General features: G+C 38.9%; 1 protein-coding gene and 3 pseudogenes across 1 annotated transcript; 2 read left to right on the plus strand and 2 right to left on the minus strand.

The window, feature by feature from the left end:
• Positions 1–9703: 9703 nt before the first annotated feature.
• LOC144256448 (HLA class I histocompatibility antigen, alpha chain G-like) lies at positions 9704–25708 on the minus strand. Its single transcript, XM_077801502.1, has 7 exons — positions 25528–25708; positions 14936–14994; positions 11880–12006; positions 11341–11607; positions 10835–11110; positions 9950–10225; positions 9704–9822 (listed from the first exon to the last, which is right to left on the minus strand). Exons 1-7 carry the CDS (start codon positions 25706–25708, stop codon positions 9704–9706), a joined length of 1305 nt encoding a protein of 434 aa, XP_077657628.1.
• Positions 25709–40810: 15102 nt separating this feature from the next.
• Positions 40811–52663, plus strand: LOC144256449 (HLA class II histocompatibility antigen, DQ beta 1 chain-like; annotated as a pseudogene).
• Positions 52664–59152: 6489 nt separating this feature from the next.
• On the plus strand, positions 59153–59851 carry LOC144256450 (eukaryotic translation initiation factor 4E pseudogene; annotated as a pseudogene).
• A 502-nt stretch (positions 59852–60353) lies between these two features.
• Positions 60354–67981, minus strand: LOC113178175 (HLA class II histocompatibility antigen, DQ alpha 2 chain-like; annotated as a pseudogene).
• Positions 67982–72089: the final 4108 nt, after the last annotated feature.

Genomic DNA, 72089 nt, shown 5'->3' on the forward strand with positions numbered 1-72089 from the left:
TGAAATGACTGAATGGTGCATTTCTCAGTTTCCATGTCAGTAAGCAACACAAAATTATATAGCACAACAAACTTGGTGGATATGCAGAGAAATGCAAAATCCAGAAATACTAGTTGAAGGCCTCCTCAATATTCCACACTCGATGATGATTAAAACTACTAAGCAAAGGATAAACAAATTTGAACAGCATTGTGAACCATCTAAACTTAGTGGGCATCTGTGAACACTCCTCCCAGTAACATTTGAATACATACTGTTTTAGAGTGCATGTGGAACATTCTTCAGGATGCACCACATGCTCCTCTGTAAGAGAAATATTAATCCATTTGAAACCATATAAATAAATAAAAATGAGGTTTTCAAGATGGTGGAATACAGATCACTTCCCTGGCTACTCTGTGGAGTGAAACCAAAAAGCAGACAGGCAGCTTCTCAGCAAGGTGGGTGAAAAAAAAAGTGTGGGGACTTTACTGGAATTTAAAACTGGACATTCAAAGCAGATTGGGGACTCAGGAAGTTGGACACAATAAAATGAGGAAGAAATCCCCAGCGGCACAGCCACTGCAGGTGCTGGGCCAGAAGTACCAGCCAGAGTGGTCTCTTTATCCTCATAGTGGAGGGATAAGGGAATTATAAGAACTCGAATTTTGGGTAGGCCCAGGACATTTCTGGGTGTGCAGTGTTAGAGATCAAGGACATTATCCTGCAACCTGAAAGAAATGCTGCCCAATATCTGTGTGTGTGGTAAAGAAGCTGCCATCTCTCCAGGTGGCATGTGGAGGACAAAGGAAGGAACAATTTTGCAGTTGCTGCATGGAGACTGGGGGCTGAAGGGGCCAATTCCTGGGAAACTTGAGTTTGGCACAAAATACACTGCATGACATAGAGTGTGCTTAAGTGACCAGGAGAACATCAAACGTAGAAAGAGGTTCACACAGAGGACAACATGTCTTGGAAGCCCACCTAGCTCTACCTCTCCCGCTCCAATCCCACTGTTTGCAGAACTAGTTGGGAAAGATGCATCTGACTGAGAACTTGGAAGGCAGGGGTGGAAGAGATTGTTTGGAGACTGAACTGGAGACCAGGAAACACGGGGTCTGAAGGTGGGTAGAGGATTAAGAATTGACTCCCCCATCACAAAAGTGGAACCCAGGGGAGATCCGTGGGGTACAATCTTCCAGCATGGACCAGCAAGTACTGGGTACTGGAGGTGCACTGAGTTAAAATCTCCAGATCAACTGTCATTCAGTGAAAGCCTAAACTCTGCTTCCAGGAATTCAGCCTATGGGATTACCTTTCTCACTCCAGCAATTCACAGAGTGGAGGACCATGCTCCAGATGACCCTATCTAAAACTACTGAGAAGAGAAGCTGAGAATTTTCGAACTCCAATGGAAATAATTCTTTAACTTTTCATCAAAATCTTTATTTTTCATTTTTCTCTGTTTAATTGTGACTTTAATGGTACAAAGACATTTATACATATTTATAATTGTTTTTTTCTTTTCTAGTGTTTTTGAAGCCAGTTATTTTTCATGGATTAGTTTTTTTTCTGAACTAGCATATTTTAGGGTTTTAAAATATTCTTTTATTTAAAAAATTTTGTTATATATTTTTTCTCCTACTAGTTTCCCTTGATTTGTTCTTTTCTTCTGCTAACAGTCAATCTCTATTGTTTTTCTCTTTCACTCTTCTTTAATTTGTTACCTCTCTTTTCCTCCTCCCTCACAATCATTACATTCTATAACACTTCTTTTCTCTCCCTGTCCACCACTTGAAAATGTAAACACTTTTGCAAACTTGCTGGTTTTTAAAAATGTTTTTATTTATTTATTTTTGTGGTGCTAAGGATCAAATCCAGTGTCTCACCTGGGCTAGGTAAATTCTCTACCACTGAGCCCCAAACACAGCCCTGAACTTTCTGTTTTTATTATAGGCATAAACTGGTCATTTCATTTCTGTTTACTGTGATAATTAACATGGTAGACATCCTAGTAGAAACTACTTGGTTTAATGATGTGAATTGTTTGCATTGGTTTTTGTTATTTATTTTCTCCCCCTAAACAGTGAGGTATTGGAAATCTCCAGGGACACTATAAGTCCACAGGGTAGAAACTCTATCACCTCAGGTCCATACTATTTGGTAGACAGACACACACACAACATGAATAAGCAAGGGAACAAATCATCCCAAACAAACCAAGATACTCCAATAACCAAATCCATTGACACCACAGTGGAAAAAATTTCAGGGAAGGTGCTTAGAAAGTACATAGTTAATCTGATCTGTAAAGTATAGGATGGTATAAGGAATGAAATCAGAGAGAAAATACAAGAAGTAAAAGATAACTTCAATAAAGAGGCAGAGACTGAAAAAAAAGTAGAAATCCTCAAAATTTTGGAAATTAAAAATTCAGTAGAAAGCATCACCAACAGACTAGAGCACTTCAAAGACAGAAACTCATACAATGAAGACAAAATATATAATCTTGAAAATAGCATTGACCATCGAGAGAAATGTTAAGAAACCATGAATAGACCTTCTAAGATCTATGGGATAACATGAAAATATTTAAAATTTATCAGGATAGATGAAGGTGCAGAGATACAAACCAAGGGAATGAACAATTTTTTTCAATGAAATAATATTAGAAAATTTCCCAAACATAAAGAATGAAATAGAAAATCCAATACAAGAGGTTTGTAGGATCCCAAATGTACAAAATCACAACAAACCCATGCCAAGGCACAATATAATGAAAATGCCTATTATACAGGATAAGGATAGAATTTTAAAGGTTGAGAGAGGGAAAATATCATATTTAATATAGGGGAAACCAATCTGGATTTCAGCTTATTTCTCAACCAAACCCTTAAAGCTAGGAGGTCCTGGAACAACATGGTTCAAGCTCTGTAAGAAAATGGATGCCAACCAAGAATCCTATGTTCAATAAAATTAACCATCAGATTTGAAGATGAAATAAAAACCTTCCATGATTAACAAAAGTTAAAAGAATTCCCAACTAGAAAGCCTGAACTACAGAACATACTCAGCAAAATATTCCATAGGGAGTAAATGAAAAAAATAACAACAACAATGAAAACCAGTAAAGGGAGGAACTACACTAAAGGAAAGGTCAATCAAAGGAGAAACTAAGTCAAGTTAAAAACTAGAAACACACGCAAATGACCAGGAATACAAATCATATCTCAATAATAACCTCAAATGTTAATGACCTAAACTCATCAATCAAAAGACATAGACTTGCAGATTAGATTAAAAAACAAGACCCAGCAATATGCTAAGAGACTCACCTCACAGGCAAAGACATCCATAGACACAAGGTGAAAGGATGGGTATAAACATATAACTCACAAGAATGGTATAAACAACAGGGACTTCTACCCTCATATCAGATAAAGTGGGCTTCAAGCCAAAGTTAATCAGAAGGGACAAAGAAGGCCATTTCACACTGCTCAAGGGAATTATATATCAACAAGACATAACAATTGTAAATATTTTTGCCCCAAACAATGGAGCATCTACGAACATCAAAGGAACCCTTCTCAATTTCAAGAATTAAATAGACACAACACAATAATACTGGGGAACTTTAACATGCCTATGTCACCACTGGATAGCTCCTCCAAACAAATTCTAAATAAAGAAGATATAGAAGTAAAAATAAAATTGATAATTTAGACTTAACAGGCATATATAGAATATTTCATCCATCATTAAGCGAATACACCTTCTTCTCAGCAGCACATGGATCCTTCTCTAATACAGACCATGTTATGTAAGCTATCACATATGTTTGCATGCAATTATAATATTAATTCAACATATTTTTAGTATCTGTAGGGTTATTTTGATAGCTCTATTTCCATTGATATTAATTTTTGCATTCTTGCTTTTTTCTTGATTAGACTTGTTTGATTTTTATCAACTTTAAGCTGTGTTATTTCTTCTCTAGTTCATATATTTCTGGTCCTACTCTTATATTTTCCTCCCTACTATATAATTTGAAAATAATCTGATTATTAATCTAGCTTCTTTCTGATACAAATGCTGTAAGTTATAAATGCTTATCTGAGTGCCGTTTCATCCCAGAAATCCTGGTACATTAAACTTTTATTATTACTTAGTTCAAAGCACTTATTATTTACTTTTCTGTGCTTTCTTTTTTGACCTGTGAGATATTCATAAGTGTGATGGATGATTTTGAAGTGAGTTGACCTGTAGGGGTGGAGTTCTACAGATCTTAAGGTGATTGGTTTTTAATGTAATATATTGGGCAGGAAACACAGTCTGCATGATTTTATATTTTTCAAAGAGAGAGAGGGAGAGAGAGAGAGAGAGAGAGAGAGAGAGAGAGAGAATTTTTTATTTGTTATTTTTTATTTTTAGTTTTTGGTGGACACAACATCTTTATTTTATTTTTATGTGGTGCTGAGGATCGAACCAAGCACCATGCACATGCCAGGTGAGTGTGTTACTGCTTGACCACATCCCCAGCCCAAATTCATATTTTTTAAAAAAGCATTGCATGTTGATTGTATAGGTTGCATAGATGTCAAAACTGATCAAATTGCATACTTCAAATATGTACATTTTATTGTACTTCAATTTTACCTCAATACATTTATGGAAAAAAAGAAATAATAAAAAATATTTTCTGACCACAATGAAATGAAATTAGTAATCAATCAACTAATACAAGAAGTAGGGAAAATCACAAATGTATGGAATTTTAAAAACACTCCAGAATAGTCAAGGGCTTAAGAAAATTAAAATAAAGCTAGGAAACACTCTCAAATTAATGAAAATGAAGAAAAATACATCATATTTATGAGACACTAATAAAGGAGAACTTAGAGTAAATTTGTAGCTGTAAATGCCTGCATTAAAAAGGATTCAAATGAATAACCAAACTTTTACCTTAAGGCATAGGAACAGAAGAGCAAACTGAACCCCAAACAGATATAGAGAAAGAAACAGGGAACAAATAGCAGAATATAATAGCAAGAAACAGTAGAAAATAATAAAGAACAGAGAAGCTATCGATGGAACCAAATAGAATACTTTGGGAAGATGAACAAAAATTGACAAATTGTCAGCTGGATACACTAAATAAAACAATAGTAAAATAATTAGTATCAGAAAAAACAGAGGATGCAATATTACTTACTTTGCAATAATAAAAACAATCTGAATTCTGCTGTGAACAATGGGGTGCCAAAAAATTAGATAGCTTACATAAAATGGACAAATGGTAGATAGACAAGAAACTAGTAATGTTGACTCAAGAATAAATAGATATTTTGAATATAACTAGAACAAGTGAAGACACTGAATTAGTAATAATATATTTTATAAATATACCTACAAAGAAAACTCCACCTCCAAATGACTTTACTGGTAAATTATACCACAGAGTTGAAGATAATTATTGATGACAGCTCAGGCTCCTGGCTCACTATGGGAATTCTAGAGTTTGACTGCTTGGGTTTGAATCTTGGCTCCATCATTTGTGGGTTGTGGGACCTTGGGAAAGTTTCTGAGCCCATTGTGTCTCTGCTTTACCTTCTATACAATGGGGATGACGCCGACTGTTGTACTGAATGTTCACTGTGGTTAAATAAGTGACTGTGGTTAAAATAGCACAAACATAAAAATGAGATAGTTTTGTAAAGTCAATAATTATTTGTACATGTGACTTTTTTAAACTGTTGTATGTATTTCACAGGACATGGTCATGACTGGGAGAGAGACCTAAGATGCCAGGGCTTTGGGGAGCTGTTGGGGGAGGTATCCACGTCAGGCAGTAATGGCTTCTACAGCTGCAGGCACAGAAACTGAATGAGGGAAATTAAAGGATAAAAATACAGAAACAGCCCTATTTCCTCAAGTGGAAAATGAAGGAAACAGGAAAAGTCAGGGCACCCTCCACTGGTCACGTTGGAGCTGTTCTTCTATCTGAGGTAGCCATGACCCCACACAAACCCCCTCATCTCCCTAGGCTCAGCTTTCTCTCCTGACTTTGCCTTCTTGTGGCTCACAGTGGCCTTCAGCATTTAAATGTGTTCTTTGTATAGTGCAGGATGCTGTGAGAATTTGTTTATATAGTGTTTGTTAATAATCATAAGGAATTTTCCTATCACTTGGAGGAGAAAAGTGGGTAACAGATTACTGAAGTAATTAGTTCCAAGTCCAGCCAGAGCTTCTACAGAGCTCGTGTCCTTGGTTTCTCTACAGTAGGAGAAGTGATCCTGGACATGGTCACTGCTCACCCAAAGATCTTGGTCTCTGAGGATGGTGCACATGTGACCATGGTAGATTTTGCTAGGCCAATGCTCATTCAAAAAGTGTTGGGGGGAGGGGGAGAAAGAACCCCTATGTGCTGAGTTGTGGGGTTTTCTTTCTGTACCTGGCTTGTTTCATTTAGTATAATGTCCTCCTGAATCATCCATGTTATTGCAAATTAAAAAATTTTCTCTTTTTTTAAAGGCTGAAAAAATATTTTTTAATGATTTTTTCCAACAATAAGTATCTACAACAGACATTTCCAAGCAAATGTGGTGCCATCATTTAAAAAAAAACAGAAACAAAAACAAAAAGTTTAAAGGATGGAGTAGAATTGGAACTGGGTCATGGGTATACCTTGAAGGACTTCAAAGAGGCTTTTTAGAAGAAACTTGATTAGGAGAAACAGAACTTCAATGTAAGAAACAGAGACAGTGCAAAATACAAAGAGACTTATAGAGCCCTCTAGTTCTCTGAGCAAGAAGCAGTGAAGAAATTATGCAATTGCAAACATAGGCTGCATTTCATTGAGAGGAAAAACAGTGGATCACCAAGAGTGCAAACAGATCTCATTGTGTAGAACCAAGAGATCAAACTATTCTTGGGAAGAGAACGAAAACTGAGTCCTAATCAAGAAACGTTCAGCATTTACCTAGCATATTTAAACATTGCTCTATACCAGGGGCACCTTTGAACCTTTGTGATGTTGTGCTGGGTGTGATCCAGAATTAAGTTACATAAAAAATGCTGAGATCCAACACTTTAACTTTGTTGCTGATCCCCAAAAGAAAGTGTTGAGCCTTTTTATCACTGATACAGATGAGAGTGGTAGAATTTTATTACTTTCCCTAATCTTATTGAGAATGTTCTTTTCAATACCTAGAGCCCTAGAGATTTTACCATGACATTATATTGAATTTAAACAAATGTTTTTACTACATCCTTTGGAACGAACCTATGACTTTCCACCAACATTCTATTAATGTGGTGATATGGATTTTTGTTTTATTCTAAAACAAAACACCAGCCTTGATTTCCTATGACAAGATAAAACCACTGTGGACAGATACATACTGTTTTTGCATATTTTTGGAACAAGTTCTAGAATTAATATTGTTAAGGACAGTGAAACTGCTGAGTAGAGAAGATGAAAGCCTAAGAGGAATTTATCTAGGATGAGAAATCATAAGATCCTTCCTCTCTGCGACTCTCATAATCTGGTCCCTATAAAAATACTGCAGAAACGATGGAAAATATAATCCAGAAAACTGCCCTGGGTTTTGTGGGACAATGACAAGAAAAAGGATTTCTGCTGCTCTCAAAGAGAGACACCGAGAGAATAATGAGACCAGAACTCATACTTAATAATAAAAATAGGGATAATTCTCCCCATAGAAACTGAGAAACAAACAAACAAAAAAGATGGGAGCACAAGGTCAGACTCAGGTCTCAGCCTATGTTAACCCACTCAAAGTGATGCCCTCCCTGATCATGGTCCTGGAGACAGGACCTGCCCTGGTGATGCCTGAGTCCCTGTCATCACAGGTCCTGGTGAGATGAGGTTCAATTGAACGGATGGGTCTAAGGACCAGGGAAGATGAACCAGCTGAGGAGTGACCACATCAAACCCAGGATGGACTGAGCACAGACTGGGTGCTGCTTTGTCCACCTTCAGCTCCTTTCATCTTTCTCCTGTCCTCACCTGTGGCAGACTCAGCACAGCAAACATGTGGATTCTGGAAGGTTTTGGGTTTTATTTTCTCTCAGACATTTTAGGAATCCTCTTTTCACTTAATTAACCCACAACCGTAATTCATGGCACAAATGTGAAATACAAATCAATATACACATTTTGTTTTCCAAAGGACAAGGAAAAGTCTACAGTCCAGGGCAACATAAAGCTACCAGGAATGAAGACATCCCAGCCCCACATTTGCTACATAGGAAAGTTAACTGAGGAAGAGAACAGGACAGTGTAGGGAGGGGTCTTGGTAATCAAAGATGAGCGCCTGTCTCCATTTCCTCATGATCTGATGACAGGAACACAGACACATAGACACAGTTTATTGCCAGCTGCACAAAGAGACGTTGGGACCTCTTGAAACTGCAGCAGGGAGCAGGAAGAGAACTGAAGAAATCCTGTATTACTCAGTTGAAAGAAAATACTGTAAAAGAAAGTATTATGAACAAATTCAGGTAAGTCATTGTAATGAAGACACTCTGAACAACCCATTAAACACTTAAAATGTCAGAAATTCCTGGGACAGTCCCTGTAACTCAGAGTTTCCCCATTCTTCAACTCTTCTCCCTCAAGGCCCTTCAGGGTCTCACCTTTTTAACCAGTGAGAGACACATCAGAGCCCTGGGAACTGTCATTACCTGAGCAGAGCAAAAACAGAACATGGTCAGAGTCCACAGGAGACCTGGCTAATGGATGAATTATGGGTGGATCAGCTCCCTCATGGCTTCCCACTGCAGTCACCCAGGGTCTCCGAGATCACTGTTCTTCATACTTACAGGCAGCTGGAGCAGAGGTGTCTGGTTTTACACCTGTGGGAAGAAAGCCTCCTGTGAGAGAGTAGCTTGGAAACAGGTCTGAGAGTGCCCCCTAGTCCTGGACACTGGGGAAGTCTCCAGAACTACGACTGTAGATGTAGGAAAGGATCAGGAGACAAGAAGAAAATAGATAGGTAAGGATGAAGATAATTACTTTCCTGGAGTTCTGTCTTCACCAGGAAAATTCCCCTCTGGCCTCTAAATACTGGGAATCAGGCCCCCATCACCACAAATATCAAGAGGATATATTTGTCCTTTAGTTTCTGTGCACCTTACAAAAAGTAAACAGGGTCCAGGTTGGGTAAGGACACTTGTAGATGTTACTTCCCATTAACAAGGCAGGGCACATTATCAGGAACTGCCTGTAGGAGCTGAGCACAACACCTTCGCCTTGAGCAATGGAGGTGTGGAACTGGCTTCTGTTGTGCACAAAAGCAAGTGGACTTCACCTTTGCTAGGCGGGGGAATGAAGCTCTGGGAGTGGACATTACCTAATGGAAGTGGCCTGCCCCCCCTGTTCTCCTTTAACACTACCCTTTCTGCCTTATTTGGATGGAATGTCCTTTCAAATACCCTCCCCCAATAAAAACCAAGGTTTGGGGCATGCTCTTTCTCTGTTGCCTGCCTCCCTTCCTTTATCTTGTCCCCCTTGTGGGAGCTTGCAGTTGAGGCAAGTTGAAACCCCCCCAAAAGGTCTAAATGTTTGTGTGTTTTGTCGTGCCAGCCCAATTGACCCTAGAGACCTGGGTTTTTGTAGCCCATGTGGGACGTGGGCTAAAACACACTTCTACTAGGTTCTTCAAATCACCAGTGGGACAAAAATTCAGACCCTGCACTTTTCCTACCTGTTTTTCTTCTTCCACAAGACAAAAGCGACCACAGCTCCAGTGACAACAGCTCCAAGGAGAATTACACCAGCAACAATTCCCAAGATGGGGATGGTGGGCTGAGGGGGTGGCTCTGGGAGGGGAAGGGAAGTTAGATGAGGGGACCTGGTCCCCTGTTCTCAGTCCCTACCCTGCAGAGGGTCTCCAGAAAGCCTCCTGCTTTCCTGACAACAGGCTCTGTGCCCTCATCCACTCCTTACCCCATCTCAGGGTGAGTGGCTCAGGCAGCCCCTCATGATGCACATGGCATGTGTATCTCTGCTCCTCTCCAGCAGGCACCACCACAGCTGCCCATTTCTGGAAGTTTCCATCCCCTGCAGGCCTGGTCTCCACAAGTTCCATGTCCTGGGTCTGGTCCTCTCCATCCCGCTGCCAGTTAAGGGTGATCTCCTTAGGGTAGAAGTCCAGGGCCCAGCATCTCAGAGTGGCATCCCCTTCAGGGATAGGGTGGTGAGTCACATGAGTCTTTGGAGGGTCTGAAAAAAAGAACTGGGAAATTCAGACATTTTGGCATTTCCTGTTGGGCCACTGAAGCAGTGCTCACATGGCCATCATAAAACCATTGTGAGTAATGAACAACATAATTCAGGTGGGGGAGAGAGCACAAAACCTAGACACAAGACAGGATGCAGACTTCTGGCACAATCTATTCCTTGGAAAGTTCTATAATCAGATTGAAACAACCCAGTGGAAGAGGCTTCAGGTCCTTGAGAGGGACTTCAGAATCTGGTCTTGATAGAGGTTGGGACACGTGGAAAAGCTGGAGTCAGACCTCCAAGGCACTAGGCTGAAGTAGAACTGACTGTCCTGGATGCCAAGACTGCTGACAGGGACCTGGGGTCAGGTATTAATTGTCTTTCCCACCAGCCAGGGAGAGAGAGAGAGAGCAGATCCCTTACTTGTCCTCAGAGAAAGCAGCCTTCAGTTCCTCTCTAGTACAGAACTGGGGAATCCAGGCCCACACCCTCCCTCTGGACTATGAGCAGGGTGGTGTTCTACAGTGGGCGCCATTCTCCTCCCCTCCTCCTGGGAACTGCTAGAGAGATCTACAGGAGATGGGGCAGGTGTTCAGCAGCTGCTCATACCTGCGCGCTGCAGGGACTCCTTCCCTTTCTCCAGGTAGCCTGCAAGACACTTCAAGCAATCTCCTTCCAGGTAGGCCCTTAAGCTCTCTGCAACACCAGCCGCTTCCCACTTCCGCTGGGTGATCTGAGCCGCCTTGTCTGCCGCGGTCCAGGAGCGCAGGTCCTCATTCAGGGCGATGTAATCCGCGCCATCATAGGCATACTGACTGTACCCGCGGAGGAGGCGCCCATCTGTCCCCATGTCGCAGCCATATATCCTCTGGTAGGTATGAGAGCCTGTCCCCGCCCCACTGTCAGCCAGGGTCTCGACCTGCCCACCCCGCGGGTTTTTGTCCTAAACTGAAAACGAAACCGGTCACAGTCCCCAAGGGCGCATTCTGGGTCGAGAGTCGCCGCGGGTCCCTCAGACTTGGGGTGAAGCTTAGCCCGGGAATCCCTGACTTCTTGGGACCATCTGTGAGGGACTTGAGGGGTCGGGATGTCCCACATGAACCTAAGTCACTCACCGCTCGCGCTCTGGTTGTAGTAGCCTGGCAGGTTGTTGAGGCTCACTAGGTCACTCTGTGCATTGTCCTTGGCGGTCTGTGTCTCCCGTTCCCAATACTTGGGTCCCACCTTCTCCATCCACGGAGCCCGGGGCTCCATCCTGGGATTCTCGGTGTCGCTGTCGAAGCGCACGAACTGCGTGTCGTCCACGTAGCCCACGGAGATGAAGCGGGGCTCCCCGCCCGGGCGGGACACGGAGGTGTCGAAATACCTCAGGGAGTGGGAGCCTGGGGAAGGGAGCCACTGAGACCACCCAACCAAGTGCCAGGTTGACTACCCAGGAGGAGAGGAGCTGGGTCCAGAGACGCTAAGGGGGCGGTGGGAGCAGAAAGGCAGGACATAGGGGTGGGAGGGGAGGGGCAGGAAGAACCGTGCTGTGCTGGGGAGGGTCTGGGATGGGCGCGGAGGGGAAGCACCTTCCCCAGGTCCCCAGTGCTCACCAGATGGTTCCCTAGCTCCTCCCACCTGGAGGCTATTTCCCTCCCAATCCTGTGCTCACCTGCCCAAGTGTCCCTCAGGGCCAAGGCCCCCAAGAGCAGGAGGAGCAGCATTGGGGGCGCCAGCACCCTCGTCCTGCAGCTCTGTGGAGATTCTGCGACTTGGAGTGGGCGAGAGGGGGGAGGTCGCTGTGGACTTTAAAATTCAAACCGCAGTGACAAAGATTGGCTTCTTTAGGAGAAGACGACATGGGAGTGAGAACTGTGGACCAGTCAGGAGTGTCCAGGCAGAATGACCTGGCCCAGGTTGGGAGGAGAAAAGTGAAACTCCCTGGAGACCGGGATTCTCAGCGCTCTCTGTCCACACCCCAGGCACAGCTCTAAGCCTGAGAGCCACGCCCAGGGCTAGAAGTTTGCCCTGAACCCTCCTCCTTACTAATCATTCTTTGTCTCACCATCCCTTAATTTCTGACTCAGGGTGTAAAATCAGCAGTTCTCAAATGTTTTGGTTTCAGGATCTTTATATGCTCTTAGAAAGTAGTGTGCACTCCAGAGGTAGTTAGATTTATGTGGGTTATGTCTATCAGTATTTGCCATATTAGAAGTTAATGCCATTTTCCAGATATTTTATTCCTCCTGAATATTAATAACTAATTGCATCTTAAATAATTGCATGAAAAATGTGCGGCACTCTTTGAAACAGTAGTTTCAAAGAAAAATAACTTTTCCCAAATTAAAATATTTATTAGGAAAAATGGATCATTTTACTTTTTACAATTTTATTTGTCATCAGAGAATGCTAGATATTCATATTTTCTGCATTTAACTTGTGACTTTGGTTGAAACAAAAAATGTAGCCTCACACAAATATATAAGAGGAATGTTTTTAATAACCTTTACAATATTCATCTTTGATACTACACTAAAATGATACAAGTGTTAGCTTCTTAAAAGTTTTTTTTTTTTTTTTTGCCGAAAGGACCACAAAACACTGTCTTTGAATAGTCCACATTCTATCTATTAAAGTCTATGGATGTGTCTTGCACATTGAATATATCTTGTGCTAATGCATGATATTTTTAAAGTCATGCATTGTTGGACCAAGCTATATAGACCTTCTAGTGTTAACACATTTAAGTGAAATTAATCAAGAGTTCTTATGTTGATTATTTTGATATCACCACAGATTTCCCCAGAAAGTGTTGTAAGTACTTGGGAGTCTGTCAGGTTGATAGTGGTGGCAGGTTTGCCCAGATTCTCTTTTTCTTTTGAGAGCATACATTTTATCATTGAATATATTGCTGTCAGTGGATTATCTCAAAGGGACAGGTTGAGGTCATTTTTTAGAACATTGGCCAAATTTTGAAGTGTAAGGAATACCTCCCCTGTCATTCATTCTTTTAAGCAGGAATGGTATTCCATAAAGATGAGGCTATTAAATCTCAGTAAATGGCTTTTGTTGACACACACTCCCTATTGTTGAATGTAACAGGTGTGTTCTTTGTGTACTTCCCATTCTATCAAATAAGTGTATTTATAATGTTCACCATGGAATGGCAGTTTAATAAATTTAGTGATTTGTAATACTTCAGGACATATTTAAGTGAACTGAAATATTTTCCCTTCTACAGTTAAAAGGTGCTCAAGAACACAATAACTACTATTGCACTTTGGTACCATAACTTCCACTTTGCTGAGTTTTACTTTATTTTAAATAATGTTTTAGTGATATTATAAAAATAATTTTTGATAATATAAATCCTTTGCAATAGTCTAAACACTTCTGGGGGTTCCACAAATGACACTTTGAGAATTGCTGCTCTCAGTAAACTGTGGAGATATCCCAAGTGGTTTCATCCTCTTCCCTTGATTCACTGCCACTACTCTAGATAACTGCTAAAACATGTAGAAAGATATGGTATTTGTGAACAAGTAGTGAAATTATGCATAAATATATGCAGAAGAAAAACAAAATAAGTTCTTAGAAATTTAAAACTGGTCACAGAAATGAATAAGTCTATAGGTGATTTGCACAATTAAAATAGTACCAGTAAAGAAGTCATATACCTAGTAAAATAGTGGTAAGGAAGACCGAAGAACTATAAGAGCACAAGGCTATCAATAAAGGATTTCCAACAATTGAACAATATTAATTCTGAACTAGTAAAGAATAAGGAATGATTTTCAAATCTCAAGAAAATTTTTCAGGGTTTACAATCCCCTCAAAATTACATTCAAACTCCCCCAAAACAAATGAAAACTGACCCATGTGAAGATACATTGCAATGAAATTTCAGAAAGCAGGTAGAAAAGAAAAGACCCTGAACCTTTCAAGAGGCAGGAAAAGCAGCTTTGGAAGCAAAAATGTTGAAGCAATATCAGAATGATTCGAAGTAAAAATGTTTTTAACACAGAATTCTGTACTAAGTTAAAGTTGGACTAAGAGTTAGAGTGTCCTAAAGATATTTGAGATGTTTAGGGTTTCAACATTTTCTTTTCCATATTTCTTATAGGATATGGCTAAATGAAGTGAGAAACAAAAATGATGGAGGAAAACCAAGGAAAGGGGATATGTGAAATGTAGATAAAAGGAGCCAGCACAAGAATGGAGGCCAAGTGTGTTCCCCCCTGAGGTGAAGGAGATCCAGGGAGTCAGCCTCAATCCAGTTGTGAAGGCATCAAGTCCAGGTCTGGCAGGACTGAGAGTTCTAGGACTGGTGTCTTTACAAAGACCAAGTTGGTGGAATCCTAGATATGCCTGAAAATATTCACGGAGACTGTCTTAGTCTGTTGGGCTGCTATAAGACAACACCACATATTGAGGAAATTATGAAGAACAGAAACTTATTTTCTCACTGTTAGTAAGGTTGGGAAGTCAAAGGTTAAGGCACTGGCATCTGGCTAGGGTCCTCCTGTTGTTTACTCATGTGGGACAGTTTCAAATGTGCAGGCTCTGAGGGGATTATGAGGCAGTCCTTACCTGAGTCCTACTTTTTTTCCATGTGCAAAGAGAAAAAATTTCATCCTCTAGGAGTGAGAAATGGGGAGGTAGAGTGGGATGCAAGAAGGTAGGAGAAAGTGAGAAATTGCTCCTTCTGGGGGCAGAGAGCCATCTGACCTGGTAAATGGCATTTGGAGAGAGCAGTGCAGGGGGCCACCGAAGCCTGTGTTCATCATCTGAGGGAAGGAGAGGGAGAGGAGAAATGTGCAGCATTCAGGCTGCAGGAGGAGGAGAATAACAGACTAGAATGAAATGCAACAAGTTTTTCTGGTCTAATCGTATGGATTATTTTTGCCTTGTAACTTATTATGGTTAAGATTTTGTATTTTCTCAGTATCAAATATACATTATAGTCATACATTACCTAATGACAAGAAATGTTATCCGATTCTTTGAAACCAATATCACCCTGATACCAAAGCAAATAAAGACACATCAAGGAAACAACTATAGATCAGTATGCCTGATGAACATAGATATAAAAATCCTTAATAAAATATTAGCAATTTACATTCAAAAATACAATAAGAAGATCAGTTCCATCCAGAGATGCAAGATTGGCTCAATATATGTAAATCGGTAAATGCAATATATCACATAAATAGAATTAGAGAAAAACATGACATAAACATCTCAGTAAATATAAAAAAAATCCTTTTAGCAAAATTCAGTACCTATTCGTGTTAAAAACACTGAAGAAACTCAGAATAGTAGAAACTTGTGTCAACATTGCAAATGTTATATATGTCAAACCCAAAACTGATGCCATACTACGTCAAAAACAATTGAAAGTATTTTCTTTAAAAATAGAAATAAGACACAGATGTTCACTCTCACCACTCTTATTCAATACAGTACTTGAAACTCTAGCCAGAGCAATCAGGCAAGAGATAAAAATTAAAGAGATAAAAATAGAAAAAGATTCAATATCCCTGTTAGCTGATGACATTATTATATACTTAGAAGACAACAAGGAAAAAACCCCCACACTTTTAGAGTCAATAAATTCAGCAAAGTAGCTAGAAACGAGATCAACTAGCAGAAGTCAAACTATCCTAGACACCAATAATGATCCTTCTGAGAAAGAAATAAGGAAAATTCCATTCACAATAGCCTCAAACAAACAAACAAACAAACAAAAACTAGGAATACATCTAAACAAGGAGATGAGAGATGTGTGCAATGTAAATCATAAAAACACTGAAGAAAAAAATTAAAGACACTAGAAAATGGAAAGACCTCCCTTGTTCTTGGATTGGCAGAATTAATATTGTCAAATTGGCCACATTAACAAAAGTGATCTACAGATTCTTGGCAATCCCCATCAAAATACTAATGATGTTCTCAAAGAAAAACAGTCTTAAATTTCATATGGAAGAAGAGAAGACCCAGAATAGCCAAAGCAATTATCAGCTATCAATCAGAGAAATGCTGGAGGCATTAAAATACCCAATCTCAAATTATAGTGCAGAACTGTCCTAACAAAACCAGCTTGGTATTAGCATAAAAACATACACGAAGGCCAGTGGAATAGAATAGAAGAGATAGACTGACCAACAGAGATCCAGTCATCCGATCCTTGACAAAGGTACTAGAAAGACAAATTTGAGAAAACATAGACAAACAAACAAACAAACAAACAAAACCCCACAAAACATTGGAGGAAAACAAATGGTACCTGGAAAACTGGATATCCATATGCAGAGGAATGAAACTGGATCCCTATCTCTCATCCTCACAAAAATCAACTGGAAGCAGATCAAAGACCTAGGAATCAGACCAGAAGCATTGCAACTGCTAGAAGAAAACAGGTTCAACACTCCAACATATTGGTTTAGGCATCAGCTTCCTTAATAATACTCCTACAGCTCAAGAAATAAAACCAGGGATCAATAAGTGGACATCAAATAAAAAAATAATTTCTGCACAGCCTAGGAAACAATTAAGAGCATGAAGAGAGAGCCTGAAGAATTGGAGAAAACCTTTGACAGATACTCTCTGACAAGGGATTAATATCCAGGATGTATAAAAAACTTTAAATACTTGCCAAAAGAAAAGCAATTAACCCAGCCAATAAATGAATGAAAGAACTAAACAGACATTTCTCAAGAAGAAATGCAAATGGAATTTTATATATACATGTATGTATGTATCTCTATCTATATCAGAGAAATACAAATCAAAACTGCACTGAGTTTATTTCTCACTACTGTTAGAAGAGCAATCATCATGAACACAAATAATAAATGCTGGGGAGGATATGGGGGTAAGTGTTCACTTATAACATTATTGGTGGGCCTGCAAACTAATACTGCCACTTTTGAAGTTGGTATGGAGATGCTTCAAAAAGCTAGGAATGGCTCCACCATATGACCAGCTATCCCATTGCTTGATATTTGTCCAAAAGAACTGAAGTCAGCATACTCTATTTAGATATGGACACCAATGTTTACAGCAGCACAATTCACAATAGCCATGTTATACAACAGATCTAGATGCGTGTCAACAGATGAATGTATATAATATGTGCTTTATGTACACAGTGGAGTTTTACCCTGCCATAAAGAAGAATGAAATAATGTCATTTGTTAATAATCCGATAGAACTGGAGAACATCATGCCAAGTGAAATACACCAGATTCAGAAAGTCAAGGAGCAAAATTTTCTTTCGTATGTAGAAGCTGGAGAGGAAAACAAACAAACAGAACCAGAATAAAGAGGAAACTCTAGATCAGCCATCTCTGCCCTAGTCCTTCCACAGCCTGGTCCTCTCCTGAGAGCTCTGGCAGTCTCGCAGGACAGCACAGTGGCGCCTCCTTGTGGCCATGTATCTGAGCACTAAAGATCGGAACTGCCATTTTTTGTGCTCATTTGGGAGTCCTGGGTCTCTCTAGGCTTGCAGCAACTCTACAGGGCTGTGTGCACAAGTTGGTGCTTTCATCCCATGTCAGGTTTGGGATTTCCAACTGTTACTCACAATACAAGATAAAATATATTTCCTCCCAGTTGATCTACAGTGGACTCTTGTCCCAGGGAGCCTCCAGGTCTCCATGCCATAAAGGCAAGTTTTCAGGTTATGAATGAACCCCATGAACAAAATGCATGTCCTCAATTTCCTGAATGGAGGCTTGTACCACTGAATCTCTGAGACTTGTTCCCAGGTTCAAGGGTCCCCATTACTGGGCCAGATTTTTTAACCCTAATGTTAGGTGGTAATTAGTAATGAGCAGTGGAATACAAAATAATAAGGTAGAAGGGTGTTAGGATGGCCTTAGGCCTGAGCCTAAGCAACTCCATTTTAAAAACTCCAGTTTGACCTGCAGTCTCAGCAGGCACACCCACAAAGCCCTCCAGTATGGCCTCAAACAAGTTACTTCCCCTAACCCTTATGAAGAAAATCATGCCCCTGGCAGGCTGTCCTCACCTGATAAGAGGGAGAGGTGAGAAGATCAGGGTGGAGACCACAGACCAGATGGTTCTGACCCCAGGTTAAATGATGTCACCAAGAAATCCAGTGGTAGCTGATAAAGATTGAAAGGAGGGTCAAAATCCCCAAAATTTAGTATACATGATAGAGCAAATGAACAGGAATTCAGCCAGCCAAAACAAGGATGCACTCCAGCTGGAGAGCCTGATGAGGACCTGATGTCCCACACTTGTCATCATTCCTGAGCCTCTGCGTGATCCTCACTGCTCTCAAACTCTACCACATCACCTGGACATTTGTGAGAGCTGCAACTTCTCCCTATGTCCCTGTTCTCAACCGATCACCCACTCCATGCCAGGAAAAGCCTGCCTTGGTTCCGAACCTGGTCATCTCGGTCTGAGTGAGTGTGCATTTGCTGGACATAAAGCCTAAGGCTTAAGACTTTTGAATTTAGCATTCAGAGGAAATGTCTGTCATTAGCCTGTCATGATTAAGTGTGTTTTGCAGTGTTTAGAATTAATCTAGAATTGTTTGCTGTGAATTGATCATGTCTATTGCAGTGCCTAGCATTAAGGATTGTCGTTTTCTTGATTAAGAACCTATAGAGTGAAATTGTATTGAGTAATTTGAGGGAATAAAACACTGAAAGGGACAGAAGCATGTGGACATTCTTTATTTCTCCCCTTGACTGTATACGTGGAAATTTTGCCCCCTCTAGACATAGGGTTATGTGGTTTTCTTTAAATTGCCTTTAATATTAATGAACAGCCAGAGTGATGATGCACACCTGTAATCCCAGCAACAAGAGGAAGCAGGAGAATGGAAAGTTCAAAGCCAGCTTCAGCAATTTATGGAAGCCCTAAGCAATTTTGTGAGACCTTGTCTCAAAATAAAAACTAAATAATGGGTTGGGGATGTGGCTCAATGGTTAAACACCCCTAGGCTTAATGCCTGGTAACAAAAATGAAAACAAAACAAAAACCTAATATATAAATGAGTAACTCACAGGAAAAAAATAGGTGTACTAATCCTGAGAATAAACAGGGGGAAGCAAAGGGAACAAATTAAGAAATAAGTCCAGAGAGAAAGATCTATGGGGAGTTCTGACAGAATCTTGCAGGATCATTGTAAAGATAGGATTTATAGCCTCATGATTCTCAATGTGTATCAGAAGGGACTTTAGTAGCACAGGTGCACTAAGGTAAACTTTGCCTGGGTGGGGACCCCGTCTCCTATAATAACATAGAATTGACTTGTGAATTAAGGCCCCCATGAATGGGATGGTCACCATGATAGTTACCAAAAGGACCACTAGGGTAAACACTACCCTGCTCAGATTAATGAAGGTGGCAGAAGGTGGACCCCTGTTCTCCTGGCAAACATCAAACATAATAAATTTGGAAGTAGTATCAAGTTTCCTTTGTGTTTTCTGCTGGGAGATGACACATTCTCTTCCTTGAGAGCATTCTTTGCTTGAGCCTTACTTTCAATTATAATAAAATTCTCTTGATTGGCTTTTTCATGTGTGACTCTAAATTTTCTTTCATGGGGCACAAGAATGGAGGCCTGGAGCTCCGGCTCCCCATTTGCTGTGACACTGATGGGGCAGGAGTGAGAGGAGCCACTGGAGTGTTGGCCTAGGGTGGTGAGGGAGCCTCCTGAAGAGGTGAATGTGGGGAAGAAAGTAGGACATGAAGGGAAAGGAGGCCAAAGAGGGGAGGGGAAGGAATCAGACAAAAAAAGCCCTGGGAAGGGTCAACCTAGTGAACACTGTGAGGGGGGATGGGTCTGTTTGGGGAGAGGTTCAGGGTCTTCTGGCTGGGGTGCTGATGGAGGGCTCCACTTTTTACTAGGCTGGTAATTATACAGGTGTTAGCTGTCAGTTATCAGTAGGTCATAGAACATTTTGGACAGTTTTCTGTGTTACATGCATAGAATAATTCAAACACACACAGGGAAGAAATGCAAAAAGAAGCAGATGCAAAGGTTGGAGTTGTGGCTTAGAGGTAGAGTGCTTACCTACCATGTGTGAGGCACTGGATTCAATCTCCAGCACCACATATAAACATGTGTCCACCTATAAGTAAAAAATGAATATTAAAAAAAGAAGCAGATGCAAGAGGATAATTGACTTAGGGGATCCCCTCTTCCAGAGCCACACTCACTAATGCTGGGGTGGCAGGCAGAATCGAGGAGGAAAAAGAAGGTCTGTGCCTCAAAGTGAAATGCCCAACTCTCGTCCTTGATTCTTGGGTTCTGAGGGATCCATTTATTATTCTCCAATGTCATGGCCTTTTCTAAGCTCACCCCGATTATCCTGCAACAAGCCTTGGCTACCTGGATCTCTTGGTTCAGTGGGAGCTGCTGCAGGAACAGTGGGCTATGGGCTGGCAGTTGGCTACACAGCTGGCAGTCATGAAGACAGAGGGTCAAGAATAGGTGTGGCAGTAGCAGAAGACCACAGGGGGCTACTGCAAGACCTGTGAGGAGTAGGAGCCAAGGCGTGCATCCAGCATCTCCCTTGGATGCTGAAGTGGTCGCTTTTTACTTCTCCAGACCTTCAAGTTCAGGTGTCCAAATACCATCCCTCTAGATGTCAAGGGTGAACCCTTCTCCAAGACACCAGATCAGGCACCCTCTTGGAGCCTGGAGGGCCATATCTCCACAACCCCAAGAGTCCAGGACACAAACATGCTGCTTCTTCTTTTTTGGGACCTAAGCAGAAGAAGTCCTGTTGCTACATTCCTAAAGCCTAACACCTTATCCTCACCATTTCTCCAAATTAATGGTCCTGTGGATTTGAGTTTATTTTGATCCCTTCCATGTGCCACCAGAGTTTGGGGGTTTTGTTCTGGGGAGTCTCCTGAGGGATCCACAGTCTGCAACTGGGACAGGACTGTGAGATGGGAAGCAGCAGTGAATTCTTGAGCTTAGGCTGCTGGGATCACCTGTGCCTGGCTAGGATCCCCCTTCTGACTCCAGGAGGCTGTGAACATGGTTAGTGGTCAGAACTCCTCCCTGGTCATGAACTTTGTGCTATGTCCAGAGTGTGGAGGGTGCTGTAGGGCTTCTGATGAGGGGTTCCAGTTGGTAATAAAGTAGTAAGGAGCCCCTGCCATGCACACATGCACAAAGAGGACCCCCAGTCACATCCAGGAAAACTACCTGCCTTTCCTGGGCTCCAAGAAGATTTTGTCCTTGGTTTTACTGATTCCTTAAAAGGTGTTTATCTGTCCTGTGCCTGGCTCTTACAATACATTAAACCAAAGTCAGGCAAAATCTCTCCTCAAGAAGCTAACCTTCAGGTGGGGTTAATAAATAATGAGGTGACTGCAGTAAAAGGAGCATCAGAAAGTAGAGTGATTTAGAGAAAAGGAACAAAATAGGGATAATGAAGATGGTTGTAATTGTTTTAATTATTGTCTTCGGAGTGGGGTTTACTGAGAGGTGACATTTGGTCACTGCCTACACATTCTGGGCTGTACTGAGCACCAACAGGCTGCAGCAGGAATGGGAGTGAGCCCTCCCAGGACAAAGGGAAGACAAGGTGGCACAATCAGTGTCTATGTGTGCATGTGCAACGCTGGTACAGCTCACTAGTAACTCTATTGAATACTCTAGAATGCATGTTACCATATGGGTAGACAAACAGGCTAACATGTGAAGGGGGAGCTAACAGAGGGCATATAAGGCAACTCTTCACTGTGCTCAGAGCTCAGCCTTTGGGTGCAAATCCCCTGGGCCAGTGCCAGCACTAATAAATGCTGCTTCCTACTGAAAGTCTCAGTGTCCTTTCTCTCTGTGTAAGAATCCTACAATGGGCAGATTTCAGGAAGGACTTCCTATCTGTGATTCTGGGCAGAATTTTTTGGACCCCATGACAGCTTCTCTTTTGTGTCTCATGAAGTCTTCCTGAAGTCCTGAAGTTTGGGGACACTGAAGTTCCTGGTATTTGGAGGAAGGTTGGGAGTGGAGGGGCAAGCTGAGTTGGGGTTCACACCCAACTCCATCTCTGTGCTCTTCTCTTGCCTACAGAGGGTTTGTTATTGTTGTTGTTGTTCTTTCTAGTTATGCATGACAGTAGAGTATAAAATGTACTAGCAAACTTAAGATTGCATCTAGGGCTCATAGTTGTGGTTCAAATTTTGAACAACTAATAAAAAAAAAACAAATTACAGTTTTATTGGATAGCTCTGTTTTAGGACTTTAATAATTGTATCTTCTGTGTTCAGGTCTGTGATTCATTTCAAATGGTTTTCGTACATGGTGTTGTTTTTCTCTTTGGGTCTCATTGTTCACCTCTGTTTGTTAAAAGGATGATCCTCTCCCTTTGGGTTCCTTGAGTTCCTTTTCATCAGCTTGGATGTACATTTCTAGTTGTGCATCTTTGTTCTATCCTAGTGATGTAGACTATCCTGCACCAGGCTTTTGTTTTTTTACTTGAATGCAGTAGTAAATCTTGAAATTAGTGTGTGTCTTCAAAGTGAAAAAAATATCTTGACAATTCAAAGTTTTGTTTTCCTACTTGCATACTGGTTATAGACTTTCAGTTTGTTAGTCTCTAAAAAACAGGCTTCTTGATTTCAATTGGAAATACATTGAATCAATAGATCAATTTTGAGAGAACTGATACCTTGTCAATATCAGCTATTCAAATCCTTGACTATAGCACTTTTATTTAGATTTTATTTATTTTCTCTTGATGATGGCTTATAGATTTTAGTGTAAAATGTTGTTGTTATGGTTTAAATATTAGATGTCCCCCAGAAGCTCACAAGTGAGACAATGCAAGAAGGTTTAGAGGTGAAATAATTGGGTTATGAGTGTCTTAATCTAACAAATGAATTAATCCTGATATGGATTAACCTGATGGTAACTGTAGACAGGTAGCATGTGGCTGGCAAAGATGAGTTCCTGGGGGTATGTGTTTGGGGTATATATTTTATCTTTGTTAAGCAGATCTCTCTCTCTCTCTCTCTCTCTCTCTCTCTCTCTCTCTCTCTCTCTCTCTCTCTCTCTCTCTCTCTTTCCTGATGTGATGTCCTGAGCCAATTCCTCTATTGCACCCTCTGCCATGATGTGCTGCCTCAACTCAAGCCCCGAGGAATGGAGTCAGCCCTCCGTGGTCTGAAATCTCTGAAACTGTGAGCTGCAAAATAAACTTTTCATCCTGTGATATTGATCTTTTCAGATCCTTTATTTAGCAATAAATAAAGTAAAACAATTACCTAATTTTTAAGAATGAGTACCTACATATTTTATTTCAATGTTATTATAAATGGAATTTAGGGTCCCCCCAAACACTACAATGCCAGGGCATGCCAATACAACTGACTTCAGACCTTGCCATGTTGTAAATTCATTTATTAGTTGGAGAAACTTTCTTTGCTTTAGGATTTTCTATGTATACAGTCATGTCATCTGCAAATTAAGACACTTCATCATCTATAAATTGAAACATGGTCTTTTCAACCTATATTTCTTTTATTTCTATCTCTTTCCTCAAGATTCTGGCTGAGATGTTGAGTTACAATGTGTAACAGAAGAGGTGGGAGTCAACACACTGGCCTAAGAGTTATGGTTTGGATCCTGAATGTCCCCCAATGGCCCAATATGCCAAAGGCTTGGTGACATTCTAATGGATGAAACCTTTAATAGTGGGACCCTGTGTAAAGAGGCTAGTTTATTAGGGGTGTGCCCTTGGAGAAGTGACTGAGATCTCAGTCCCCTCCTCTTTCTCTTTGTTTCCTGGCATCATGAGGTGAAGGGACCTCCTGCCACATGCTCCTGCTGAGGTACTGTGTCCTCACAGGCCCAAAGCAATGGGGTCAAGTAACCAGGCACTGACCCCTCTGAAACAGTGAACAAAATAAGCCTATTCTCATTTAAGTTGATTCATCTCAGGTGTTTTTTTCACAGCAACACAAATCTGACTAACTCCATATCTTAAATAAAAAGGACTTTCATCACAAAGTACATTGTTAGCTGTAGATTTTTTAGAGATGCCCTTTATCTGAAGAAGCTGACTTTGACTCCTGGTTGGCTAAGAAATTTGATGAAGAATAGGTTTTGGATTTGTATAATGTCTTTTCTTCAAGGAGATGCTCCTGTGGTTATTCTTCTTATCCCATTAGTATGGTAAATTAGTATGATATTAAATATTCATCAAAATTATATAGTCTAGGATAAAACTAACTTCATCATAATGTTTAAATTTGATTGGCTGATATTTTGTAGATTCATGAGAAATGTTAGTCCAAAGTTTTCTACTTTCTTATGTGAACAATTCAAAATTTAAATAAATGTGTAGATGTATGCAACTATCATCACAGTACAATTATGGAATAGTTCCATTACCCTAAGAAATTCCTCATACTCATTGCCCTGCCCCCACTGCCAAACACAAATCTTCATTTGAATTCTATGAATTTGTTTCACTTGACATTGCATATAAAATGGAAACATATAGTCTGTGGTCTATTGTATTTGGCCTCTTTCACTTAGCATATTGTGTTTGTGTGTGTGTGTGTGTGTGTGTGTGTGTGTGTACGCACATGCACATGCACATGTATGCACACACACACATACATGCACAGTGCTAGGGGTTGACCCCAGGGTCTTGCACAATGTTAGGCAAGCACTCTATCACTGAGCTACATGCAACCCTACCATAATGTTTTGAGGTTTATACATGTGTCAGTATTTCATTCCATTTTATTGCTGAATATTATTTCATAGTATGGATATACTTAATGGGGTTTAAAAGGTATGGAACCATTTAGGTTTATATGACTTCTAGTGTATCTGCAGATTCATGGGAGCATTTCAAACCATATGATGCCAATGATTCATTATATGTAATTATATATTACTATGTAATTCTAAGTTATTAGATATCTGTTTTCTACACCAAATCTGTCCATTGACTTTCTTTATGTGTTATTCCTCCCTCTGTGGTGAACCAGGACCACTATCAGTACCACTGTCACAACAAGTGTAACTCCAACATATGATTCCTTCTGCTTAATGTAACCAAATTTCTGGGTCTGAGACACTCTGACTGTCTAATATTGAATGTTTGTGAAATCCTTCTTTCACCAATCTCACTGAAGAGCAGTATTCCTGCTGTCTGAATCCCAATCACAGAGCAACAAGGAATGCAGCCTTCCTCTAATCCACCATCTTGACCATCCCATAGATGACTCTTTGCTGAGTCACCGCCATGTCTCTCAGGGGAACACCAACACCCCCTCCACACTCCCCACCAGAGGAACTAGCTCACCAGCTCCTTCCTCCTCAAACATCCTGAGTCCACAGCGTACTTGTCGTGGGACCTTCACAACTGCCTCAGTTTTACGATGGTCTTTTTCCCTATAATATTTGGGGTTCTCCACCTGCTTCTCATTGGTTATCCCAATTCTTTTCTGGTTACTATACCTGTTTATCCTTTTCTGAACCTCCATATTCCACCCCAGATTCTTGGTGACTAGAGGAAAAGTCTTCTTCTTTTTTAAACTTTATTTAGTTATTTTTATGTGGTGCTGAAGATCAAACCCAGTGCTCATACATGCGAGGAAAGTGCTCTACCACTGAGCCACAACCACAGCCCAATCTTGAGATAATTGATGGGTTTTGGCTAGAGAACACTCTGGTAAAAACCTAAAGATCTCTTGATTGAAGCTCAGATGCTGCAGCCTTTAGGCATAAGAGTTGAGGCCTTCACCTCAGCCTTTTGGGGGAGACTAAGCTTTTCACTGGCAGTTAAGAGAATCTTGGCAAGGGTGACACCCTGTAGAAACTTAAGCCCAGCAATTATGAGATTTTGGATCCTAGTGCCCATTAGGATAAGGACTTCTTCTATTCCTTTTACCTTCTTATCCTTATCTCCAGAACACAGAACATCATGGGACCCTCAAGGGTCAGAGGGTGCCCTCCATCTGGGGTCAAGATGCCCTATTTAATGCCTGTTTGTCTCATGTTTAAACAACAGCTTTCCTTATTCCTTAGCTGCCTTCCTGATACTCTGTCCCTCCAAGGCTTGCATCTGGAGTGTCAGCTACATAAGAAAAACTGGTTTGAGACCAGAGGGGAAAAAGTGTCACTTCTAAATTTAAGCTTCAGTGGGACCTAAATGGCTGTTTTCTCTTTACTTGTACTCTAGGACTCTGCTCTCTCATTAGGTTCTTCCCTAAATGCTGATTGCACAGAGAAGGAAAATGGAAAAATACCACCTGTGCAAGTTTTTTTTTTTTTCTTGAGAACCTTTTCCTGAGGTCCCCCCTCTGCTGGGACTTCATGGGCTTCTACAGTCTTTAAGTATTTGGATGACTCTAACTCAAAAAGAGCCCTGGTCTGATGGATGTTCCATGTGTCTCTTTACTAGTGTAATTACAGGAGTGTTATTTTTTATGCCTTTTTTTTAAACTATTTTTTTGATAAATTCACCTTTATTTCATGTACCCAAATTAATATATTTTTGTTCTAATTAATCTTGTTTAATCTAACTGAAGTTTTTAGTCCTATGTGTTACACTGCTGCCTTTGTTCAGAGGCTAATTATTCAAAGGTGAATTCTCAAATACACCAGAAAAGGAAAGACCCCTGTAGGACCCCTTCACATGGTCCTAAAACTGAGAATAAACAGTGATGATATTGACATAGATCTACCTCATGGCTGGACACGTGGCCATCAGAACCATTGATTTAGAGTCCAGGTGTGATTGATGGACCCTGTCCCAGCCATCCCCAACTGTGCAAGCCTCCTCCAGGTCTATGCCCTTTATTCTACAATATATTGATCACTGTCACACCAAGGACATCTGTGACAGGCTTTGTTTTAATTTATGAAGGGTTAAATGTGATAGAAAATGTATAATAAACACCTGTAGATCATTTGTCTCTTACCTGTGGGGAGCTATACATGGCAAAAAGCTATGCAATCTCTATTTCCTGTTTGATTTCATGTAGGTTTGTGCACACCTGTGTATTATATACTATGTCTACACACATGCTGTGTCTATGCATCATTTTTGTTGTACTAAAACTGACTTATAGACATATGATCTGATTTATGGATAAATTTTAAAAATTGGTTCAAATGACTTTTAGTTCTAATGACTTAAATAAACCTTGAACAAAAAGGTCAATTTAAATTATCCAAAAAGTTAAAAGTAAAAATGTCTTAAAAATTACTAATCCACATGTTTTTCTAGGTGGTCAGCCAATCAAGAGTGTTGGTTTCTATAAAAAGTTTAAAATATTGTGTCCAGGGCTTTTTAGGCTATTCTTCATCAGAAAAATATTAGCATTTATTTTCATTGGTAATAAAAATGTCAACAATTAAAATGGGTAAACTAGATTTAGCATAAATGGTAGAAACATTTATAAATATGTTTGTTAGAAAAGATACTTGATTAATTTGCAAAGTTAAAATACAGAATATCAAGTTCTAAATATGAACTCAAGTACTCTAGGCTTATTAACTTCTTTAACAAATATCTGTAAAGTCTTTTAAGTGATATTTTAAATAACTTTGGTTCTCTTTATGGTATTTAATGTTCTGTAACTGAATAAAGGTAACCTGTCATCAATAAGTGATTTAAAAACTTTATGTCACTCTTTATAGTGGAATGGAAATTTAAGTTTAAATGTATGTAGTTTTAAAATAGTAAAAGGGGAGTCTGATTTGCTTAAAAGTTTTGACAATGTGGAACATAAAAATATTTTATCACTTTTTCCACAAAAAAGAAGTTTAGAGCCCTGACTTCTATTTGCTTCCTGCTTTAGATATAATATCATGTTATGTTAAATGATATTCAGATAGGCCCAAGAAACAATATATGATAACTTTGTAGAATAACATTTAAAACAAGGCAAGGATCAGCTTCCAAAATAAAAAACTCTAGGATTCTTCAAGAGCCTTGTCTCACCTGAGACAAGTCTCTGCCTCTTACACTAATAAGATGAGACAAGTTGTGATGGCTCCAAAGTAGACTAGAATTAAACTCATTTGAAGATATGTTCATCCTCAGAAAACTTGGAATGGGACCACCATTTGACCCAGTTATCCTACTCAGCATATACTCAAAGGATTTAAAATCAGCATACTACAGTGTCACATCCACATCAATGTTTATAGCAGCTCAATTCATAATAGCTAAGCTATGGAACCAACCTAGGTGCCCTTTAAGAGATGAATGGATAAAGAAAATGTGGTATACATACACCATGGAATATTAATCAGCCATAAAGAAGAATGAAATTATGGCATTAACCAGTAAAATAGATTGAACTGGAGACTATCATGCTAAGTAAAATAAGCCAACCCCCCAAACCAAAGACTGAATGTTCTCATGATGCTAACACACATGGGGTGGGGGAAGAACAGAAGTTTATTGGATTAGACAAAGGGGAGTGAAGGGAAGGGAGCAGGGATGAGAATAAGAAAGAAAGAAGAATTAACTGGACATAACTTTCCTATGTTCATGTATGAATATATGACCAGTGTAATTCCTCATCATGTACAACCACAAGGATGGAGAGTCATATTATAGGTATGTATAATATGTCCAAATACACTCTACTGTCATGTATATCTTAAGAGAACAGATAAAAATTTAAACTCATAAAAGATAAAGTATGTTCAAAAGATAGATTTTTGTTGTGAAGATTACTGAGATCTCAAAATAAAGGGTATATAATACAAAATAAAGTAAAAATTTTGGGTCAATTATAAAAAGTGTTTAAAGTTTGTAAAGTTTTAAAATAAAGAAAAAATTGTCAAGGATGTTTTATGTGACTGAGTTCATAAATATATGGATCTTTGTAGAATAAATACATGGGTCTTTATGGAGGCTAAATAGATACCAAAGATACATTAGTTTTATTGTAGAAATTATGCTTCTTGGATCAAAGTTATTATATAACATTTTTGCTTTTTAAAAATTTTATAACCATTGTCTGTTAGTGCTTTGGAGGATTACTACTTCTAACAGAACAACCTGAGTTAATTTAAGACAGTAAGTAATCACCTACTGTGGGAAGCTGTTCTCACATGTGATTGGGCACCTCCCTGACTAGGTGTGAGACATTCAGGCTAAACTGTGTCAGAACTAATCCCCACCCTTTCAAGGTGCAAGAGCCTTTCCATGTGGGGGTGTGACTGACCATTGACCCTGAGACCAATCACTGACCCTGACCTTGGAATGCTGTCCTCCTCCACCTTCATTGGATGGAATTTTCCCCTGAATTTCTTGTTCCCCAATAAAAGGCCATTCTCTGGCGTGCTCTCTCTCTCTCCTGCTAGTCTCTTGTGTAAACCTCACTGCCCCACTGGGTGGCTCCAGGCAGGAGCCAGAGGGGGAGCCAATTCAGACCTGGTCAATGAAAAATGTAAATTGAGTTTATGTGTGTTTATTTTGATCTCACTAGTTAATTTCTATGCTTAGAACCTCTAGCATGAAGCTAGTGTGATGGTCGCATGGCTGAACCTACAATATTGAGAGGATATAATGCTGACTTCCAGGACTAATAGTTACTCTAAATACTGTCCATAAGTCAATGAAAGAGATAACTGTTAAATTATAGACATTTTAAAGTTAAAACCCTTTATTCCCTCTTCAAGACTGGTGAAACTGGCATATTAGATATTTAAAATCAAAACTTGAAGACAAAAGCCAAGGACGTAAAAGGGCTAAGGAAAAAGCAGTCAATATTTTGACCCTTGCCCTCTAAGGTCAGCCAGGACCCAGGGAATGATGGGAATACTCTAAGGGACATCAACTCTGGCAAGTCACCTGACCCCCTGATCAGGGAGCTGTGAGGACCCTAGAGAACAGGAAGCCAACAAGTGAATATTCTGCAGAGAATTATTGGAGGAGATGTCCCTGATGCTTCCAAAAGAAGCCATGAGTGGTCAGCAAGAGTCTGACCCATCCTGGCAGATGAAATGGCTGGTAGAGGAAAGCTAAAGAGGCCAAGCTTCTTCTCACAAGTTCCCAAGAGTGATCCCTGAGGAATCTCAATGGCCCTGAGTGTAGGACAGGGTCTATCTTTGAACAATTTAGTCTTAAGTCCTGGCAGTCAAATATAACCAAAGCACAACCATTAAGTGGACATGTAAAAGGAAATCCAATCTTGTGATGTACACTTGTGTCAGTCCTCCTAAAAGTCAATAAGCTAGGTGGTTATAAAGAAAGGGTTCTTGTACAGGAGAGCCTAGAAAGTATCACAAAGGATTCTGATAGAGTGACAAGTTTGTCCTGAGTCCATTTGAGCCTAATCTCACAAACCTACCAAACTTTCTCACCTCCTACATGGATTGACTGGGTCTGTTTTTCTGGCTTTCAATCTAGCCCCAAGCACAGCATCCATCAGAGCTAAATGTGCTATACCACTCATTCCTTTCCTGGTAGGACTGAGAATAACTGCTGGGTGGATACAGTGATAGGAGTCTATCCACTTCCCTCTCCTATCATCTAGATTTATCTAAAGATCTCTGTGTTAGTCTAGAGGAAACAGCAACAGGCATAATTACCCTCCAGGACCAGGTGGACTCACTAACAGCAGTCACTCTCCAAAACTAGGGAATATCATATCTATTTACCACCAAGAGACTGTGTCTCTTCTTGGAAGAAAAATGGAATTTTTATGTAAACCAATCTGGTATAGTTAGAGATGTAACAAAGAAATTAGCAGACTGTCCTTCCAGGATTAGGCAGCAACCGTAAGATTCATAAGGATCATAGTCAATATTTACATCTGGAGGTTTTGGTGCCATCCTGGTGGGATCCTTTCTGACACTCCTTCTAGCTCTGTTGTTTGGACCCTTCCTGTTAAACCTACTGTCATGGTTGATCTCTTCTCATCTAGAGGCTGTCAGACTCCAGCTGGTGCTGCAGCAGGGCTTCAAACCAATCCCACAAATGGACCCAAATGCCCCGCTGTCTCTTTTTGACCAGATAGGGTGAGAGGGTCATGGTCCCCAGTTAGGCAGAAAGAAGGACCCCAATGTGCCTGAATCAACTACAGGAGATGAGACCTCCAGCTCCTCAGCCACCCCAAAAGAATTTTGGGATCATGTCTCTCAGGGGAAAATGAGGTAGGAGTTTAAGGGTGTTAAGATAGTGGATGGTACAAGAAAAATATGTGTTGGAGTACAATCTAGATGGCTGCCTTATGGTAATAAGTCCCATTACCATGACAATCTCTGCTCTGGAAGGCTTATTGCCCATGGCAACTCCCATCACAGGTTCTGTATTTTAATTAGGTACAAATAAAGTTCCCTTTGGGAACCAGCAGGACATATTCTTCAATCATCCTGTGCAGAGAGGGGACCAAGGCACAGCTCAGTATGTAAGAGAAACTCACAGACATTGAGACCTTGGGTCCTGCTCTAGCTTGACCCACTCTGCTCTACTTTAGGAGTGTTACTTTCCCTTTCATTTTCAATAAGTCTATGCTCTGTTATTTCTGTGTTTCTTGGTTACTTGTTTGATTGGGAAGCCAAGAACCTGGGCCACATCTGGACATCCCACCAGTAACAGTTTTGAGGCATGATTTTTGGTGGATTGTCAGTGATAGGGATTCCTGGTCTCCAAGACCACGTTTCTTGCTTTTCAGCAGTGATTGATTTAATCATCATCTGAATAATGTGTGGGTGGACTCAGATCATCTACATTGGCCTTTGAGGCTCTTATGCCTGGTGATTAGGTCCATGCAAAGCAGGAGGGCTCTTAAGTCTTATCCAAATATGTTTAATACTATTAGTATTAAATACATATTCAGTATTAAACATAATCACTATTCTGTAAACTGCCCCTTCTTCTTCTCTTAGAGCAGCTATTCAGCAGAGAACTGAAGAGGGTATTTTCTTTTGTTTTTAGAAAGGTCTCACCTAAATTATGTATATTTCCTTTCTTCCATCTTGACCACATTCATTGGAGTCCTCTATCTTTTCCTGTCATCCTGGTGTTTAATACATCACCAGACAGAATAAGATTCTGTAAACTGCCTCTGAGAGCAAAGATGTTGTTCAGGATTTGGCTTGAAGCTGCACTCTGTCAGCTTACTTCATAAGAAATAAGTGATAGGAGGTCTATCCACCTCCCTCTCCTATCATTTAGATTTATCTAAAGATCTCTGTGTTAGTCTAGAGGAAATAGCAACAGGCATAATTACCCTCCAGAACCGGGTAGACTCACTAACAGCAGTTTTCCGATTTGGTTCTCTTTCCACCAGTTTGTATAATCCCAATTGTGTTTCTATTTTCATCATTATCCCAGGGAGATGTGGGGACCTCTTAGGTTTCTTGACCCAGAATGTAAGGGGGAGGGGGAAGGTAAGGTGGAAGAGAGACAGTAGCAGATCTTCTGTGGATGGTGTTTTGGGGCGTATAAAGATCTCATCTCTAGTATCCTTCCATGACATAGGAGCTAAAAGAAGATTGGTTTTTCCTGGCCTAATGAAGGGCACAGTCAAGATGCTAGATGAAATACTGAATAAAATTCCTGATGAAAGAAGTTTAGAAACTTGAGCTAGAGGTGTAGCTCGGTGGCAGGGTACTTGCCCAGCATGCCTGGCTTGGGTCGCCAACAGAAAGAAAGAAAAGAAAGAAAAGAAAGAAAAGAAAGGAAAGGAAGAAAGAAAGAAAGAAAGAAGAAAGAAAGAAAGAAAGAAAGAAAGAAAGAAAGAAAGAAAGAAAGAAAGAAAGAAAGAAAGAAAGAAAGAAAGAAAGAAAGAAAGAAAGAAAGAAAGAAAGAAAGAAAGAAAGAAAGAAAGAAAGAAAGAAAGAAAGAAAGAAAGAAAGAAAGAAAGAAAGAAAGAAAAAAACAGAAGCCTAGTCTTGTGCTACTATGCAACTTCCCAGTCATTGCTCCGGGATGCAATGGTGCACTTAGGCCAACAGATGGCGACAGAGACCGAAGTTTAACTTGTTTTTCTTGCCTTCAGCTGCGGTGGAAATCCCCACGGAAACCTGACTATTCACAGGGGCTCTCCCCACGCAGCCTTTGCCTCTCTCTTCTTTCTCACATTACATCAATCTGCGAGGTTCTGACAGCCGCGACGGTGGGATATGGAAAACCAGGGACAGGAGAAGAGGTGATGAGCAGCTTTCCAGACCAGCCCCTGAAGCCCTCCTGCTTCCCAGGACCCAATTGTAGGGGTCAGGCTGGAGAACAAGTGGACGACCTGGGTCAGTCTGCGCATCCTGTAGATCCTACTGTGGTCCCCTCTAGAGCTGAGCTCGCCCGGGCAGGAATTCCGCTCCTGCACCCCAACCCCGGACATTTTCTCCACTAATGTATTATCATCACCTAGAGCAGTCCCACCGAATAAATATTTGTTGAATGAAAGAGTGAAGTAGAAAAATTGAGGCCATGCTCCTCTAAATTGCTCATCTGGGTTCCTTCAGGCACTTAGTGGCAGGGCCAGGTCTAGAGCTCAGGTTTTTTGATTTCTAGTTTGGTTCTCTTTCCACCATATTGTATAATCCAAATTGTATTTCCGTTTAGACTCTTTTAGCTCTAATTATTGAGTTAAAGACTTCATCCTCCCTTAGAGCAGTTAGCAAGCAGAGAACTGCACAGGGTATTTTTTGTTTGTTTGTTTTTGGAAAGGTCTCAGCTGGATTATATATTTTTCCTTTCCTCCATCTTGACCATATTCATTAGAGTCCTCTATCGTTTCCTGTCGTCTTCCCCAGATGAAGAATTCAGTTTCTACATCTTATCTGAATGTTTATCTGTCCCTCAAAAGTTTATGTTTATGTGTGTGTGTGTGTGTGTGTGTGTGTGTGTGTGTCCTAAGGATTTTTTTCTTCTTCTTTTTTTCCTTGCATTATAATTTTACATAAAGGTGGAATTCATTGTGATATATTCTTATGTGCATGTAACATAATTTGGTTGATTCCCTAAGGAGTATGAATCCTACCAATTTGAGGGACAACTAGCATTTGTCTTCTCTGACAAAATATGTGTTGCATATTCTATAGGAAAAGGTGGGGTCGGGGTCAGAATTCTCTGTTTTCTCTGGTTCAGGAAATATTTCTAGCTTGTGATTTGAGGAACAGAATGGAAATTCTTGATGATGTGATACAGTTTGGGAGACATGAGTGCTGTGAGGATCAGGACCTTGAAAGGGAAATGCATGGTGATTTTTTATTCCTGATTTCTTTCCCCCTTGTTTACTTCTCTTCAGTTTCTCCTCTTGGGTGCTGTCTCCTTGATATTGAGAACACAGCCAGGTGCAGTGGCACACACCTGTAATCCCAGCAATTTATGAAGTTGAGGCAAGAAGATCTCAAGTTCAAGGTCAGCCTCAGCAACTTAATGAGATCTGCAGCAACTTTAACAATACCTTGTCTCATAAATAAATAAATAAATAAATGGAATGGGGATGTGGCTCAGTGATAAAGTGCCCCTGGGTTTAATCCCAGTAGAAAACAAACAGATAATCCCCCCAAAAAACAAACAGAAAAAAATGGAGAAAAGGGGGGAAAACTAGAAAAAAATACATATTTTTTCTTAGAAGAAACAACAACAAAACCAGAAAAGAAATGCTGTGAAAATTTCCATATTTCTTTGTGACTTTTATGAAATGTGACAGCCATGTTTTAGGGTAGAGATATTTGATCTAATTACCATTAGGAAGAAATAGAAACTCCTAATGGGAGTTAAGTGTCTTACATAAATTTTTCCTTTTTTTTTTGCTTGCCTCTCCCACCTTGTTCCCTACAATTATCCAACCAACTTACTCTGTTCCAACCACACTCTCCTTTTTCTTTAAACACACGAAGTACTTGCCAAGCATGCCTGGCTTGGATCGCCAACATCTTAAAAAAAAAAAAAAAAAAAAAAAAAAAAAAAAAAAAGTTCAGAAGCCCAATCTTGCACTTGAGTCCTGCTCTGCTCTGCAACTTCCCAGTCATTGCTCCGGGACGCAATGGTGCACTTCGACCAACAGATGGCGACGGAGACCTCTCTTGCCTCTAATGCTCTTGTCTGAGATCTTAACACAATTTAAAAATACCTCTTTGTCACATTTGTTCAAATCTAAGCTCCATGAGGCAGGGACCATGCCAGTTTTTCTTCTATGTTACTTTGTAACCCCTGGTAGAGTGGTAATGGGAATACAAATATTTTATTTGAAAAATATTGTAGCATGCGTATCCCAATGGAATACATACACAGCAGAGGAACTATTTTATCTATATTTTCAGCAGGTAGAGAAACACATTTTAGGCATTCAGTAAATTGTTATTAAATCCATATTGAATATTTTCGACTGATTTTTGAACATTTCAAGTTTGAAAAAAACCAGAAAATCAGAATGATATAGGTAATAGGGATGGGGGCAAAACCAAAAGCAGACTATGGACAAGATTTCCTGATGTAAATGCGAAATTTATACAGATACAATAGTGGTACAAGGAACATGTCTGATTAACCAGCGTTCTCTGTTCTCCTCAGTGGATTTCCAGTTCTTTGCCCTACGTGATATATAAAGTATGAATAAATTTGCCAAATTAATTAATTCAAAGACTGACATGAAGATTTTATTTGCTTAATAAAAATTTAAGGGAATTACTCAGTAATTCATTAGGAGAGAGCAACTGAGTGGATTAAAATATGAATGTTTGTCTCATTTTCAAACATTATAAGTACTGTGAAAGCACTTGTTTTCTTCTCAGAGAGGAGTCTTGCTGTGCTGCCCAGGCTGGTCCTGAACTTCTGGGTTCAAGCCATTTTGCTGGAGCCTCTTAAGTAGCTGGGATGAGAGGTGTGTGCACATGGCCTTGAAAGCACTTAAATCAGTTAATACCTATCATTAACTAAATTTATATTTGATACTAATATGTAGCAGAAATTAAAATTTGTTGTTATTTGCAGGACAATTATAGAGTATTGTGGTCACTGTTACTCTTCCAGTTCCATCGATATCCCTCAGGCTTGTTGTTGGTGATGTATTTGATGGATTTACACAAGCTGTGTTATTTGAAATTATGTGATTTCATTGTTTCAATATTTTGCTCAAACATTGATTAATATAAATAACTAAAGTATTTGTATGAAGTTTAAGACTGATTATCAAAGGCACATCTTTAAAACAAATGATAAAGTGTGATGTTGGGCAAGTTACTTAGACTGAAGCATGGCTTTGTTATCTGAAAATTTAGATAATAATAATTACCCTATAGTCTGTTCAGGTTACTTGTGTCATGATATTTTAAATGTGCCATGTCAGACACATATTATGGTTTTAAATGATAGTTATTATTGTTTATACTAATAGAAACAATTGTCATAACTCTAATAATAATTATGTGTCTATTCTTCTCTGGATTAGATTTAGAATTTGAAAAACTCCTATTAACTTTCAGCTTAACCTGACCTACTTCCTGTTATTCTATTTCACCTCTGGTTGCTGCTGGAACTGGGGTATCAATAGGCTCAGAGGTGTCAAGTCATCCTTGTGCAGTTATTTCCTGAAGGGCCTCCTCTGAATTCCATGTAAAATACATGTGTTGATAAATAACTCAGTTGATTAAATAACCCAGGGAACTTTTCTCAACTATTTCCTCATCACAGCCTCTGTTTTGTCCCCTTTAAAAATGCAGAACATGGCTTGGTCTTGGGGTTCTAGCTTTTTGTCAGGATCTGCAAATAATATGTCATATCTATAAAATTTTATTTTGTCTGAATACCTATGGTATCAAAGAGAAAGTGTCTACCTGTTAAAGGTACAATGACTGAGGCTAATAGTTTATGTGTATGTGTGTTGTGTGTGTGTCCATGTCCCTAGGTTTTTCTTGTTCTTCTTTTTTCTTGCATTATAATTTGTCATAAAGGTGGAATTCATTGTGATATATTCATACATGCATGTAACATAATTTGGTTGATTCCCTAAGGGTTTTCTTAACCCCTAGAGTATGAATGCTACCAATCTGAGGGAAGACCAGCATTTGTCTTCTCTGACAAAATATGTGTTGCATATTCTATAGGAAAAGGGGGATAGGGGTCAGAATTCTCCCTTTGTCTCTGGTTCAGGAAATGTTTCGAGCATGTGATTTGAGGAACAGAATGGACACTACATAGAGGAAATTTCTTGATGATGTGAAACAGTTTGGGAGACAGGAAAGCTGTGGGGATAAGGACCTTGAAAGGGAAATGCATGGTGATTTTTTAATTCCTGATTTCTTTCCCCCTGGTTTACTTCTCTTCAGTTTCTACTCTTGGGCATGCTGTCTCTTTGTTATTGAGAATAGAGCCAGGTGCAATGGCACACATCTGTAATCGCAGCAATTTATGAAGCTGAGGCAAGAAGATCTCAAGGTCGAGGTTTGCTTCAGCAACTTAATGAGATCTGCAGTAACTTAACAATATCTTGTCTCATAAATAAATAAAAAATAAATAAAAATGAATGGGGATGTGGCTCAGTGATAAAATGCCCCTGGGTTTAATCCCAGCACAAAACAAACAGATAACACCCCAAAAAAACAAACAGAAAAAAACGGAGAAAAATGTGTGGGGGGGGACTAGCAAAAACAAATACATAGTTTTTCTTAGAAGAAAGAACAACAAAACCAGAAAAAAATGTTGTGAAAAATTCCATATTTCTTTGTGACTTTTATGAAGTGTTACAGGCATGTTTTAGGGTAGAGATATTTGATCTAATTACCATTAGAAAGAAATAGAAACTCCTAATGAGAATTACATGTCTTACATAATTTTTTTTTTGCTTGCCTCTCCCACCTTGTTCCCTCTAATTATCCAAACAACTTACCCTGTTCCAACCACACTGGCCTTTTTCTTTAAACACATGAAACTCACACCCTTTGCACTCTCTCTTGCCTTTAACGCTCATCTCTGAGATCTTAACACGATTTAAATATACCTATTTGTCACATCTGTTGGAATCTAAAGTTCCATGAGACAGGAATCATGCCTATTTTTCTTCTATGTTACTTTTGTAACCCCTGGTAGAGAGGTAATGGGTGGCAAAGTATTTTATTTGAAAAATATTGCAGCATGCGTATCCCAATGGAATACATACATAGCAGAGGTAGCTATTTCATCTATATTTTCAGCATGTAGAGCAGCACATTTTAGGCATTCAGTAAATTATTATTGAATGCATATTAAATTATTTTGATTAATTTTTGAACATTTCAAGTTTGAAAAAAACAGAAAATCAGAATGCTATAGGTAATAGGAGACTATGGAAAATATTTTCTTATGTCAACCCCAAATTTATCCAGATACAATTGTGGCACAAGGAACATGTCTGATTAACGAGCGTTCTCTGTTCTCCTCAGTGGATTTCCAGTCCTTTGCCATACGTGATATACAAAGAATGAATAAATTTGCCAAATTAATTAATTCAAAGACTGACATGAAGATTTTATTTGCTTAATAACAATTTAAAGGAATTACTCAGTAATTCATTAGGAGAATGCAACTGAGGGGGTTAAAATATGAATGTTTGTCTTACTTTCGAACATTATAAGTTCTGTGAAAGCACTTGTTTTCTTCTCAGAGAGGAGTCTTGCTGTGCTGCCTAGGCTGGTCCTGAACTTCTGGGTTCAAGCCATTTTGCTGGAGCCTCTTAAGTAGCTGGGATGAGAGGTGTGTGCACTGACTTTGAAAGCACTTAAACCAGTTGATACCTATCATTAACTAAATTCATATTTGATACTAATGTGTAACAGAAATTAAATTTTGGTGTTATATGCAGGACAATTATAGAGTATTGTGGTCACTGTCATTCTTCCAGTTCCATTGACAGCCTTCAGGCTTGTTCTTGGTGATGTAATTGATGGATTTACACAAGCTGTGTTTTTTTTAAATATGTGATTTCATTGTTTCAATATTTTGCTCAAACATTGATTAATATAAATAACTAAAGTATTTGTATGAAGTTTAAGACTGATTATCAAAGGCACATCTTTGAAACAAATGATAAAGTGTGATGTTGGGCAAGTTACTTAGACTGAAGCATGGCTTTGTTATCTGAAAATTTAGATAATAATAATTACCCTATAGTCTGTTCAGGTTACTTGTGTCAAGATATTTTAAATGTGCCATGTCAGGCACATATTGTGATTGAAAAATGATAATTATTATTGTTTATATTAATAGGAACAATTGTTAAAACTGTAATAATAGCTACAAGTCTATTTTTCTCTGGATTAGATTTAGAATTTTAACTTTCAGCTTAACCTGACCTACTTCCCATTAATCTATTTCACCTCTGGTTGCTGCTGGAACTGGGGTATCCATAGGCTCAGAAGGGTCAAGTCATCCTTGTGCAGCTATTTCCTGAAGGGCCTCCTCTGAATGCCATGAAAAATACATGTGTTGATAAATAACTCTGTTAAATAACCCAGGGAACTTTTCTCAACTATTTTCAGCCTCTGTTTTGTCCCCTTTAAAAATGTGGAACACTGCTTGGTCTTGGGGTTCTAGCTCTTTGCTAGGATCTGCAATTAATATGTCATATATATAAAATTTTATTTTGTCTGAGTACTAATGGTATCAAAGATAAAGTGTCTACCTGTTAAAGGTACAATGACTAAGGCTAATAGAGATTATGCAAACTGTCCAGAGTCACAAAATCAATAAATTCTTCAACCGTGATACAAATATATTTTTAAAGCTGTTTCCTTTCATATTGTATCTAAGTGCTTGTAGTGTTATGTCTAGGGGGAAAAATGAAGAGCTCTTAGATAATAATTGTATGTCACAAGGAATAGTATTCCACTTCTTCCTGCCCTCTGGCATCCTTAGCCACCATCAAACCCCAAACATCAGAAACAGAATTTAAATAAATGTCACAAGAAGACATGCCTTGAGTCATGTTTTTGGTTCTGAATCTTACTAACATATCTTCAGCATTTTACAAATTTCAGTGATATTTGAAGATGATCTACCACTAGATACCTAGTAGATGATCAGTATTTTGTTTTATTTTTTACTTATTTAGTTTTTAATTTTTTATTTGTTCTTTTTAGATATACTTGACAGGAGAGTGTATTTTGACATATTATAGATACATGGAGTATAACTTATTCTAATTAGGAGCCACTGTTGAGTTTGTACATGATGTGGTGTTTACTGGTGGTGTATTCAACAACAGATTTTTTTTTTTTAGAGAGAGAGAGAGAGAGAGAGAGAGAGAGAGAGAGAGAGAGAGAGAGAATTTTTTAATATTTAGTTTTCAGTTTTTGGTGGACACAATATCTTTATTTTTTATTTTATGTGGTGCTGAGGATTGAATCCAGCGCCCCACGCATGCCAGGCGAGTGCATTACCGCTTGAGCCACATCCCCAGACCAACAACGGATATTTTTTGAGTTGAGAATTTTCATTTAAAATGTTTACCTAGAGACAAATGAGGACTTAAATCATAGGGTTGATTGGTTTCTTTCTTAGGAACTGTCCAATCCTAAAATGCATAGGGGATTTCCTAATTTCCATCTCTGTGAAGTGAAATGCTAGGTCAATTGGTAGCAGCTGTGCTGAATGCAAGGTGCTTTTATTAAATTGCTTCTGTTTCAAGTTTGAAAAGATGACTGTGATAATCCCCAGGAACTCTTGGAGAGAAGCTGGAAATGTGATGGTGGTTCTCATGGTGCTGAGGACTCCCATGGCTAACAGAAGAGATTCCCCAAGTAAGTGCAGGACAGCTGCTATTCAGAGCCCAGATTTGGAAATAATTTCTTGGGGGCTCTGGGGCTTAAGCTTGGGTTTATTGTATTTTCAAACAAACAACAGGTAGAATTTGGAAGGATTCCTACGAGAGTCCTGATTTCTCCTTCTTAAGAGTTTTGCTAGATTCCTTTTTTCAACCTCGTTAGTGGAAGGGAGGCTAATTTATCTAAAGGAGTTTGAGATATCAGAATTGGAAGAAAAAGACAAAGTACATTTCTATACTAGACACATTACAAAATGCAAATGAGGTACTTGAGAAGCATCAGGTAAGTTAAAAGAGCTGGCCACCCTAGGGATTTTCTGGGCTCAATAGTATTCATCTACTTTGGGGCTTGGGATCTGAGAAATTCAAGAAATTCTGGGCTCAATAATATTCATCTTCTTTGGGGCTATGGTCTCTGGAGCTTCAATACCTGAAGAGCATAATTAATCACCCATGCCTTGCAGGTAAGCAGTGGGGGTCATGGAGATGACACTGTGGGACTTGGGAGGAAGAATGGGATAAGGACAGGTAGTTACTAATTCTGGGTTAATTAGGGACTTGATTCAGTATTGATAGTGAATGGGGGTTATGACAATGATGAAAATAACCTCCAAATTGATATTTATTTTGCACCCATTAAATCCCAAGCCTGTAGTGATAGTGTTACATCAACTGTCTCAGTTGGTCTTTCTAAAACACACACAGATATAAATTGATGACTCTGGGGTATGCATTATTATAGTGTATTTTTACACTAATCATTAGGAAAATAACACAACAGACATAATTACACACACACACACACACACATACACACACAACAAAAATTACAAAGAAATATCCAAATAACCACTAATCAAGTTGAACATATGTGAATATTACCAATTCTCCAAATGACTTCTGTGAACTCCTTTCCAATGGTACCCATTTTTACCTTCCAGAAGTAAGTTCTATTGTGTCTCTTTTAATCCTAATTTTTTTTGCTCATTGTTACCATTAGCATATATATGAATGTATCCTTAAACAATATAGATTAATATTTCCTCCTCTAAATGTTCTATAAATGCTGTGCTCTGTCTTGCTTCCTTTGCTCAATATTAAGTTTGAGAAGACTTTCCACAAATCTTTGATGCAACATTCATCCATTTTCTGTGTTGGGTAGTATATTCCATTTTATGAGGACATAGTATTGTACTATGTGTACTATGTGTTCTTATGTGGATGGATGTTTGGGCTGGTCTTACTTAAAAGAAAATGTACCCTGGAATTCTGGAACCTTTGGGTTTACTTTTCTCTAGACTGAATATATATACTTCAATTGGAATGATCTCCCTATCTTCAACTTGACAAGAAAATGTCCAATTGTTATTCAAATTAATTGTCTCATGAGTTGTTCATGAGAAAATCCAGTTCTTAACAGCTTTTGGGATCTTAGACTACTTAATGTTTCCCTGTCTGGTGAGTGTATAGTAATTTGTGAACTTCTATTCTTCCCCATATTTATCTTTTTCTCATTTATTTCAAAAAGATAAAAAATATATTTCAAGTCGAGTCCATCATCAGTATATGCTTTGCAAACATTTACACTTTTGGCCTTGTATAAGTCTTTTAAGATATCTCCTGATGAGCAGAAGCTGCTAATTTAATGAATTGAATTTATCAACCTTTTTTATTTATGGTTATTGCTTTTAGTGATCTAAGAAATCTGTCACAACTCCAATATCATGAAAATGTTCTCTAGTTTTATCTCCTAACAGATTTGTAGCATTTCATTCATACTTAGGTCTATATTACATATGGTTCAAGAAGTATTCCTAATTTCTTCTGCTCCTTTTGATGTATTTATTAGAACATCATTTATTAACAAAAGTATTCATTCCTCACTGACCACCTGTTGTGCCACCCTTATAAATTTAGCCCAAATGGATGCATGAAACTTATTTTGGAATACATAATGCCATTTATTTGGCTATGTCTGTGCCAAAAACATGATGTTTAATCACCATTTTTGCCTTATGAACCTTTATTGCATTTTAGAATCAGTTTATAAATTTTGAGTAATAACAAATTGGTAGGAATTTTAAATTATACCCACAGAATCCATAAGACCATTTGAGATAATGTCCTCTTTATAATATTCAGTCTTCCAATTCATGTACAGGTGTATCTTTGTGTTTATTTAGGACCCTTTTGATGTATCTCATAAATTTCATTATTTCCCTTTTAGAATTCTTGTATATTTTTATAAGACTTCTTCATAATTTCTCAAGCCATTATAAATGGCATAATTCACATTTGATTTCACATTTGTTGCTCATCTATATCTAGAATATTTAAAAATGGTTCTTATATCCAGCCATTTGCTGAACTTTCACTTACTTTAAATTCTTTTAGTTAGTGGATTATTTAGGATTCTTGTTATTTACAGATCCAGCAAATGAAAATGCTGTCAATTTTGTTTTTGTATTCCAAACATTATTCCATGATCTTCCTTGTTTGACATTTTTAATTTTCTCCAATAAATGATCAATGCAGGATTTGAGGTAGAGAAATCACTTCATTCATCCTGGGAATAAAATTCTGAGGGTTGAGAGCAGATTTTATTTAGTCACTGGTCTTTGTTGTCATGTCCCTTTACTCCCTGTGTCTCCCTGAACCAAACACAGGGTTGGTTGGGATGCAGCCTGAGCTAAATCTAATGTGGCCTGGTTCTCCTGCAGAGGATTTTGTGTACCAGTTTAAGGGCACCTGCTACTTCACCAATGGGACTCAGTGAGTGAGGATTTTGGCCAGACAAATCTACAACAAGGAGGAGATCCTGTGCTTTGACAGTGATGTGGGGGTGTTTGTGGCTGTAACAGAGCTGGGGCTATCAACTGCCAAGAGCTAAAATGCCCAGAGAGACTTCCTGGCTGAGTATCGGGCCCACATAGACACCTTATGCAGACACAACTATTACCAGACAGCTTCCTTCACTGTTCAGTGGAGAGGTGAGTTTAGGACTGATCAAAGTGCACTCACCTCTGAACTAGTGTTGAAGGCCTTTTGGGAAGGCAACTTTTGGGATTCCTCTGATTTTGGTAAAATTGGGAAGGCATTTGAATTCAAGGAAAATCTGTTGCAAGACTTGGCAGAACAGAGTTGGGATATTGTGTTAGTCAGCTTTGAGTTACTGCAATAAAATGCTTGAGATAATTAACTTAAATAGAGGAGAGGTTTATTTTGATTCACAGTTTAGTCCATGGTTGGTTGATTTTGAACCCGTGGTGAAGTATCACATCATAGTGGGGAAATACAGAGGTGGAGAGCATTGTTAGTTGATTGTATTCTGTGAAAATCACAGAGTGTATTTAAATCAAGACAACTAGGACATCATTAGGCAGAATTATCTTAAGGGACAATGGTATGCATTTCTGGCATAGATATTTTTAAAAGGGACATTTTTTTCATTTAAAAATCAACATACAATATTTATACTTATTTATGAGGTACACTGTTGTAATTCAACACAATGTGGTATGATCAAACTGGGGAGATCAGCATTTCCATTTCCTGAAATATATGTATTGGCAACCCAAACTCTTCTTCTCTAGTTATTACAAAGTGTGTAATTAATTATTGTAGACTATCCTTTTTGAGCTGTATAAGATTAGAAATGCTCCCCTCCAGGTATGTTTGATTCTCATTATTCACCCTCTCACTATTCCTTTCCTAGGCTGTAGTGACCTGTATTCTACCCTCTATTTCTATGTGATCCACTTGTTTTTTAAATCTTCCACAAATGGGTGAAACCTTTGGTATTTGTGAACACTAATATGTGCTGTTTTCTCTGCTTTAGTATCAAAGGAGGGACTTAAGCCCATAGCGAGAGCCTCTTTGCTGCCTCATTCTCTGACTTTATTTTTTGCTGTATTTCATCCTAGTGGAGCCTATAGTCACCATGTCTCCTGCAGGACAAAGCCCCTAAACCACCACAATTTGCTGATCTGCTCAGTGACAAATATTATCCTTGACAAGTTAAAGTCAGATGGTTCCAGAATAAAGAGGAAGAGACTTCTGGAGCTGTGTCCACACCACTTATTCAGAATGGAGATTGGACCTACCAGATTCTTGTGATGTTGGAAGTAATACCCCAGCATGGAGATGTCTACACTAGCCACGTGGAACACCCCAGCCTCCAGAGCCCCATCACTGTAGAATGGTGTAAGGGCCACTTCATTGATACCAGGGAGCAGGGAGGACATTGGATCTTGTGGACTTGGGGTCTCTCTTCTCTGCTGTTGGACACATTCATACCTTCTCTCCTACACAACCCCTGGTGTCATTTCTGAGCCTAGAGTCATGGAGGTCTGAGATCTCAAGTCAAAAGGCAGATGCTGAGTACTGACCTCCTTTCTTTCCAAGATATTATTGCTTTATGTAACCTGATCCCCAGGCTGAGGTTCAGCTTGGCAGTATATCTTCTGCAGTGGTGAAATTCTGGGCTTTGTCATTAAAGCTGGTGTTTGGGGATGGTCTCTGGATTTTCACATGGACCTACCCTGGTGACCCAATCTCCCCTTTCCCCCAAACCCTCATCCATCCACTGTTCTCCTGAGATCTCTGCATGCCATTGACCCTCCTCTGTTTGGTAGTGGGGCACCTCTGTCTCTTATATCTTGGGTTGGACTCCAGGCTTCCTGAGGAGGACTCTGTGGGATGTGGGGACAGTTACTGATGCACAGGCTTCTACTTCCCAGGGGCATTGACAGAATCTGCCCAGAATAAGATGCTGAGTGGCATTGGGAGTGTTGTGCTGGGACTGATCTTTCTTGGCTTGGGCCTTAGTGTCCACTTTTGGAATAAGAAAGTTAAGTCACCTTTAGAGAAAATGGGGAAGACTGGTGCTAGGACTAAGGGTTTCTGTTGTAACTTTTCTTATCTCAGTAAAAAGGGGGAGCCAAACTAGGGATAGAAGTAGATTGCAGAAATTAGGGAGGCCATGAGTCCTCCTTATCCCAAGTCAAGTTTTCTTCATCACAGAGGACAGTGGTGGAGGGTGATTTTAGTCAGAGAAGCTCTCAGTCCATCCTTACTTATGCCAAGCCCTTTTTAACATGTGACTCCCTTAAAGATGCACAGTCTTTGCTCACTATCTTCAGTGACTGACTCAGTGACTTTGGGGTGATATCGCTTGATGACAGTGAAACCTTAGTGCACATGGACTGGAGTGGGAGAGAGAGCAATCAGGACATTCTTTAATTTTTTTTTTGGAACTTGAGACAAAGAGACAGAGAAGTAACTCTTCTTTTGCCCAGGTTAAGGAGCTTTTCTGACCCTTTCTCTTTTTATTCTTGCTGATGATAGAACAACCCAAAGCTTCACCCACAAGACAGAGCCCTACTCCTCTTGTCAAAAAATGTGACACATGTAAGGTAGAAAAAGAGGTTGGCTGGGTTTGACTGAACACCCTAATACACTTCAGTTACTTTGTTCTTGGCTTCATGCCACATTCTTTCTCATGTGAATTTGGTTGGAGGAAATTTTTGGAACATTCCAGATGGTCTCTGCAGGAAATTTCAGGGATTGTTCTCCAGAGCAACACCCAAACTTTGGCACTAAGTGAGGCTTGCACAATACTCCCAGACCCCCAGATTACAGAGTGCAGCTGAGCTGGATGTTAGGTGAGATGACAGGAGGTTACAATTCTTACCTGTCAAGTTAAGTAGGTGACCTGTGCTTCACCAAAGCACTTAGATTGGTGATGGAACTTGGGCTTTCTTCCACAAGCCTCTGCAGAAGCTTTGTGTTCACTTTAGCACGGTATCCTCTTTAATCAGATACCAGGAGAGATGGTGAGGAGTGGGTCGTTGTACAAAATCACCCTTAGTGTTCTGAGTTGCAGAGAGGCTCCAGGGGTATTGGGCAGGGGGCTGACTTTCTCTGGGGATTTAACTTATGACTTTCTTTTTTCTCTCTCCTTCAGGGGTCATGCACAGATTCCAACATGTTTCTTCCTGTTATCCCTGTTCCTTCCTCGGTCTACTGTTGTCTTCACCCTTGTGCGCAGTTCCTAGTCTCCCTTCTCTCAGGCCTGTGAGGGATCCACCTCTGCCGGCCCTGTCCCCCTTCAAGACCTGAGTCCCACAGTGTCTGAGCAGCAGATGCCAGGCCCTCTTCTTTTATACACACACACACACACACACACACACATGTAATTTTTAGTTGTGATGGACCTTTATTTTATTCATTTTTTTGTATGTGGTGCTGAGAATTGAACCCAGTGCCTCACACATGCTAGTCAAGTGTTCTACCACTGAGCCAAAATACCTGGCCCCTGGCCCTCTTCTTGTTCTGATCTTTCCTGAATTTCTGTGACTACTTTCCACCCGCCACTGGGAGCTCTTCTCCCTATGCTGCCTGCCACATCTGTTTGGGCCACGAGCACTTTCAACATTTTTCTGATCTTGTCCTCTGTCTGAAGACTTCCCATGAATTACATGTCAAACTCTTTATCTTTCAATATATTTTTTTCAAAGTTAAATAGATTTGTGAGTCCCTTGTGTTTCTGATTCTGATGGAGTAAAAGTGGTGGTGGGAGATACTGGCACAGAAAAGACCAGATTCTAGAGGGCTAGTTCAGTGATGCCCCAAAGGGGAGCAGACTAGGCGAAGTCATGGACCCCCATACCTGGCCTAATTCAGGTGCCATGTAAGAGGGTGAAAAGGTATGAAAACATTCAATTTTCCTCCATCTGGGGGCTTGGAGGTTGGGGTTGTGTGCAGCAGTCTTTCCTGGCTTCTGCTGCAGCCCGATGAATTTTATATAGTTGAGCTATTGGAATTATTTTGTGCCATCATGTTACCTAACAACACCTAATGGTATAAGTTAGCCAACCTCTCCCCACAAGTGTCTCATGGCATTGTTGACTATGTACATGAAGGCAAAAGCAATGATTGTGGGTTGCGTCTGAACTACCAGATCATATACTTGCCAGTGGGAGTTTTATTAGAAAGTAATATGTTGATTGCATGTGAGGGAAACTCTCCTAATACCATATTTAAGGAAAAAAATAATTTTTTTGGCATATAAATTAAAAGTTCATAAATTTATTTGGCTTCTGAAAAATGCTTAGATCAAGGACTAAGATGAGATTATTTTCTCCTTTCTCTCTTAGCTTCTTCCTTTCTCTCTGACCTTTTCTCTCAATGTATTTCTTTTTCTACTCTGTAGCTCTTCATCTATATGTTTATCTATTTAGCTTTGATACTGGGGATTGAACCGAGGGGCACTCCACCACTGAGCCACATCCCCAGTCTTATTTTGTATTTTATTTAGAGACAGAGTCTCACTGAGTTGCTTAGTGCCTCACTGTTGTTGAGGCTGGCTTTGAACTCATGATCCTCCTGCCTCAGCCTCCTATATCTCCATACAGCTGGGATTACATCTGTGCACACTGCATCCGGCTGTCTCTTTATTATTATCCATTATTCTCTATCTCTGTCTATCCAAAGGATGCTCTCTCTGTTAATATATTAGATGGTTTTTCTAACTTTCTTCCATTTGCATTCCTCTATGAATGTCTCTCTCTCACACATCTTTTATTTCTTACCTGCATTAGAATGTCTTGCTGTCTACCTCTTTTTTCTTTTCTTTCTCAATCCACCCATTGGCCTGTGCTCATGGTGCACATGGTCATTTCTTTCTGTCCTTCTATGGTCCATTATCTTTCTCCTTGTCTGCATTCTCTCTTTGTGTTTATCTCTCTGCCTCTCTTTATTAGTCTTTGTGTGTGTTTCTTTCTCTCTTCCTTGTGCTCTCTGTGTTTGTCTGAGTACTGCTTTTCCTGATAGTTCTTATTTTCTCCTCTGGAAATATGGGTATGTAGAGGAACATCTCAAACTTTCAGCCTATCACCTGAATAGCAAGAGATCAAACATGTCAACTCCAGTTTAACAATCTGGAGAAATCCCTGATAGAGTGACATTCCAATTTCTCAACCAATCATTTTAGCCATGGGATATAGGATTCTAAGTCAGGCCTTAGTTTTGAACCAATTTCTGTGGCAGAAAGGGAGATTTTTTTCCTCAAAAAAAGTATGAAAAACAAAGCAAGACTGGATAGATGATAACTGTACTAATGGTAATATAATAATAGTAATGTCAATTGTCATTTTCTCTATATATGAAGTGTCCTTCTCTGTTTCTTTTTCTACCCATTAAAATTTGTTGCTGAGGGAATAGCTCAGTGGTAAAGCCCTTTCCTAGCATGCATGAGGTCCTGGGTTTGATCCTCAGTCCCCACACCCATGATGCTTCAAGTATAATTTATGTAGTTTACATATAACTGAAGCTTCATTTGTGTCATTATAGAAAGAGAATTTCAAATCATATCAACCTCCAAATCCAAGCTCTCTGGTTACATGAATTTACCTTTATTTGCTTTGGGTGGTTCCTATTTACCCTGTAAATGATGGTGAAAGAATAAGCTCATCTACCTTCAAAACATGAGGACATAATAGCATAATAACATTAAAAGTATAATCAGAATTCACTTTTGCTCGCATAAAATGGTATTTGATAATCTGGGTGAAGTCAGTTCCCCATTGCTTATTTATGTAACCTATTACCAGATAAGGAGGAGGGAAGCCACTGCGATACAAATGCAGGAGCTTCTGGAATTATATGATAGAACATCTCCACACTCATTTCCAACATATTTCTGCTACTAGTATCTACTTCAAAGGGGTCATCAGGGAAAATAAAGTTGTCAAAGTTAGGGCAAGTATTGATACATTTGAGATTTGATCTGTCAATGTAAGTCTGATGGTAAACATCTACAGTATGGATCTAAAGGATGTCCTGCTACTTTGGTTTTTCTAAAAAGAGATCAGTAGTAGCCCAGGTTCTCAGAGTCCTGCATTATTTATGTTTTAACTAATCAGATCACATACTTTTGAAATGCTGTGTTCTATGGTATTCAATAAGTGCTCAGTAAATATTCACTGGTTGCCCAAGAAGACCTTTGTTTCATGGCTTAGCCTATTCCTGGAATCCTTTTACTTTTCTCTTCGTATATATTTTTATCATACCCTTTGATGTCTGTAGTGTCTCCTTCCCTCACTCACGATGGCAAAATTGTCTTGGTTATTTTGTCACATTAACACATATATTAGTAGTGATGGTGGGACATCTCCATACAGCAGGATTTTTTTTTAAGACATTCTGGCCTAGAGTCCTTCATTTATTCCACTTCTGTTTCCTATGTCACATGTGTCATATCTGAGTGTCATATAATGTGATATTACAATGTCAGTTCTAAAAGGACTTTTCAGAAGCCTGACTTTCTGTAAATTTTAACATAAAGTGTACAAAATGTATTAGTTTACTTACTCTACTTTTTGTTATACATTGGCAATCTCTTTAATATCTAAAGGCTAAATATTATAAAATTAGGACTCCTTTGTCCAGTATGTACACAATATATACAGAACAGTAGAGTCAAATGAAATACACATTGCAGGACAATGCGTAAGCTGAAATTGTCTAGCACACTCTAACCAACCACCTTTTGCAATTTCCCTCCTGCCTCCCTCAACCCAGTGAACAAGTACAGACAGTGTTCTGTTCAGAGGTGGTTTAACAATTCCAAGCACAGAATTTCCCATCAGTTTTTAAAAGCTCTTTACAAAAAGATTAATCCTAATACTTCTAAGTTCATCAAGCACTTCTAAATAGGACTAGATATTCCACATAAGAACCTGTCCATGATGCACCCAGAACTGGTAAATAAAATTGCACATGTAACAATGGTTATAATCAGATGTATCTTCTAATGTTTTGTTCTTGAACCTTTCCATCCTCACTTTCTTTTCTCTACTTTCAGTCCAGTAGACAAATAGAAGCGTATGTAACACTTAGAGCTGGTTGAACAAATTCATATCCAAAAGTTTACATTTATAGACAAGCTTTCCTATGAATTTCAACAGAAAATGTACAAAATGTGCTAATTTTACTAACTACTTTATCACCCACTCTTTAACATCTAGAGACTAGATGTTGTAAAATTGGGATTTATTTGTCCATTATAGATACTAGATACACAGCAAAACAAAGTGCACAAAACATACAGAAAACTGATGTCTGAACATGTCTAAGTATGAACACAGGAATATATTACCCTTTGCAATTGTTCCCGCCCTCCTCCACACCACTCAACAAGTACAGTAGTACTATAGTGGTCACAGAGGTAGTTTTACAGTTCCACTCCCAAAAGACAATATTTCATATGAATTTTATCAAAAAGATATTTACAAAGTCACATTTTACTACCTCTATATTTAATATACAGTGGGCACTTTTAAACATCTAGACAGACTAGGAGTTTCCAGTAAGAATTCAATTTGTTCACTGTGTATATGGTAGTCTTGAATAAACTGCACACATGTAACAATAGTTCTAATTTGAAAATGTCTTCAAAATGTGAGTATTCTGCCCTTCACTGACCCAGTGGGCTATAATGCTCAAATTTTCAGAAGACAATCTTTCCTAGGAATTTTAACACAAAATATACACAATTTGTTTATGAATTCTACTTTTGTCATATACTGGCAACCTCTTCAACATCTAGAAGGACTAGATTAGGACTCATTTGTGTTTTATATAGACTACATACAGAGCAACGTAAAACAAAACCCACAGACACAGGAACAACCCTTGCCACACTGGCATGGTGCTCCTGAGGAGCAGCTCACAATCTGCACAAAGTGACACAAAGTGACACTCAACAGGGGGTTTGGCTATTTCCCCCCAAATCATTTCATAAGGAAACTTACAAAATGTGCTATATTTTACCATTTTTACTTTTAACATATATCAGGCACTTTAGAATATCTAGAAAGTCTAGATATTTCAAAACAAGTACTTAGCATTTTCAAATATATACAGTAATGAGGAATAAAATGCACAGAAAACAATCGTTATTTTATGAACAATATCTTTTACACAAACCCATCTGGCATGAGACCTCCTCCGTCTCGCTGTTAAAGGCTTCTCCGTGTCCTCCAGCCCACTGGACAAACGTGGACAAATGTCCCTCCTAGAGCTGGACTAACAAATCCATTTCAAAGTCCCTTCCAGAAGACATTTCTGAGATTTTAAAACGGGCATTTACAGACGTCACCTTCTACCTCTATCACACGTGGGCAACCTCTTTGCATTTACAAGGTCCAGTCGTAGCACTAGTTTTAAAGGTGGGGAGTTGAGAGCGGCCTTTCGTATTGTACACACAGGCTTCTGCAAAGGGCCACGGAATCTTCCCGCGGGGCGGTGGCATTTCCAGTGGGTCACTTGCGGCCTGTTGCTCTGCAGGCGCTCGGTGTAGGAGGAACACCGACCTCTAGGCCTAACTGGTCCACCCTGGTCATCTGGGTGTCAATCACCTTCCAGGGCAATGAAGGCCTCTGCCTTGTCCTACAAGGTGGTGTCACCAAGAGCCGGCACCAAGGGGTCACAGAGGCCCCTGTTCTGCCCTGCTCCGCTGTCCAAGGCGTGGCCGAGCTTTTGGTGTCTGCTTGCCTTCTGGGCCCTGGAAGTCCCCACCAGCTTCCACCCGCATTGGGGGACCGCCTTTCTTCTCACCTAGTCCCGCTGGCTGCCAATCAAAGGTGCCAGATCCTCAGTGGCGGTTCTTTCTGGGACGACAGGATTGGGGCAGCAGACCAGGCAGCCCTCAGGGTCCTGGTCTGATAGGTCGCCGCTGCCCTCAGGTCATCCAGGCAGGGGGTCCTTGACAGCCTGGGTCAGCCAGTGCACAGGCGCTGCGGAGCTCTGGGGTCTGCAGGGCAGAGGCCATGGCCTGTCCCCAGGCCCTCAGCTCACCTGCCAGCCTGGGGCAGAGTGCCCCAGAGGCTCCCCGGGAGCAGGTCGTGCTGCATTTCTCACCACCGCTCTGCCAGAACTGATTCTGCAATAACTTTATTTAAAAAATCCTCAATACTCCTGTAATTCCAGTGGCTAGGGGGGGCTGAGGCAGGAGGATGGCGAGTTCAAAGCCATCTTCAGCAATTTAGCAAGGCCCTAAATAACTTAGTGAGGCCCTGTCTCTAAATAAAATATAAAAAGGGTTGGGGATGTGGCTCAGCAGTTAAGTGCTCCTGAGTTTAATCCCTGGAAGGAAGAAAAAATAAAATCTTCAATACTGTGTTTTCAATAGAAATATAATGCTTCATCATATAAGATTTTGAAGTCAATAATTTTGCTAAACTCTTATAAAAATAAATTTCATGAGTCATCTTTAGAATTGTTTGCATTTCCTGAATCACATTTATACTGTTAAAAAGATAATTTTGTTTTCTTCCTTTTCTGTTATTTTAGCTTTGTCTCCCTTTCTAACTCTCTGTAATGTTGGGAGACACATTCAATAAACTATCAAGACACATTCAATAAACTACAGATTGCTGTAGCTGCTATTCTTGTTTCATTCAAAATCGGCCTATTTTGAAGTTCTTATTCTAAGGCTTTCTCTTGATTATGCCAAAGACAAGAGAAAAATGATTGTTTTCTAATTTCTATTAACCAGAGAACGCATGTTAAAAAGATAGGCTTCTCTACGATATCCTTTTCATTATTTAATTTAAATTTTATGTGAACTCAAAAAATGGCTAATTCTTCATTGTTGCTGCACTCCTTCATTCACTGATACAGACAAAACCCCCCAAACTACATTCTTTAATATAGTGCTCAACAAAGGATTTCAAAGTCATAGGTCCTGCAGAAGAGGGAGCTGAATTGCCATCAAGGATTTTTTCTTCTATTCAACTGATAGACTCATGGAAAATTGATAAAAGAACAGTGACAGAGCAAAATTTTCTTTAGCTGATTTTAGGAAGATAAGAGTTTATTACAAGGCTTAATATAGCTCAGAGAATTACCAGAAGAATAGAAGGAGCTAAATAAGGCCACTGAAGAAGCCACTCCCTTTTCTGTAACCATGGAACCACATTGGTTGGGACAGCCACATGGGGAAGCCCCTCCATTTAGTGAGCTGCTCTGATCAATTTGCCTTGGTAAAGGGACTTGCTGTGTGTTGCCTCTTTACATCCCTAAAGTGATTTATCAGATATGAAGATCTCTTCTCATTCCAACACAGAAAAATAAGGTAACTTTTCAGCTGAAAGAACATCTAATCATGTTCAACTCTCACAGAATGTTTCTGATTAGTCAATCTAAATGATGCCAAAGGTTACCCAGGAAGCGTCCTCTTCAATGTTGCACCTTCTGAAGTCAGGACAGATGCACTGGAAGAGGTTGAGAACTGTTTTATTCCCCCACTACATATGAAAATAGGGCACTCTTAAATTGTTTTCACTTCTATTAGTAGCATAAGTAATTTTCAGATCAAGTCTTCTTCCATGGAAATTATGAGGGATGGTCTTATTATAGATTAGATCATGTGCAAATCAATGGTTTTTACGTCCAACATGTAACAGCAATCACTTCAACAAAACAAAACAAATTCAAGTTAATCTTTTCCTTAAAATTCACAGAACATTAATTTAAATATAATTCTTTACAAGAAATAATTGACTTGCCTGTGTCTTATGCTCTATTTTAATATATATTTACGACTTGTTTTCTTTAATGAATGATGGCCTTCTTCATTTTTCATCTCTCAAACCATAAGTTCTGGTTTCAGTGGAGAAAAGTCAGCATTACCACAATTTCCCTTTCAGTCAGCTGTGGCCAGGAGTTTTCAGAAAATAACAGAGTAATCCAAGTAACTTCCTTCACTATGTCTTTTTCTATGGTTTTATTAATTCATGAATGGCATTCTTTTTGTCTCCCAATTAACTTAGCTATACTGTCTCCATATTTGTTGCTCTCACATGAGAAGTTGATTCCTGCTTTAGGAGTTGCACTTACTGTTCTTGCTGACTGGAATGTTTTGCTATAGATTTTAAATAGTTGGCTTTTTCTTGTCATTCAAGTTTCAGTTAAAATAGTATATATGAGACTAGCCATACCTACTCATTCCCTCAATTATATTTCTTTTTCTTAAGGGAGCATTCATTACCATCTAACTTGGAATATTACCTGGCTCATATTATGTAATAAAACAAGTAACATATGTATACATTAATCTCACTAAGACGTTAACCCCGATTTTAGATGACACAAATCAGTATAATATATTAGCATAAAATAAAATGCAGAAGAAGAAAATGAGCATTGAAGATATGTGGGACATTATGTAATGGTTTAATATAATTAAAATTATTCTAGAAAGAAGTGATAAAGGATGCAGGAAAGGAAACAGATAATGGCAGAGAACTTTCTAAAAACCAATTAAAGACAAAACACAGGTTCAAGAAAGTCAACTTCATAGGCAAAAAAATTGCCTTTAAATAGTATGAATAACTTGCTGGAAACCAAAAATAAAGGGAAAAGCTTTCAATTGATGAGAGGAAAAAATGCATCATTTTCAAAAATGAATAAGAGGATTAACTTTCAACAAAAAGAATGAAATCCAGAAAACAATGGAAGACATCATTAAAATCCATCAAGATCATCCTTGGCCCCCAGAGAAACCTAGAATCCTAAAATCTAAAACATTCTTTAGCATTAATGCTCAGAATCTTTCTGTACTGGCTAAGTTGGAACATAGCCCACTATAGTCTCTCTTTCCCAGTGATCATAATGAAAAATATTGAATTGAATGTGTAAAGTGCCACCCGTGGACCTTGAAAAGTAAACAGTAGCAGGAGGGAAGTGGAACCTGAAGAAATGGCAGTCAGGGAGGGGTTCCTGGTTCTTCTCTCTTTTCTCTCTTGGCTTTGGCTGGTGCCACAGTCTGGCTGGGCACAAATCACAAGCCACTGAAGCAGGAACAAACTTTATTTCTGAACTCCACCAGCACGCTCCACACGCAACCTGATGCCATGCGGCTTGTCCAGGAACCAGCAGCCGGAAATATCCTCCGGAAATCCCTCCTCCTGCACTTCTCCAACCAATGGGAATTCTCCGGGAATCCCCGGGGAATCCCCACGAGAACTCCAAAGTAGCGTGAGAACTCCAAAGTATAGGCCTAGGCGGATAGTAATGCCTCACCTGCCAACCACTACTATTGGCAAAATGCCAGGGGCCCTTCGGACTCAGCTGTGGCTCTCAGCAGGCTGGGGTAACTGTGGTCATGGAGCAGAGAGAAGAAACTCCCAAGGCACTCCCTGTTTCTAGCCAGAAGATTGGAAAGGGGATAGTTATAGAGAGTATGTGGGCAATACACCTTGTTTGTTTCTGTTTTATTTTCTTTTTTCTTTTTCTATTCTAGCTCAGACCTGGGTGTGACCAAAACCAAGAAGCTGCACTAAGGTGCAGTGGTGGAGGCATTAAAAAACCCAAGAGCAAAACCCATTTGACAGCCATAAAAACTGTGACTTATGGAGGTTGAGGATATTTCCACATTATTTTTCTCTCTTCTATTTTGCCATTTTGCCTCAAAAGCAGCTCTAATTGTGTGGAATCATATAATAGTACTGGAAACTATTTTGAGAGAAGCTCATCTTTCTGGACTTGGAAACTGGCAAAGGGACCCATAGGAACTGAAGTGTGTGGAGAAATGACACAGAGGAGAGAGATGTTCTATGAATTCTTCATCATAAACCTTGGGGATCCCAGGCTGCACCTGAGTGCCACAGTCTTCCACCATTTCACCAAATGCGTTAGTAACTGGGCTATAAAATAACCACCATCCAAGTGCCAGACAAAACACTGAGTGGCATATGCTCAGGGCAGGCACAGAGCAGCATTGCAAAGGATTAAGAAACTGTACTGCCATCAGTACTACCATCCACAGAGATGAGACTGAGCTTGCCTTCTAATTCTGATGATGTTAGTTGCCTGCTAAAGCAAAAATTTCAACATTTCTCAGAGGCTTTAATAGAACACAGAACTGACATGTATATTCAAGATATGCAGACTATAATCCGAATTTATTTGGCACACAAATAATTTTGGGTAACATGACCACTTCTAGAAGTTTTTAGCATAATTGTTTAAAAAAAATGGAGATGGTTGTGGTGGCACATATCTATATTTCCAGTGACTTGTGAAGCTGAGAAAGGAGAATCACAAGTTCAAAGCCAGCCTCAGCAACTTATAGAGGACCTAAGCAACTTAGTGAGACCCTATCTCTAAATAACAAATAAAAAACTGGCTGGGGATGTCACTTAGTGGTTAAGTGTCCCTGGTTTCATTCCCCAGCACTCCCACTCCCCAAATAATTTGGAATAAAAAAATGACTTAAGCAAAATAAGAATTCACTTACAAATTTAATAGTACAATGGAAATGACAAGTAAAAGTGCAAATAAATTTGAAGATGGGTTTATATCCAGTATACAATTTGAAGAACAGAATGAGTATTGAAGAAATGAAAAGAGATTCAGGGACCTGTAGGACAATAGCAAAAGGTCTAATGTTCATGTCACTGGAGCCCCAAAGAAGAGGAAAAAGAGATTAGGTGCATAAGATGCACTTGAAAAAGAAATAAATTCATATCCAAATACATACATTTATAAACTGAAGAGGCTCAGTGAACCGCAGAATAGATAAAATAAAACAAGCACCAGAATCATTCTAATCCAATTACTAAAGATTAAAGATAAGAAATCTTCAAAAGAGCCAGAGAAATATGATAAAGTAGATATAAGTCAACAATGATAGCAAGGTGAGGTGACTGAGGTGATGATACCTGTGGTTCCCATCAGAGAAGCCAGCTGGGCAGGTTGGAATGCTGACCCAGAATGAGGGAAAGCCCAAACGTGAGATAGAGTCAAAAGAGTATGAATACCAACAGCGGTTGGGGGGCTATCAGGGATTGGAATATCCTTTAATTACCTTCTTTATTAGGTATTTTATAATGACTATAATCATCCATAAGCATGAAGGCTCAGTGATAAAATAGGTTTTTGAGGGTTGTCATTGGATCTTGGCAGTAGAAGGGCTGGAATATGGTCCCTCCACCATGACATTGTGGTCCATGTGATGTCAGCTGCAGCTGCTGTGGGAGGTTATGAGGAAATTAAGACTCCCTCCCTCAAGCACATCTTGTCCTGCTACTCAGAGCCATCTTCAGGGTCCATCTGGCCTATGTTAACATGTAGCCTAGGAACTTAGGGGTGTCAGTGCCCCTGGAGGCAGTCCTCAACCAATAGGGGTAAAAGACAATAGGTAAGACTTTTGTCCTTCAGGTGACAGTTAGGGAAGTATGCTCTGCCTACTGTGCAGCAATATCATCTCCATTGCCCAGAGTAGTAATTTTAACAACACATCCCTTTGTGTGTGTGTGTTTTCCCCTCCTTTACCCTTTCTCTATTCTTTTCCAGCATTCTTGTTCCCAATAAAACCACCTGTATCTAAGTCCTTGTCTTAAACAGTTATCTGTGTGATCCTCATTAAGGGACAGGTTAAATGCCAAAGAGAAATATGCTGTACTTTATGTTTTACCAAGAATGTGGAACTATACTTAATTTTCCCCCTCAAACTATACTTATTTTTTTCTAATATTATTTCTTATCTCAAGATCAGTAACAGGTTTACAGTAGCATTTATTTCTTTGTAAATTTAGAAAAATAAGAAATCACTAGTTTTTCAGTATGATGGAGTTCATGAAACTGTTGTCCTACATTGCTTATCTGAGAGACATGTGTCCATTTTACATGATCTACAGAACCCTTAAACAGAGTCTAGAAGCAAAGGAATAACTTATCAACCCCTTTGGTATTTTATTATCAATACATGCAAGATACCTCTTTTTCACACTTTGACAACACAAGAGAAAACAATTTATTTAGATCCAAATCATTTCTTTGTATTTTTTGTCAATACAAACCTTGAAAGAAAATGATTCTGATGAAGCTACCAAAAATTAGAATATAACATTCATGCTTTTAACAATGAATATCTCCAAGAATGAAATCCGAACCAAACAGATCTTCTGGGTCACAGGATACCAAACCCTAATTTATTATTTTTAAATTTTGCTTTTCTGCTTTTTAGTAACTTGCTATACTACTTCCATCTTTCCTTGTTTCTTTATAAGATTTTTGCTTTTCCATGAAGTACTCACTTCTTCCCTCTTGTCTTGATTTATGTCACATGAGACCTGCCACTTCCAGTTTCAGGTCTAAGTTTGGCATTTGTAACTTAGCCTCAAACATCACTGGGGAGAATTGTGTAGGATGGTGACTGTGGAACTGGGAGCCACCCCTACTGCTAATCCCCTGCCTCCAGAAAAGGAGAAAACAGACTCTCATCAGGAGATTGCTAACCCAGAACCCTATGTAAAGCATCCTCTACAGAATAGATGGGCATTCTGTTTTTTTTTTAAATGATAAAAGTAGTATAACTTGGCAAGGAAACCTTCTACTGATCTCTAGATTTGATACAGTTGAAGACTTTGGGGTTCTATAAATCCATAGCTAGTTGTCTAGTAACTTAATGCCTGGCTATGACTACTCAAGTTTTTAGGATGGTTTTGAGCCTGTGTGGGAAGATGAGAAAAACAAATGGGGTGGAAGATGGCTCATGACACTGAACAAAAGGCAAAGACAAAGTGACCTTGAACGCTTTTGTCTAGAGACACTGCTGTGCCTTTTTGGAGAATCTTTTGATGACCACAGTGATGATGTATGTGGAGCTGTTTTTCATGTTAGAGCTAAAGGTGATAAGACAGCAACCTGGACTTACTGAATGTGAAAACTGAGAGGCTGCTACACATATAGGGAGAGTATACAAGATAGATAGAGATTGGTCATCAGTCTCATGAAGACACAGCTACTAAGAGAGGCTCTACCTCTAAAAATAGGTTTGTGTTTAAGAAGAGGCCTTCTGAGTGTTCTCAAAGAAGACTGCCTCAAGCAATAGAGATTTGGGGCTGAGGCAAAACCTCTTCAAAAGCAGAGTGGACTGCATTTAATTTTTATTCCATCTAAATATTGCTAAGATGTAAGGAAGTCTCACTTACCTTTATCTTATGTTTTGATGTTCATTTTTTAAAATTTTTATAAATAGAGTGTCCACTATCCCAATCAAAGAATTACAATCAACACAATACCCCAGATTCCATAAATGTGTTCCTGGCCCATTTTGTATTAGCTTAATAGAATTGCCATTACAAACAAGTTTTACTCATTGACAATATTCAAAAGTACTTGCATTTCTATACCTTAATAAGAAAAAAATTGTGTTTATGTTCCATTGTATGCAGGGCTTATTCTGCTGGTTTGAAAGAATAAGATGCATACAGTTTTCTAGCAATTTTCTTTGTTTCTTTTGACAGCATTACATTTACTGTACTCTTGATGATGGGTGCTAGATTTTAATTTATTTGTTTCTCTACTTGAAAACACTGATGATTCTAATTCCAGTTTTCCATTACCCTCATGTAACTTGGGTGAAGCATCTAGGAATATGACACAAAAGTGGAATAAGTATTAATTTTGTGCATATTTTGATTTTTTTGTAACTATAAAACTTTGCTACAAATGTATGCATTTCATTCAAAAAAGGGACTTTGTGTGATTTCATGAACATAATTATGGATTATAAAAAGTAACATCATAGTTACATTTCTAACTAGAATAAGTATGCCTGATTTCATATCTTTATGCTGTATTTTAACACTTTGTATTACTTAGGTAATTTTGCTTTGATTAAAAATGACTCAAGCAAAAAAGCAGTCCCACTCATTTTAAGACAGTGTACAAAATGGTAAATAAAATGTATACAGTGAATTGTATTTTAAACAACAACAACAACAAAAAAAAAAAAAACACTGGGATATTCTTTTCTACTATTTTTCATCATAAGAAATTCAGAAATCATATTCTATGACCAGCACAGCCAAATTGGTGGTTCTGGTGAGGGGCCATAGGGAATTAGAAAATATAGAGATTCACACATGCATATTTTGCAGATAAAGCTGGCATCTGGTGGAGCATTGCTCTCTGATGGAGAACAGATCTACAGAGTTACACCAGTAATCTTTATTTATGTATGTCTCATTATTAGGATAAAGACTATGCAAGCATTATTCTTTATACTCAGGAAAATTACAGAATTAAAAACATTTGTGCAGCTTCTCCATAGTTGCAATCCACATTGCAAAATGCAATGTTAGGAGCAATTGTGCAGTGCTCAAGAGGGTACATTGGTTAAGCCAGCAGGCTCAGATGTAGCAGAGCTAATGAAACATTGTGGTTGTCTAGCATGAGAATTCCTCTATTCCCAGGAGCTGTGTGCCTGATATCAAGGTTGAAGCTGATAAGACTCTTGCACAGAGCCTCCCCAGGCAGGGCATTACTATAGCAGCTAGGCATCCTGTATCCTCGCACAGAAACTTTCCCAGGAACCTGGTGTGCCACAGATATAAGTTCATCAGAGAATCCCCATTCTCAGTCACTGCTCTCCAATTCTCTGTCACTGCTTTCCACAGTTTTAGAGTATTTTTTCCTATGCTGCCATATGCAAATATATCATGAACCTAGACTAGGTCCTTTAGTGAAAATGGTATGAGTTAGCATCACCATCTCCTCAACAATCTATTTTGAGGTTACGGAAGGGCATACATTTAAAATATTGGGTGATTAACATGTTCAGGAAATATACAATATTTTATATAATAAAAGTGCCTAAGATATAATGTCAATAAACTCAATTTATGAGCTTGAGCATGGAATCAATTTAAATGTTTTTATACTATTATAAATGTCCATGGGGATGAGGCTCTAGCTGCCTCTGCTATAGGTGCCTTTATCCAGTATATTGCCTCTATCTGTTTTTTTTTTTCATTGATGTTAGCCACAAAATGAGCTAAGTATGGGACACTTGCTGGGAAATACACAGCATTTTCTTATTTTCTTGTTCTCACTTCTATCTTCTGTCTGACCAATCCAGAAAGCTTCCATCTCATCTGGGGTGAAATATGGGATCAGACATCTTGCATCATTTTTCCATCTTCACAAATCCAGCATTTGTGGAGGACATTTTGACTTTATGTTCTTGAAAATCCAATTATGACTTTAAAATTATTTTATTTCAAGTTTTTATTTCTTCCATATCTTTTAGAATGCTATTTGAAAACTCAAAACTTAAGCATTGCTCTTTGTTTTTTTAATAAAAATACTACATTTAGGGAATAAATTATTCACTATATTCACTGAATTTGAAAATGGTAAAGAAAGAGTGAGAGCAAAAAGGAAATACAGAATGTAAAAAAAATCTTTTAGTATGATACAATATCATTTTGCTACTTCAGCTGTGGTATTATTAATATGGCCTGATAAAGAAGTTAAGGACATAAGAAATCTGATAAAATTTCAACATAAGCTTTTCTATTCTTAAACATGACTTAAATCAGTTCTAGGAAAAAGACAGAGGAAAAGTATACTCTAGGCAAAGACACCACAGAAAAATATTTTTTTAATTTTCACACAGATTTTGGATGAGGGTGACCAAAAGACAAGTAGGTAAATGGGTGGGACAGGTCTCTCTATGAAAGGTAGGCAATCATGTAAGACTAATTTAGAAGATTTTATAAGAATAAGGAATCTCTGTGGGAAAAATGTTTCATGAATTCCACTCAAGAAGGGCAGGGAGGAGGGCATGGAAGGAGCAATACAATAAACTAGAGCAGGAAGTGGGTCTAAGTCATACAGCAAGGCCTGCACAGAGAGCTAGAGTCAGCCAACCATTCCTCTTCTTTCTTGTAAATTGTGATTATCTGAAACAGCAGACAACATGAGGTTGATGGAGCCTGTGCCCCTGTCCAAGGTCAAGCCATTCTTCAGCTAGCCCAGAAGTTTTCCAAATGCATTCAGGCATACAGGATGCCAACCCTGTACTCCCAGCCTCCCCATCTCCAGTTCCAGATATGACACATCTGAGTTCTTACCTGTCTGTTTTCGAGGTTATCACACATGAGGTCCTTTGGTGGCTGGAAGTTCCATGGGAGTGCAGGACTTGGATGATGAGGATGGTGCCTATCACAACACCCATGAGGCCAAGAGCCAACCCCAGAGCACAGACCACAGTCTCTGTCAGCTATTCCATAGGGGTTGGAAGCTCAGGTTCTGAGAAAAATGAAACATAGTCACAGGACAGGGTGTGTCTGTGGGGAAAATGGTGCATGTGTTTAGAAATGCACAAGACAACTAGACTTTGGGAAAGAGTGAAGTCAATTATTGGACAACTTTGCAATTGTGGGAAATAAAATTGTGGCAATGGGGGTTAAAGGGTTAAGGCAAGTATGTAGCTTGGGGATAGAACTGGAAGGTAGACAAGTGATGATGGGATTTCAACATACCCCAGTGCTTGAGGAGCAGCTCTTCTAGGCCCCAGTGTTCCACCTTGCAGTCATAGAAATCCTCAGTGGAGGGGAAAAAAGTGAGGTAGCTGAACTTGAGGAAGGAGTGGTCACTTTTGGGATAGAAGGTGGTCTCAGCAATACCTTCTGGAACCAAATGTCCATTGCAAAACCAAGTGATATTGATCACAGGAGGAAAGATATTATCTACTAGACAGATGAGGGTGTTGGGAATGCCCAGGGTCACAGGATATTTGGGGAACGCAGCCACTTCAGGGATTTCTACAACAAAAACAGCACACTTATTGGTATTTATGATAACTGTGCCTTGAGATTTTTAATCATTTTGGAGGAGCCTAGTATTCCTCAGATACTAATGAGATAGTTTCTTGTCCTTTTAGAATAATTTTTATACCAGTTAAGGCTTCTATTTTTTCCCTCTGAAATGTAGAGCACATTCTTCTCTTTGGGAATCCACAGGGCATGTGTGTTTGTGTGTGTGTGAGTGTGTGTGTGTGTGTGTGTGTGTGTGTCTCTGTGTGTGTGTGTATGAGAGAGGAGAGAGAGAGAGAGAGAGAGAGAGAGAGAGAGAGAGAGAGAGAGAGAGAGAGACCAGCTTAGAAATTCTTAGGCCAAGAAGTTGGGAATATCCTTGTGTAGGAATTCAAGGAGCATCACATGGAACCTAGCAGAGGGATATTTAAATATTAAATAAATATGATGTGGACTAAGTATTTGCCAATACGTGTACTAAAAAGGAGGAAGAATTTACTATATAATGGAAAGAACAGCTACCCCCAGGTATGGAAGAGACCAGACCTGGACTGTGAGGTAGGTTGCAGTGAAGAGAAGCAGAATGTGGACACTTACCATTGGTGGAAGGTGTAAAGTTGAAATCTTTAATCAAAGTGTCCAAGTTTTTGACCACAACAAGGTTTCTCAGGGCCTTCTGAATTTCAAATGTTGTGAAATTGCTAAACTCAGGATACCTCCACACAGTCTCCTTTTTTTCCAGGTCTACATAGAACAGCTCATCTCCATCAAATTCATAGGTAAACTGGCCATAGTCACCATATGTCTGGTAGATATTTGTGCCGTAAGTGCTGACATGGTCAGCTGGGGAATAACCATTCCAGAGCATGAAGATAAGAATGGGCAGGTGAGATATAGGGAGAGGAAAAAAACTTCATAAACAAGAAGGCATAGGAAATATTGTGAATATTGCAGTGTATTACTCTATTTGGTTGCTACAACAAAATATCATAAACAACCTGTATTATTCTGCTTCTGGACTCTCAAATTCATCGTTCCCAGTTGCATTTATTCTGTCTCAAGAGTCTCAGAGGTTTTTGACTTGTTTTGGCATCAACATAAAAGTCTAAAGTCCAAACTCACATCTAAATATTATCTAAATTAGATATCACTGATTCAAGGTATTCTGAGGAAAATTATTCTCCATTTGTGAAGCTGTGAAATCAAACATGTTGTGTGCTTCCAAAGTACAATAGTGGTGGGGGGTGCGGGGTAGACATCAGGTAGACATGCCTGTTCCAAAATGAAGAAATAGGAAAAAAGAAAGGAGTGGCAGGTCTTGAGCAAGTCCAAAACCTTGCAGATAGAAAATAATTTTCTTTGGTTTGACGTTTTGACCTCATGGGTCTTGCCTGGGGTAGTATTTGGGCCTACAAGGCTCCAGAAGGTACTGACCCCATGACTTTGGGAGGCTCCACCTTTATGCCAGTTCTTTATGGCAGCCCTATCTCGGTATTGCCTGTGTGCCTGGGGTGTACTGCCCTGTATCCTCTGGGCATTACACTAATAGGGGCTTTCTGCAGTGACTTCAGTGTTTCCAGGGCACTTGCCCTGTGGGCCTTTGCTGGATGGTAGCAATGCCAATGACCTCTGAAATGCATTTGAGGTCACTCTTCCATTGCCTGGGATAACAGTTCATGGCTTCTCTTTAAATGGCTGACTAATCTTGCCATTGTCTTCAGACTAGCACCTGGCTTTGGTTGAGATGACTAATCCATACTAATCTTCTTATTAAATAGTCCCTTGGCCATAGCCTGATCTTTCCCAAACAGGCCATCTCATTTTTAACAATATATATAGGCTGAGGATTATCCAAATATTGAAGTTCTGCTTATTTTTATCAACTTCATTTTAAGTCATTTATCATATAGTACAAATAGCCAAGAATATTCAAGTTTCACCTCCAACACTATGCTCAGAAATTTCCTTACTCAAACATACAATTTAATTTCTCACAAGATCTACCTTCTAGTAAACCCTAGGATACAAACACAATTCAATCACATTCTTTGCCATAATGAGGATCACCTGTACCACAGATAGTTCCTAATAACATGTTCTTCATTTCCAAGTGAGGCCTCATGAGACTAATCTTTACTTCTGAAAATCTACAAGCAATTTTTCAGGATTACTTTGATTCTTAGGTATTTCTTAGGTATTCACTAAGGAGACTGAGGCTCACTCTTTATAGCTCTCTTCTTTTTCTTTTGGGCCTCCGGAAGAATCATCCTTCACATTCTGTCCATGATTGTGTGGACCTTTTATAGCTCACAGCAGAAAATCTTTGCAGCCTGTATCCATTTTGCAATTCCAAAGCTTTTCCCATACTGGTTAAACTAGTACTGTACCCTTTTCCTGGTACCTATTTTCTATCTTAGTCCATTTGGGGTTGTCTTAACAACATTCTATAAACTGTTTGAATTATAAACAGCAGAAATTTCTTTCTCTTAATTCTGGGGCTTAGAAAAACCAAGATCAGGACACCAACAGATGTGGCTTTTGCAGAGCCTATTCTCTAGAAAGCCATCTTTTCACTATAACTTCATGTAGCAGAAGGGGCAAGTGAGGCTGGGTGCAATAGTGAATACCTGTAATCCCAGTGACTCAGGAAGCTGAGGCAGGAGGATCACAAGATCAAAAGCAGCCTTAGCAATTTAGCAAGGCCTATGAAATTTCATGAGACCCTGTCTCAAAGCAAAAATATAAAGAAAAAATTGGAGATATACTCAGTGGTAAAATACCCCTAAGTTTAATCCCTAGTACAAAAGAAAGAAAAAATAAAAAGCCAGTGAGAATTCTTAGAAATATATTAAAAGGGCACTTGTCTCAGTCTAATAACCCAATCTCCTAAACCATCACTTCAGAAGGTAGGATTTGAACATACAAATTTGGGTAAAGGGACTAATAGCATGTGGTTTCCTATTTTGCATAGTCTGATGACAAAGTCCCCATTTCTGTCTTTTCCCTCTTCAAGTAATTGAGAGACAAGTTTTAAAAATTGACTGTTTTAAATTTTAATTAACCAAAAATTATATTTGTTTTCATGCAAATTGTCTTTTCCATGATATTGTATACTTGATGAGAAATAGGTATGTTATGTCTTATTCCCTTCTGTACCTAGAGTACTTAGTAAACTTCATGGCACATAGTAGGAATTCAGTAACATTTGTTAGATAAATAAATAAATGATGATTAGGAAATATTTTAAAGATTTCACTCTGTTTCATTTTTTAAATTCTTTTCTTTGCTTGGATTTTTTTGGGGGAGGTTAAACTTTAATGATTTTTTCAGTGACCATGCATAACCATATAAAGGGCTAGAAAGGAGGCTGATATGTACTGGGATGAGTTATAGATTAAGAAGGTATTATGGAAATGGAACAGAAAAGCAGAGAGAGTTAAAGAATGATGTAATTTAATCTGTTTTGCCCTCTTTCTAGTGCTTTGATGGTTAGATGTGACAGAACTTGGAGTATGGGCTGACCAGCTGAGACTAACTTATTTCTAAGTCCCTAGGTTTTCCATCACACATTATCCCAGTTTTCTGAGACAAAAAAAAAAAGATGTTACAATTATAATAATGCCAAACCTTGGCACTTATAGAGCTCTTTATTACTTAGAATACACATTTGATTATTTATTTTTATTTGTGTGTTTCTCAGAATATTGTGTTAATTAATTATACACATGGGAAACCTGAAGATCAACATATGGAATTGACTTGCTCAATGTCATTCTACTAATCATTTTAATTTTTCCCATTCTAATGATCTTCAGACAAATTTATTCTACTTGCCTCTAAAGCCCAAACTTGGAAAATATAAATTATGTTGGAAACAAACTAAAAAGTGACATACTATTTTCTGTATGGCAGAAACATTTATGGATGTAGTTATCGTAAGAAAATGGATAAAATAAGAATAAATCAACAACTGCTTTGAGAAAGACTTTAAAGTGGGCGAGGAGTTGTGGGTTCATACTCGGGTGCTGTGAAAGGAAAGCAATATACTTGGAGAAAGATCTCTAATTTCAGGAGTTATCATAAATTCATGCTGTAATAATGCTTGAGTATATCATTTGGTTCTGACTTTAGAAAGACAATAATGCCCTTCGTGAATATTCAGTGAGAGGTGGACATTGTAGAATTCAGTTTAGTCTACTAAGATTAGGTTTTAGGGGGTTTGTTTCTTGGAGGGAAAATAAGTACAACAATTCAGATTCAGGGGAACTGTGGTTTCTTATACTACTATGGGGCAACAAATTCAGTCAGGTTTTTTCAACTTTCTCTCACAGTCCTAATCCTCAACCATGTACTCACCCACTATGTCTTCACATCCACAGGGGCTCACAAAGGCCAGCAGGGTGAGGGCCCCCAGGATCAGAGCTTTCTTCATGCCCACCCTCCTGCAAGGGAAACCTCAGAAGTCACTTTTCTGAATGGGGGAGGGATGAGAACTGTGCAAAGAAAGTGACCTAAAGAGAACTCCTGGAAGAAAGCATTAGGAGGAGCCCAGAGCTCCCCTTGCTGTCTGGGGTTTCAGCCCATTAGAGAAACCCCTGGAGCTGACACCTCAGTTGCCAGTTGAAGTACTTTTACAAAGAGACCTGGAAGGAGCCTGTGAACTTCCCCTGTTTTGAAGGCTGTAGGAGCAGAGATTCACAATGGAGCAGAGGGAACTTTCATTCTGTAGATGGAGGAGAGGAACAGGAACCTCCATGGACCCTGGCAGAATGTGCAGATCTAGGGAGGAGCCTGGAGGTGGATGTTGCTGGGAAGCCTCATGGATGGTCACTGTATGGTGTCCATTGAGTCCGTATTAATTATTACTGTTCCAGGAAAACTTTATTGTGTCATGCCCCACTCCACCCCACTCCACATCCCCCTCCTAGTATTTTTGGTGACTGGGACATAAGAGAAATCAAATAAGCAAAATTTTGTTTATCATGTGTTTTTCTATATTTTGGGTTAGCTTTATTCTCAAAAAGATCTCAATTAGTAGGACTCAAGTAACATTTTATGTTGTCCTACTTCTGTACTTCCAGTTAAGCAAGTTCTTCATTCATAGTCTCAAAAGCCCCAGAATTTTAAACATCTCTATTTTCAAATACTTAAAAATTTGTAGTATCAAGTAGAGCCACCCACACTGACATGTCCTTTTCTATATCTTCCTGATTTTTTTTCTGCTTTATGTGGTCATTATGGTCTGTCTGTGTATGGTGTTACATATTTTAAATTGAAGTTTGTGGATATGTTCGTTAGTGATAACTGTCTCCATTAATTATGCCTCCCAGAAACTATGAGCCCCTGTGGAGTTTCACATCTATATAAAGTTAGCATTAAAACTTTTGTCATAGATTTTTAAAGCCAATGAAAATCTTTTGCTTCACTATTTCCATAGATGCCTCTGTAATTAGAAGATGTTTCTGGATCCACTGAGAACCTATTCAGTTTACTTTGTAGCTTCTAACTTTCTGTATAAAACACCATAATTGTTGCTTTTATCATTATAACTTACGTGCTGTCTTTACAAATCTCTTGAGTTTATAGTAGTAGACCAAACACTTTTTGCAATTTGATCTATTATTTTTTGATAAAAAATTTTGTTTAGTAGCCTGAAAATTTTATTTCGTGAGATCTGAACACCATCAAACAATGTCTAGTTTCAGAGCTCAAATAGGATAAAGGAAAATCCAGGCAAATTTCTGTTACCAGATAATAGATGGAAGATTTGTATGTGCATGCATGCATTTGTGTGTGTATTGTGCATGCAACTTTGAGGAAGATTGGGGGAGATTAGTTACTTTTTCTGTTTTTCTGTCTCCTTTATCCATTACACTTTTCCCCCCTTTTTGGTACTGGGGATTGAACCCAGGAAAATTCTACCACTGATCTACACCCCCCCAGCCCTTTTTAATTTTTATTTTGTCACAGGATGTCACTTATTTGCCACAGCTGGCCTCAAACTTTTTATACTCTTGTCTGAGCCTCCCAAATTGATGGTGTGCATCACTGTGCCCAGGTATCCACTACACTTGTAACCACTTCTTGGATGTTTTGAGTTTAACATGGTAGCTTTAAATCCAGCAAAACAAAGTTCTTAACGTAATCATCTGAGTAAAAAGAATGAATAACACTTTGAAAAATGACTAACACAAGGTTTCCTTTTATTTGATGAGGAAAGAAAGTGTTTCTCTTGCTAATTTAGTAGAAGGAGATGGAAGGTTAAATCATGTAAAATTTTCTAACAATTTGCTAGTATTCTCAAACATTAAGAAGTATACTATAGGCAAATATTATTTGATACAGAATGTTGTACTCAAACTGAATGGTATATAGTGCCCATCCTTCTTTTCTTTAATGCAGGTTTTCTGAGTGATTCCCTGAACAGCACTCAAGTTAGTATCAGTCAACATGTATAATACAATAAAAATCTGTATTTTTTCCATAACCTCTTTGTAGTCACAGCATCCACCTGAGGTCGAAGTTCATCATGGTAGCAGAGTTGAGCAAGACTGAGGATAGTGCATGGACTTCATATTAAAAATACAGGAATTTGGGGCTGGGGTTGTAGCTCAGCAGTAGAGCGCTTGCCTGGCACACGTGAGGCACTGAGTTTGATCCTCAGCATCACATAAAATAAATAAACAAAATAAAGGTATTGAATCCATCTAGAACTAAAAAAGTGCATTTTAAAAAAGACAGGAATTTAAGTTCTCTCTCATTTATCAGCTACATAGCTTTGGACAATTGATGTATATAATTTTAGCCCAATGATCTTATCTGTAAAACAGAAATGGAAAGTCTTAATTTATAATTAGTTGATATGTAAGCTAAATCACATGTAAAAATACGGTGTTCATTTAGTTGGCATAAGCTCTTCATAAATCTCCTTCTATCATTTTGGTGTCTGTAGAATTTGTAATGATAGACCTACTTTCATTTTCTCACTGGTAATTTCTCTTTCTCTCTTTTTTCCTGCAAGTTTATACATTTTTATTAATCATTATACAGTATCATCTTTAGTGTTTGATAATGCTGTTTGCCAGTTTTCTTTTTCATTGGTGTCTGCTTTTAGTTTATTTATTTATTTTCTTATACTTCTTTAGGTCTATGACTTTTTTCTACCCTCTCAAGGTTGAAACTCATATCACTGATTAAACATTTCTTAATTCCCAGTGTACATATTTTAAAGGGATTAATTTCCCTTCTTGCTCTAACTTTAACTGAATCTCATACATTTTGATATAGTGTTGGTCCAACTGATGTGTTCACTTTGTTAACAATGTTCTAACTGTCCTTTTCTGATTTATGTTCCAAGGTAGACAATAAACTCATATGTAACCCACTGTTACAATATAACCAAAAGGCAGAAAATACTATGTATTTTGAATCAATGTATAAGTAGGGAAATAAATATCCAAATCTATCAAAGTCACATTGGATACTGGTTTAATGACTAATCTAATGGAGACTGACTGGAGAAGAAGGTAGTGCATGAAGGGCTTCAGAAGAACAGACAGAAAATCAACCTTGTGAAAATAACCTATTCTGAGTAATGACATTTTGAAAACTAGCCTGGGACCTAGAATACAGGATGCTGTATTCCACACTTGCTGTGGAATCTAATGAAAGGGGCTTGAATGTGGAGAGAATCAGAGGTGATAGACTTGAGAAGGTGTTGATCTTGAGAGTAGAGAGGGGACATCAATGATTTTGGCTCCTGTAAGAGACATAGCAGTAAAAATAAAAAGGAAGTAAGTGGAGGGATTGAAGTATTTTTAGAAACAAAAAGGAATCACAAAATCAGACCAATTAACTTCTGATACATTATTGAAACTGCACTGCACTGTACTAGCACTAGAGGGTGATCTTGAACTAAGAAACTCAGCAATCCACAAAAATCCTTCCCTTAATATACAAATCACTGTGCATAGCACAGGAAAATAGACTTCACAGAATAAACCAAAAACTATTTTAATAGATGTGATCTATTAAAGCCTCTGCAAGCTAGCATATAGTGTCTCCAATATAAGAATGAAGGGAAGAAGAAGAATGACTTTAACACCAGTAATGAAGCCCAAGGGAACTGTAACACTGGGCCCCAGATGGAATCAAGCATTCATGAATTGAAGGAAAATTCAAATTAGAAATGAAATGAACAGAATACAGAAAGACATGAGTTAACTCAGGAAAGAAGAAAAAGAAAAAATCACATTGTAAATGAAGGCTAAATGACAAATTAATAATTTTTTGAAATTAAAACATAACAAAGGGCATTGTAAAATGGCATAAAAACAGTATAGAAATAGATAATGAAATAAATAGGTAAATGAGTATCAGTGATTGCCTGAGTTTCCTAATATTGTAAAACAAATTACCATGAACAGCAGTTAGAAATAACACAAATATATTTCTTCATAATTCTTGTAGGCCATAAGTTCAGTTGGAACTTCCTTGGGTCCTCTACTTGTGGTCTCCCAGCCTACAATCAAGCTAGGCCA

This window comes from Urocitellus parryii, chromosome 8, assembly GCF_045843805.1.
Source record: "Urocitellus parryii isolate mUroPar1 chromosome 8, mUroPar1.hap1, whole genome shotgun sequence".
Taxonomy (NCBI): Eukaryota; Metazoa; Chordata; class Mammalia; order Rodentia; family Sciuridae; genus Urocitellus; species Urocitellus parryii.

Coding starts and splice junctions, on each gene's coding strand:
- LOC144256448 (XM_077801502.1), bottom strand. CDS start 25,708: ATGGAGGTTCAGAAAAGGATAAACAGGTATAGTAACCAGAAAAGAATT. Junction 14,995..25,527: donor GTTTGAGGAGGAAGGAGCTG/GTGAGCTAGTTC, acceptor TCCTTCCCTCAG/ATGATGAACACAGGCTTCGG. Junction 11,111..11,340: donor CTACAACCAGAGCGCGAGCG/GTGAGTGACTTA, acceptor GGGCGGGGACAG/GCTCTCATACCTACCAGAGG.